This window comes from Lonchura striata, chromosome 34 (genome assembly GCF_046129695.1).
Source record: "Lonchura striata isolate bLonStr1 chromosome 34, bLonStr1.mat, whole genome shotgun sequence".
Lineage (NCBI taxonomy): Eukaryota > Metazoa > Chordata > Aves > Passeriformes > Estrildidae > Lonchura > Lonchura striata.
Window position 1 is genome coordinate 5,173,032 of NC_134636.1, and position 72,089 is coordinate 5,245,120.

General features: G+C 46.2%; 1 long non-coding RNA gene and 1 pseudogene across 1 annotated transcript; one reads left to right on the forward strand and one right to left on the reverse strand.

Annotated features, from left to right (window-relative positions):
- Positions 1-18,167: 18,167 nt before the first annotated feature.
- On the reverse strand, positions 18,168-24,155 carry LOC144247870 (uncharacterized). Its single transcript, XR_013341349.1, has 2 exons — positions 24,018-24,155; positions 18,168-22,540 (listed from the first exon to the last, which is right to left on the reverse strand). It is a non-coding gene; the product is annotated as an uncharacterized LOC144247870 (long non-coding RNA).
- Positions 24,156-41,055, forward strand: LOC110483339 (uncharacterized; annotated as a pseudogene).
- Positions 41,056-72,089: the final 31,034 nt, after the last annotated feature.

Below are 72,089 nucleotides of genomic sequence, written 5' to 3' on the forward strand. Positions count from 1 at the left end.
GAGTCTTTTCTTCGATGTGTGGATATTTGGCGACATCTTTGTCTCCAGGCACAACTTATCTGGTTTTGAGGAGGTCTTGTGTTTGACTCAGTGGAATTCTTGTCACTGTGGGAGTAGTGTTTGCAGTGCCTAGGTATGGTTTTATGTTTTTTCCTGGGTACCAACTTGGACCAGATGGTAGTAGAACACACACATACCCTCTACCCCAAGTAGTCAACTGGAAAGGCCCAGAAGTGTGATGTGTTTCTGGGTCCTTCACTAGCACTGGTGGTTTTTCAGTGAGCTTTGCTTGGGTGGTATTTGTGAAGTGGCACAGTATTGGGGGGATCAGGCTCTGATGTTGTACAATTTATGAAGCTGATGACGTAAAGAGCCTTGCAAAGTCTTTTAACTGGAGATAAGATTTTTGTTTCCCTTCTCTGCTGATTGAGGACTCTTTGGGGGGGTTGATGTGTCCTCTCTATGACTGTCCTGTGGGATTTGCTGGTATGACTTTCTTGTGTTCTATTCCCCATTCACTGAACTTAACTTAATTTTCTTAACTTTTGAGAGATACAGGCAGGTCCATTGCCTGTTTTTATTTGTTTTGGTACTCCCAGAGTAGCAAATGAAAGGAGGAAGTGCTTTATGGTGTGCTATGTAGTTTCTCCTGGATGAGCTGATGCCAGTATTGCTCCCGAAAGCATATTGACTGATATGTGTACGTATTTTGACCTTCGAAAAGGTGGGAAGTGAATTACATCTGTCTGCCACAGCTGGCAGCTGTTCAGTCCTCGGGGATTGACTCCTGTCCCTATAGATGGTATCTGGTAATTTTGACAGTTTGGGCACATGGTGACAATAGCTTTTGTTTGATCTTTTGAGAGCTTAAACATTCTGATGAGGACAGGTACATTTTTATGATAAAATGCATGTGACAATTTTCCTGAGCAAAGATGTCAGGGACGTTAGCAGTTTCTACTGCCATGGCCGATGTGTCCACTTTCCTGTTCCCTTCTGTGATAAAGCCTGGGAGATCAGGGTGTGACCTCACATGCATTGTATGGTAAGGTTGCATTCTGTGAGAGATTAAACGTGTTAATGCCAAAATCAATTAGTGTAATTTTGGATTGGAAATCTCTTTGAGAAGAGCATGTTCTGCTCTCGTAGCTATACCTGCAACATATGCCGAATCTGTGACCAGATTAAAGGATTTGTCTTTGAATTTCTCAAAGGCTCTGACAACAGCTGCTAATTCTGCAATCTGTGGAGATCCCTCCACTATTTGGATGTCATAGTCCCCATTTTGGGTCTTAGGGTCCTTCCAAGTCATTACAGACTTGTGGGATGACCCTGAGACATATGTAGAAATTGGTAGAGCTTTGAGAAGTGTTTGACTGATGCTATCATGCCGGCATGGTAGTGTGGAGGAAGGCTTTAGAAAGTCCTTGGGAATGGTAAACTGAGGAAAAGAATACATTCATGTATGCCCCATTGTTTTAGAAAGGCCTTGGGAATGGTAAACTGAGGGAAAAGAAACATTTATGTATGCTCCACTGTTTCGGGAAAGTCCCGCTTCAGCATTCCTCTGTAGACCCCCTTCTCCCCATCCCTGAGCAGTTCCCATTGGACCTGGCCTGATGTGCCTTAGCTGGACAGTATCCCCATTGTTTAGACCTTATCTCTTAATTTTGCTGTATAAAACTGTATCTGGGCAATAGCCCAGGGCCTTTGGTCACTGCAATGCTTCAGGCAATACAATCTCTGGACAAGCATACCATTGGTCTCTCTTGGTCTCTTTATCTCAAATCCTAGCGGCGACCGAGGCAGCGCCACAGCTCGGACCGTGCTAACCCAGACGCTGCCTGGTAAGCCCAGGGCAGCGGGACTGCAGCAAACCCCGGTCCCTGGAGGAGACAGCTAGCCGGAGGGGTCCCGGGGGGCTGGGGAGGGACGGGGGACAGCAGCAAGTGACCCCTGAAAGCCGCATTTTACTTTGGACTAATTTTGGCTGCATTGAAGGCTGCATTAAAAAGATTATGTTTTGGGTTGTGGATGGAAATTTGGCCTGTATAGCTGTCTAGGGTGAACTGGAAGTTTTCATTTGTCTGGAGCAAATGCTCCAGGTCCCCAGTGGTCAGTGGCAAGTATATGCATGTGAACTCACACCCAGCAAGGGAGCAGAGGCAAGTTCTGGCTTTCTTTATTAAATGTCCCATGATTTCCTGGAAGGTGGTAATTGTCTTTGAAGGTTGGTTGTTTGTAAAGATCCATTCCAGTATCAATAAAGGCTCTCAGAGTTGAAGATCCCATTGGAAAATCAGTCCATAGAACCAGGGTGCTTTTCCAAGAATGACAAACTGGAAAGGCAGCTTGGACTCAAAGCAATGGCCTTGGCGTGAAGACAGGGCTTCTTGGACCTTGGTGATGGTGTCTTGGTCTTCTGTTTTGAGTGTGCATGGAGAGTCTAGGTCCTCGTTGCCACGGAGAAGGTTGAACAGGGGAGCGAGGTCCTCTGTTGTAATTCCTAGCAGGGGACGTATCCAATTGATGGATCCGCACAGACTATGTAAGTCTCTCAGGGTTTTGGGGTCATCTCAGATGGCGAGTTGCTGGGGTACGATGGTTCTTTCCTGGATCTGGAATCCAATATAAGTCCATGGGTTGGGGTACTGTATTTTGTCCTCATGGATCTCGAATCCTGCTTTTTCTATGGTTTCAATTGTCTTTTTAACTGCTTTATCTAAATACATTTTTTCTGATGCACAGACCAGGATATCATCCGTGTAGTGGTAGATTATTGCATCTGGAGATAGGTTCCAAACAGGAGACAGGATGTGAGCAACGTACCACTGGCATATAATAGGTGAGACTTTTAGTCCTTGGGGAAGATACAACCAATGGTATCTTTCGAGTGGAGCCTCTCTGTTAAGAGAGAGAACGGAGAAAGCAAACCATGGAGCATCCTGGGAGTGGAGTGGAATGCTGAAGAAACAGTCTTTAATATCTATGATGGCAAGTGTCCAGTCTCGAGGCAGCATCGATGGTGAAGGCAGGCCAGGATGGAGGTGGCCCATGTCCTCGATGACCTCATTGATTTTGCAAAGGTCATGGAGGAGCCTCCACCTATCCATTCCAGGTTTTTGCAGTACAAAGACTGGAGAGTTCCAAGGGCTGGTGGTCTCCATGATGTGAACTTTGGTGAGCTGTTCTTCCACAAGGGCTTGTAGTGCATGCAGTTTTACTTTAGAGAGGGGCCACTGGTCAATCCAGATTGGATCTTGGCATTTCCAGGTGAGCCGAGGGGTGTCTGGTACTGCACGCTCCTCAGTGGCCCCAGTCAGAAATCCTGACAGGGAATACGTAAGGAAGCTCCTCATTGGGATAGAACGTCCCTTCCCCAAAGGGTGATGGGGGCTCTTACCACAAATGGGTGGATGGTTGCCAACTTGCCTTCAGGCCTTTCAACAAAAATGTTGTGCTTGCTTTGCATGGACACATCAATCCCTGAAATCATTCCTGCTACCAGTTGTAGTTCCCAGTGAGTGATGATGGTCACATTCGCACCAGTGTCCAGCATCCTTGGTAGATGGATCTTTTCTCCTCTGTAGGATAGACCACACTCAATGGTAGGCTTATTTGGTCCCACAGCTTGTGTCCACATTGCTTTAGGGTTTGAGAGGAAGCTGTTTCCTGCAATTCTTTGGGAGTAGAAAGGCTTGTGTAGTCAGAATTACTTGTGAAAGGAAGAATGGTGAGTACCTGCTGCACAGCTGGACAGAGATTTCTTGTCCTGGGTGCAGTGTTTGTACCTCTGGAACAACAAAGATTTCCACTAGGCTATGGAGAGTGTCCCCTGTAATTAAAATGTAAAAAGTACCACCTTTTGAGCCATGCTTGCCTGTGGGAACAAGATAAACATCCTTATTATTAAAGTCAATAGACAGAGCAGTTCCCAACTGGCACCGTGTTCTCATCTCTATCACTCCATGGGTTGGATCCTCTCCATGTGGCCTGGGATCAGCTGGGATGCTACGTGGCTGGATCTGGATGGCTTTTGATTTGTTGTCTTTGTGTGGGGCCTGTCCGTGTTCCACTGGAAATTTCCCAAACGTTGCTGGTAGTGCTGCTGATTCTGGGGTTTCGGGTAGATGACCTGTCTGGACAGTCCTTTATAAAATGTCCAAATTCCCCACAGTGATAGCAGAGAGCCTGGTCTTTGGAAGTTACTACTGCATATACACCAGACACTCCTTCTGCAATGCCCTTAGCAACTGCTTCGGCCACTGTGTTTTCAGTGGACAAATGACTTGTACAGCTTTCCACCATTTGCTCTATGGTGGGTTCTGTATCCAAGCGTAGGGCCCTCATAATTGTTTTACATTGTTCATTTGCATTCGATAAGGCAAGCTTGCACAACAGTTCTTTCCTTGCCTCTGTGCTCTCTGTTTTTCCATAGCATCTTTAATTCTGTCTACAAACTTGACAAAGCTTTCATCTACTCCCTGTTTAATACTAGAGAAGTGTTGGGTAGGGGTATAGTAATCTGGGGTAAGAAGCAAGGAGGTTTTTGCTGCAATAGCCAAGTCTTCTAGTGCTACCTTAGGTAAGGAGCCAGCTTGGTCAGAGTGTTTCTGTAAATCCCCTTCTCCAGCCAGTTGCTGGACTGTAAAATCTGGCCTATTCGTGTCTTGAGCATAGGTGTCTGATAAAGTTTTTAATTGTCCTTTCCAATGCCTTTCCCATAGCATATATTCTGCCAGGGAAAGAAGGCAGTTGGCAATGTTTTTCAGGTTGTGAGGTGTTAGGAAAATAAGGCCTTTTTGTTCATAATATAGAGTCTCTCATATTCACAGAATAGAGTTTTAATTAGAGTTTTTACTTGTCTGAAGATGTTCTCATTTTGCCAGGCATTCCAGTGACTATCTCTCAAGGACGACTTCGTTACAAACTTTTTAGGGAGTTAAAACTGTTTTGAGAAAGCTGCTGCTAGGCACCCAAACACCTAAGCGAATAGATATGTTTCAAGGACAGTTCCGTTACAGACTTAGCAAAACATGTAAACGTGCCTAGAGATAACATTTCTTGTTTTTGAGGGAATTTCCAGGTCGCAGAAACAACCTTAAAGAAGACCACTGGTGCCACCAAGAGGCAGAGAACGACCACCTAACAACAGGGTGCACCTGCGCAGAAGAGACACCAGAGCGTCACCAGAACGTCACACATCTGGAAGAGACAACCCAATAAGTGGGGGGGAAACGGGGAACTAGGCGTGGTAGTAGAAACGACTGCTGCCCAGCGCGCGCTGGTTTGCTTTCGCTTTCTGCTATTAATAAATCCTTTTAATTGGATTTGACAGCCTATTGTGCTCGTTTATAACAATTTGGTGCCGTGACTCGGATCGGGATCTGGGGAACCTCTCTCTGAGAGGGGCGCCACGATTCCGCTCCTTTGAGCGGACTCAGACCAGGGTTTTTACCCTCATCCCGACCGACGAACCTAAAAGCCTAGAGAGCGAAAACAAAGAAAGGGAAGCGGGCCCAGGGTACCCCGTAATTTTTGTGCACAAAAGTCCGGACGAAGACGCAGGACGCGTGAGTATAAAGGGGATCCGTTCGGGCGGGGTTCGGGATCCCGGAGTACGGCGAGTGTGTGTGTGTATGAGAGGAGGACTGGCAGCTGGATTCTCCAAGCGAGTGTGGACCCTCAGTAGTGCGTTTTCCAGAGCCCGCGAGGGCCTGGGCCACGAACCAGGGGAAGCGATTGTGCTGTCGTGAGTGATTGAAGGTACTCCGGAGGACATGGGGCAGGGGAGAAGCAAGGATAAATCCCCCTCCCCGGTGGGGGTAAAACTTCCCCCAATTCCTAAGGAGAGTCCCTTAGGGTTTATGCTGACAAACTGGGAGCACTTTCCAGGGGCACCTGGGAAGGATAAAGCAAAGATGATACACTATTGCATAGAAGTATGGGGAGGACAAGAGATTTCTAAAGGTGTGTTTTGGCCCATCTTTGGGTCCTCAGAGGACTGGGTAAAGCAACTGTTGAATGGTTGGGTACACGCTAAACAACCTTCTAACCCTGAGGAGAGTGCCTATGCCCGAGTCTGGATAGAAAAGCCGGAGGTGCTCGTGTTTAGACTCTCGGAGGTTTCAGGGGGAAAGAAAAAGAAGGGGCGAGCGGAAGAAGTAATTATTGCACCCCCGCCCTACATTCCCCCTGCGCCAAATGCACCCCCTCCTCCTCCACAATCGGATGAGGAAGAATCAGACTCAGACTCTGATCAACCCTCAGGCTCGCGTGGTCCTCTTACCCGAAGTAAGACGCAAGGCAAACTATTTCCTTTAAGGGAAATGCCGATGGGGGGACCACAGCCGGGGATTGGATTTATTTCGGTGCCCTTAAGTTCGGGGGATGTTAGAGACTTTAAGAAGGAGATGGGAAATTTGCTAGAAGACCCCCTGGGCGTGGCAGAGCGGGTGGATCAATTTTTAGGTCCTAATATATACACTTGGGAGGAATTACAATCTATACTTAACATTTTATTCACGGCCGAGGAAAAGAACATGATAAGAATTGCTGGAATGCGGGCCTGGGATGCCCTACCCGCGCATGCCCAGCAGCCAGCCGACACCAAATGGCCTCTCCAGAATCCTAATTGGAATAACCAGGATGCGGCCCATAGAGCTAACATGCAGGACTTTCGGACCATATTAATTGATGGCATAAGAGAGTCCGTTCCTAGGGGCCAGAATATAAATAAAGCATTTAACGACAGACAAAAGAAGGATGAAACCCCCACTGAATGGTTAGAGAGGTTAAGGAAAAGTTTTCAGCTGTACTCGGGGTTAGACCCGAATAACCCAATGGGACAGGCAATTCTTAAAGTCCAGTTTGTCTCTAAATCCTGGGATGATATTAGGAGGAAGATACAGAAAATGGATGATTGGCAGGATAGGGATTTAGCAGAATTATTGCGAGAGGCGCAGAAGGTTTATGTCCGCAGAGAGGATGAAAGTCAGAAGAGACAGGTGAAAATGATGGTTGCTGCAGTGAGGGAAAGCAGGCAGGTGGAGGAAGAACAAAAGAGAGTCACTCGGAAGCGGGGGGGTGACAAGGGAAAGGTAGGAGAAAGGGTATGCTATTATTGCGGTAAGAAGGGACATTTCAAGAGGGAGTGCAGGAGGAGGCTAAGGGACGAGGAGGAGTTCAAAATCGAATAGGGGAGTCAGGGGCTCTATTTTATGGGGACCAGGAAACATCAAAAAGAGCCCTTGATAAAATTGAAGGTGGGTCCCCAGGGCCAGGAAATAGATTTCTTGGTCGATACAGGGGCAGAAAGATCTACTATTCAATTTCTGCCTCAGGGCTGTAATTTGTCAAAACAGACAGCCACGGTAATAGGGGCTAAGGGGGAACCTTTTGAAGTACAAATTATTAAAGGGGTGGTGGTAGAATCGGGAACTAAAGTGGGGATGGGTGACTTCCTATTAGTTCCTGAAGCAGATTACAATTTGTTAGGGAGAGACTTGATTGTTGAATTGGGAGTTCAAATTGAGGTGGTAGAGAAGGAATTAAAGATCAGACTTTGTTCCCTCCGTTTAGAAGATGAAGAGAAAATAAACCCCGAAGTGTGGTATAATCCAGGGACTGTGGGCAAATTAAATATAACCCCATTTACAGTAAAAATCAGAAATCCCGAAATCCCGGTAAGAATAAAACAGTATCCAATTTCACTAGAAGGGAGGAGAGGGTTAAAACCTGAGGTTGAAAGGCTGTTAAACCAAGGACTGCTAGAACCTTGTATGTCGCCTTTTAACACCCCTATACTCCCGGTAAAAAAGGCAGACGGATCCTATCAGCTGGTGCACGACCTTAGGGAAATTAATAAGCGAACCGTGGCCCGATTCCCAGTAGTGGCAAATCCCTATACTCTTTTAAGCAAACTGGGACCTGAGAATGAGTGGTATAGTGTAATAGACCTGAAGGATGCCTTTTGGGCCTGCCCTCTGGACGAATCCAGTCGAGATTATTTTGCCTTTGAATGGGAGGACCCTGACACGGGGAGGCGACAGCAACTCAGGTGGGCGGTACTTCCACAAGGCTTTACGGAATCACCCAATTTATTCGGGCAAGCCCTGGAACAAATTTTGCAAGACTATAAAACAGACCCAGAGGTAAAGCTAGTTCAGTATGTGGATGATTTGTTAATAGCAGGTAAAGAAGAAGACAAAGTCCGGAAGGAAAGTATCAAACTATTGAATTTCCTGGGACTGAAAGGATTAAAAGTCTCTAAAGCAAAACTACAATTTGTGGAAGAGGAAGTTAGGTACCTGGGACATTATTTGAAAAAGGGAGAAAAGAGAATTGATCCAGATAGAGTACAAGCAATCCTATCTCTGCCTCTACCGCAAAATAAGCGACAAATTCGTCAGGTATTAGGACTTACAGGATATTGTAGGCAGTGGATTGAGAACTATAGCGGGAAGGCAAGATTTCTGTATCAAAAACTTACCCAAGATGGGCACCTCAAGTGGACAGAGGAGGAAAAATCTAAATTCCAAGAATTAAAAGAAACTCTGGTCCATGCTCCAGTCCTAAGCCTCCCAGATTTAAAGAGGCCCTTCTTTTTATTTGTTAATATCACAGATGGAGTAACTTATGGAGTACTTACCCAGGACTGGGCGGGGAAAAAGAAACCTATTGCATATCTGTCTAAAATTTTAGACCCTGTAAGCAGGGGATGGCCGGGCTGTTTACAAATAATTGCAGGCTGTGCGGAGTTAGTAGAAGAAGCAAGGAAGATCACCTTTAATGCCACTCTGAAAGTGTTAACTCCACATAACATACGGAGTGTGATGCAGCAAAAAGCAGACAAATGGATCTCTGATGCCAGGCTCCTAAAATATGAGGGGATTCTATTAGAAACCCCTAATTTCACTTTAGAAACCACCTCATTGCAAAATCCAGCCTCCTTCCTCTTCGGAGAGCCCGAAACTGAATCACTGATACATGACTGTGTAATTACTATAGAAGAACAAACCAAAATTAGACCTGGAGGAAGAGGAATTAGAGACTGGGGAAAAATTATTTGTTGATGGATCATCCAGAGTAGTTGAGGGTCAAAGGAGATCAGGATATGCTATAGTGGGGGGGCCTGATTTAAAGGTAATCGAATCTGGACCCCTAGACAAAACATGGTCAGCCCAAGCCTGCGAGATATACGCTATCCTAAGAGCCTTGGAACTATTAGAAGGAAAAGAGGGGACCATCTATACAGATTCTAAATATGGATACGGGGTGGTGCACACTTTTGGGAAGTTATGGGAAGAGAGGAGCCTCGTAAATTCACAGGGAAGGGACTTAATCCATCAGAAACTAATAATAGCCCTCCTGAGGGCTTTGAGAGGCCCTACCAGGATAGCAGTGGTCCATTTAAAAGGGCATCAACGGGGAATGGATTACCGGAGTAGGGGTAACAATGCGGCAGACTATGAGGCAAAGAAAGCTGCAATTATTAAAACATTAACTTTAAGTGAGGGAATTAGGAAGGACCTTGTGGATACCCCAAAGGACCCTGAGTCGACTACCCAGGATAAGCTTATATTTACAATAGAAGAACAGGAGAAGCTTACAAAATTAGGAATAAAAGAGGAATCAGGGAAATGGCTGTTAAAGGATGGGAGGGAAGTTCTACCTAGAGCCATAGCCCAGCGGATGCTCAGTAAATTACACCAGAGAACACACTGGGGCGCTCAAGGACTGGTGGATCACTTTGCCACACATTATATGACGGTGGGCCTACATGACTTAGCGAAAGGGATTACTAGAAGTTGTCCAACCTGTCTACGGGTAAACAGGAGAAACCTAAGAAAACTACCCCTGGGTGGGAGGCCAGTGGCAAAGAGGCCCTTTTCAAATCTGCAAGTAGACTTTACTGAGCTCCCCAAGATAGGGAGACTAAAATATCTTTTGGTTATAGTGGATCATTTAACACATTATGTAGAAGTAATCCCCACTGCCAGAGAAACAGCTCGGACAGTAACAAAAGCCTTGCTGGAAGAAATAATACCTAGATATGGGGTCCCAGAAACGATAGACTCTGATAAAGGCCCCCATTTCACTTCAAAAATAACACAGATGCTAGCAGAAGCTCTGGGCATAAAATGGGAACAACATACTCCCTGGCATCCACAGAGTTCGGGAAGGGTAGAAAGAATGAATGGGGAAATTAAGAAACAACTCACCAAATTAGTACTAGAAACTAAATTATCCTGGATAAAATGTTTGCCGTTGGCATTATTAAATGTTCGAACTCAGCCACGAGCTGATATAGGACTGTCCCCATTTGAAATGCTGTATGGGATGCCCTATTCCCTAGAAAAAGTTCAAACCAATCCTAACATTACTGATCAAAGTATTAATAAATACTTAACCATTTTAATGAAATATAAAAAACAGTTATGGGAAAAAGGGATGTGGGCCCAAAGACCACCCCTAGATCTTGTGTTACACCAGGTACAACCCGGCGACTGGGTCCTCATCCGGAGCTGGAAGGAAGATTCAATCACCCCAAAGTGGGACGGACCATACCTGGTTTTAATCACCACTGACTCCGCAGTCCGCACAGCAGAGAAGGGATGGACTCATGCTAGCAGAATAAAGGGGCCAGTGGATCCAACTCGATTTCATACAGCTTCCAAAGAAACGAGCTGGAAAATTGACGGGAAGCCGGGGGATTTAAAGCTAACAGTAAAAAGGACTTAAAAATAATTTTCATGAACTCTATCAGCTCTAGAGACATTTGGGTTGGAGATAACTGGGGACTGCAAGTACAACTAGTTGGAGAAACAAAGCCCCCAGGATACTGTAAACGTCTAGAGGATTCAGCCCAGCAGCCCTTCTATCGGTTCATCCGACTTGAAAAAGAACAGAGACCTTGGGAAGGGGAGGGCCACGCTGAACATCAAAGTATTAGAGTAAGGTGTAGCTGGTTAGATTGTCATTGTTACCCTTTTGCCTGTTTTTCCTGCAAAATCTGTAAAGGATTGTGGTGGGCTCACTGCAGAAAGGGGAGAGCTCCAAGAAGTGTATGTCAACGCTGCTGGCTGGAGCAGCGCAAATTGACATCTGAAGTACTAAATTACAAGGTTGCCACTCGGGAATTGACTAAAGGATCCCCTGAGTGGTGGGAGGTTTTCATAAAGGGAATAAACCCTGAATTCCACTGTTACCATTCCAATGAACCCCTGGGTCCATTCCTCACGGATATAGTCCAGGTCAAGTGTCGCAAATTAGTTAAAAGACTCAGGTGCGACACCCCACAGTTGAATACGAAAAATTGGATCTCCCGGAGATCAAAGTGGGAAAGAGGGAACGATCCCACCCCTGAAGAATATCTCTGCTGTCGGGAAGATGGCTTGCCCTGTAACTTGTAGCAACCAAGTTGACAGGCGAGACAGAGAGGTAGATAGTGGGGATGAGGGGCCCTCCCAAACCTTGAAAGAGAACGTAAATCATCATGAGTATGAGAATGGTGACAATGGAATGGGGGAAAATGGGAATGTAAAACTGAGCATGATAAGTAACATCCTCCCCTGCAGTGCGTATCACTCAATCCTATGGGTTTTTATGTTTGTATGGTTTCCCCTTCAGAGTGCTACAGTTAATATACATGAACCCTTTAAATGGACCTTAAGCAGATGGGAGGATCACGATACCCGTCATATTTTACAAACAATAACGGGACCTGGAGCACCAAGCTTCAAAGTTGGGATCTGTGATCTAACTCGGAATTTAAAATGCGGGCGACTGTTAAACTTAACAAGCTTCTATATGTGCCCCGCTTCAAACCCAGGGAAGCAATACTGTAATTACCCCAAACATTATTACTGTGCCTATTGGGGCTGTGAAACAATAGCATCAGCGTGGGCTCCGGGTGGGGGATTAGACAAATATTTAAAAGTAGGACATGGACCAGCAGGATGTAAACGACCACGAGAGTGGCCTTGGACTGGGAAAAACTTACTTGGGAACTGCACCTTTCTTTACCTAAATGTCACTCAACCAAGCGATTCTGGATGGTTAATAGGCAAAACATGGGGGGTTAGGCATTGGATAGAAGGACATGATCCGGGAAATCTGATTCAAATAAAAAAGGAAGTAGCGCCACATGACCCTAGCCCTATAGGCCCAAATCCAGTAATAAGCAATGACTTAAAAGAGAGTAATAAAACCAGAGATAATGTTATAAACAAAAGTAATCAAGAACCTCAGTTATTAGTGCAGAGGTATACAACTTTATGGAAAATCATGCAAGCTACCTTTGGAGTTTTGAATCATACCCATCCTAACCTTACTAAAGGATGTTGGCTTTGCTATATGATAAATCCACCCTTTTATGAAGCTATTGGGATTACATCTGAGGCAAGGGAAATAAATGGTACAAATCCAAAAGAGTGTCTCTGGAAAAAAGAAGGAGATAATGTTCCAGGCATTACCTTGTCCCAGGTTAGTGGGCAAGGAAGATGTGTAGGAGAAGTTCCAGCAGATATGCGACACCTCTGTAACACAACAATGAGCATTAGCAGAACAGACAAGCCTTTTGATTGGCTTATGCCAGCAGTCAATACTAAATGGGTATGTCAACAACTTGGAGTTACACCCTGCCTATCGGTAAGAGCCTTTAATAATTCAGACTTCTGCATTCAAGTTCTAATAATCCCCAGAATCGTATACCACCCAAAGGAATACGTGTTAGAACATCAGAAGACCCCTGAACACTATCTGGTTAAACGGGAACCACTTACAGCACTAACGGTAGCAATCTTGCTCAGCATAGGAGGAGCAGGAGTAGGAACAGGGGTCGCCTCCCTAGTAAGTCAAACCCAAGGTATGAAAGCTCTGCGCACATCTGTAGATGAAGATCTGAGTAGAATAGATAAGGCCATAAGTGAACTAGTTAAATCAGTAAAATCCCTTTCTGAGGTAGTCCTCCAAAACCGAAGGGGATTAGATTTGTTATTCTTACAGCAAGGGGGACTATGTGTTGCTTTGCAAGAAGAATGTTGCGCTTATGTAGATCACACAGGTATTGTAAAAGACACGATGGCTGAGTTACGCAAACAAATAGAACAACGAAAAAGAGAAAGAGAATCCCAGCAGAGTTGGTATGAATCCTGGTTCACATATTCTCCCTGGCTGACCACTCTATTATCCACCCTTGCAGGACCAGTAATTTTACTAATTCTAATACTTACTTTTGGGCCATGCATTCTTAGCAAACTTATTACACTAGTGAAAAATAGGTTAGAAGCTGCACATTTAATGATAGTAAGGCCAAAGTATGAGCCACTTAGCGAAGTAGAGACTGAAGAGTATTTAGAATTGAGCAAAAGGGAATTAGAGCGCTTTAATGAACAAAAAGGAGGTTAAAATAAAAAGGGGGGATATTGTTAGGAAAATAAGGCCTTTTTGTTCATAATATAGAGTCTCTCATATTCACAGAATAGAGTTTTAATTAGAGTTTTTACTTGTCTGAAGATGTTCTCATTTTGCCAGGCATTCCAGTGACTATCTCTCAAGGACGACTTCGTTACAAACTTTTTAGGGAGTTAAAACTGTTTTGAGAAAGCTGCTGCTAGGCACCCAAACACCTAAGCGAATAGATATGTTTCAAGGACAGTTCCGTTACAGACTTAGCAAAACATGTAAACGTGCCTAGAGATAACATTTCTTGTTTTTGAGGGAATTTCCAGGTCGCAGAAACAACCTTAAAGAAGACCACTGGCGCCACCAAGAGGCAGAGAACGACCACCTAACAACAGGGTGCGCCTGCGCAGAAGAGACACCAGAGCGTCACCAGAACGTCACACATCCGGAAGAGACAACCCAATAAGTGGGGGGGAAACGGGGAACTAGGCGTGGTAGTTGAAACGACTGCTGCCCAGCGCGAGCTGGTTTGCTTTCGCTTTCTGCTATTAATAAATCCTTTTAATTGGATTTGACAGCCTATTGTGCTCGTTTATAACATGAGGTACCAGGATGTGCACAAAAAAAAAAAATGGCCTCTAAGAAATTTCTGAAAATATGTGAAGTTCTACCATGTTCTTTGGCTATATTTCGTAGTTCTATCAGTTCTTTATTTGAATTAGGTTCCGACGTTGTTTTAGTGGTGGCCCCACCTCTTTTCCCCTTTATATAAATGGCTGGGAAGGCAGAAATTCTCTGAGCTAGTTCCCAATCCCCTGCCCGAATCACTTCCATTTTGATTAGAGCCCCTCTCTCAAGGCTCGTTTTCCTTGGGGCTCTTTTCGGGATTTTGCGTTCAGTTCGCGATTTGCATATTACTGGAGACGGCGCGGCCGCCATTTTAGGGAGCAGCGGCGGTAAAAACCTGGCGGTCACAAAGTGAAGGGCAAGCGAGGCAAGGGGGAAACATAATAAGGGTGCACATAAGGGGATTTTAACGGGGTTTGAACATTTATCAGCATTATAATTAACATTCTCAATATAAAACTGAATTTATTCATAACAGAAAGGACCAAGGATACAAAGAACCCAGATAAAGAGGCTCCTCTGTCCCTAAGCCTACCGAGACTGACAAGACAATATTCAGATAAGCACCAAAAGCGCACACGCAGAGAGGAAGAGTTCAAAAGTTCAAACATGAGGAAGACCATGATCTTCAGCCTCAAGAGACAACCAGACACCCCCGCAGGACCACCATGGCAAACCACACATGCCTAGAAGGGCAAGGACCTATTTAGCATGAGAGGTGAGGACAGGCAGGGCCAAGGGTAGAATATGCATAGAAAAGTTGTGTAATGTACTGCATATGGAACACCTTTGTGAATGAAGGGTTGGGTCAGACTGAGGCTCAGTGTACAAGTTTTCAGAGAGCTATCTCTCTTGTGCCGAGCACTGGCAATACATACCCACTTCATAACTACCCCAAGTTGTGGAGTCTATTTATTTATTCCGCATATCTCTTCAAAGCCAGCCAAACCTGGTTCATGTTCCCTTGGTTCCATGGGGCCCAACAGTGTCCCAACAGTCCCTTGCTTCCAGAAGGCCCTGAGGTGTCACAATGCCCCCTTGATGACACAAGGCAGTGAAAGGTCCCAATGCTCTCCATGGTTCCATCAGGCCCCACAGAGTCATAATGGTCTCTGGGGCCATGAAGCCCCATGGTGTCACCATGGCCCCTTGGGGCAGATGAAAGGTGGCCACCAGAGGCCTAAGCCAGCCAGACCTCTCTGTCCTGGTAGCTTTTGTCTGAAAGGAATCCTTGGATATAGGGAATATTGAAGGTGGAACCCAAATTTCAGCCATTTCTGCATAGATAAGAAGGATGGTTCTTTTCCATAGGAAGGAAAGCACAGAGCCCACGTGTTTTAAAGGCAGAAGAGGAGAGAGGTGGCTCCTGGGAGACCAAGATAGCCAGACATCTTTGTCCTGGCAGCTTTTGTCATGAAGGAATCCTTGGATATATGGAATTTGGGAGCAGGAATCTCAATTTTGACCACGGACCCCTTGAGAAGGAGGATAGTTCTTTTCATTGGAAGGAAAGCATTGAGCCCCAGTGTTTCAACAGCAGGGGAGAGGCAGCCCCCAGGAGGCCAAGGGCAGCCAAACCTGTCTGTCCTGGCTGATTTCACTGGGGAGCAATCCTTGGATGTACGGAGTTTTGAAGGTGCAATCCTAGTTTTTGCCATGGGTACCTGGTCAGGATGGATGGTTTTTTCCTATAGGAAAGATAAGTGCAAAGTTCAAGTGTTCTGGAGGAAGATGAGAGATGGCCACCCTTAAGCCAGGCCAGCCAGACCTGTCTCTCCTGGCACCTTTCATCTAGGGGCTATCCTTTGACACAGGGCATTTTGGAGGTGGAATCTCAATTTTGGGAAGGGACGTTCTATCCCAATGAGGAGCTTCCTTACGTATTCGCTGTCAGGATTTCTGACTGGGGCCACTGAGGAGCGTGCAGTACCAGACACCCCTCGGCTCACCTGGAAATGCCAAGATCCAATCTGGATTGACCAGTGGCCCCTCTCTAAAGTAAAACTGCATGCACTACAAGCCCTTGTGGAAGAACAGCTCACCAAAGTTCACATCATGGAGACCACCAGCCCTTGGAACTCTCCAGTCTTTGTACTGCAAAAACCTGGAATGGATAGGTGGAGGCTCCTCCATGACCTTTGCAAAATCAATGAGGTCATCGAGGACATGGGCCACCTCCATCCTGGCCTGCCTTCACCATCGATGCTGCCTCGAGACTGGACACTTGCCATCATAGATATTAAAGACTGTTTCTTCAGCATTCCACTCCACTCCCAGGATGCTCCATGGTTTGCTTTCTCCGTTCTCTCTCTTAACAGAGAGGCTCCACTCGAAAGATACCATTGGTTGTATCTTCCCCAAGGACTAAAAGTCTCACCTATTATATGCCAGTGGTACGTTGCTCACATCCTGTCTCCTGTTTGGAACCTATCTCCAGATGCAATAATCTACCACTACACGGATGATATCCTGGTCTGTGCATCAGAAAAAATGTATTTAGATAAAGCAGTTAAAAAGACAATTGAAACCATAGAAAAAGCAGGATTCGAGATCCATGAGGACAAAATACAGTACCCCAACCCATGGACTTATATTGGATTCCAGATCCAGGAAAGAACCATCGTACCCCAGCAACTCGCCATCTGAGATGACCCCAAAACCCTGAGAGACTTACATAGTCTGTGCGGATCCATCAATTGGATACGTCCCCTGCTAGGAATTACAACAGAGGACCTCGCTCCCCTGTTCAACCTTCTCCGTGGCAACGAGGACCTAGACTCTCCATGCACACTCAAAACAGAAGACCAAGACACCATCACCAAGGTCCAAGAAGCCCTGTCTTCACGCCAAGGCCATTGCTTTGAGTCCAAGCTGCCTTTCCAGTTTGTCATTCTTGGAAAAGCACCCTGGTTCTATGGACTGATTTTCCAATGGGATCTTCAACTCTGAGAGCCTTTATTGATACTGGAATGGATCTTTACAAACAACCAACCTTCAAAGACAATTACCACCTTCCAGGAAATCATGGGACATTTAATAAAGAAAGCCAGAACTTGCCTCTGCTCCCTTGCTGGGTGTGAGTTCACATGCATATACTTGCCACTGACCACTGGGGACCTGGAGCATTTGCTCCAGACAAATGAAAACTTCCAGTTCACCCTAGACAGCTATACAGGCCAAATTTCCATCCACAACCCAAAACATAATCTTTTTAATGCAGCCTTCAATGCAGCCAAAATTAGTCCAAAGTAAAATGCGGCTTTCAGGGGTCACTTGCTGCTGTCCCCCGTCCCTCCCCAGCCCCCCGGGACCCCTCCGGCTAGCTGTCTCCTCCAGGGACCGGGGTTTGCTGCAGTCCCGCTGCCCTGGGCTTACCAGGCAGCGTCTGGGTTAGCACGGTCCGAGCTGTGGCGCTGCCTCGGTCGCCGCTAGGATTTGAGATAAAGAGACCAAGAGAGACCAATGGTATGCTTGTCCAGAGATTGTATTGCCTGAAGCATTGCAGTGACCAAAGGCCCTGGGCTATTGCCCAGATACAGTTTTATACAGCAAAATTAAGAGATAAGGTCTAAACAATGGGGATACTGTCCAGCTAAGGCACATCAGGCCAGGTCCAATGGGAACTGCTCAGGGATGGGGAGAAGGGGGTCTACAGAGGAATGCTGAAGCGGGACTTTCCCGAAACAGTGGAGCATACATAAATGTTTCTTTTCCCTCAGTTTACCATTCCCAAGGCCTTTCTAAAACAATGGGGCATACATGAATGTATTCTTTTCCTCAGTTTACCATTCCCAAGGACTTTCTAAAGCCTTCCTCCACACTACCATGCCGGCATGATAGCATCAGTCAAACACTTCTCAAAGCTCTACCAATTTCTACATATGTCTCAGGGTCATCCCACAAGTCTGTAATGACTTGGAAGGACCCTAAGACCCAAAATGGGGACTATGACATCCAAATAGTGGAGGGATCTCCACAGATTGCAGAATTAGCAGCTGTTGTCAGAGCCTTTGAGAAATTCAAAGACAAATCCTTTAATCTGGTCACAGATTCGGCATATGTTGCAGGTATAGCTACGAGAGCAGAACATGCTCTTCTCAAAGAGATTTCCAATCCAAAATTACACTAATTGATTTTGGCATTAACACGTTTAATCTCTCACAGAATGCAACCTTACCATACAATGCATGTGAGGTCACACCCTGATCTCCCAGGCTTTATCACAGAAGGGAACAGGAAAGTGGACACATCGGCCATGGCAGTAGAAACTGCTAACGTCCCTGACATCTTTGCTCAGGAAAATTGTCACATGCATTTTATCATAAAAATGTACCTGTCCTCATCAGAATGTTTAAGCTCTCAAAAGATCAAACAAAAGCTATTGTCACCATGTGCCCAAACTGTCAAAATTACCAGATACCATCTATAGGGACAGGAGTCAATCCCCGAGGACTGAACAGCTGCCAGCTGTGGCAGACAGATGTAATTCACTTCCCACCTTTTCGAAGGTCAAAATACGTACACATATCAGTCAATATGCTTTCGGGAGCAATACTGGCATCAGCTCATCCAGGAGAAACTACATAGCACACCATAAAGCACTTCCTCCTTTCATTTGCTACTCTGGGAGTACCAAAACAAATAAAAACAGGCAATGGACCTGCCTGTATCTCTCAAAAGTTAAGAAAATTAAGTTAAGTTCAGTGAATGGGGAATAGAACACAAGAAAGTCATACCAGCAAATCCCACAGGACAGTCATAGAGAGGACACATCAACCCCCCCAAAGAGTCCTCAATCAGCAGAGAAGGGAAACAAAAATCTTATCTCCAGTTAAAAGACTTTGCAAGGCTCTTTACGTCATCAGCTTCATAAATTGTACAACATCAGAGCCTGATCCCCCCAATACTGTGCCACTTCACAAATACCACCCAAGCAAAGCTCACTGAAAAACCACCAGTGCTAGTGAAGGACCCAGAAACACATCACACTTCTGGGCCTTTCCAGTTGACTACTTGGGGTAGAGGGTATGTGTGTGTTCTACTACCATCTGGTCCAAGTTGGTACCCAGGAAAAAACATAAAACCATACCTAGGCACTGCAAACACTACTCCCACAGTGACAAGAATTCCACTGAGTCAAACACAAGACCTCCTCAAAACCAGATAAGTTGTGCCTGGAGACAAAGATGTCGCCAAATATCCACACATCGAAGAAAAGACTCTCCCATCACGTGACACCAGACAAAATATTCTGCTGTAGCAGTCAAGCCATAAGCCAGACACAGCCTGAACACAAATTGTTCTCTGAATTATGTTATTACTCTTTGTTTACCCTAAAGAACCCTATTGCTTTCCTTTCTTAACTCTTACCAAAAACCCCTAACCTTATACCCACTCCCCCATCCTTAGCATAGAAAAAAAAAAAAAAAAAGTGGGGGCAGGGGAAGGAAGGGAAGGAGGATAACAAATTTTGCTTATATTCCTTATCAGAACCCCCATCCTTGTCCAAAGATGAAATTGTCTCTGTTGGTGCTGTCCTCACTGCTGCCTGGATGCCCCTCACTGTACTGTATGCCTTCTGCTGGATTAGCCACGGCCTAGCCACAATGGTTGGGTAACCTTAGCAAAGACATTAAAACAGGATAACATGTTCTTATTCATGGGAAGCATTGATAACCCACTTTCCACATGTTTGGTAGGGATTCCATTCATAGCAGGTGACAGAGCTCCTCCGCACCACAGGTGAGAGACCAAACATGGCAGATACTTGGGACGAGTGGACAAAAATATTGCCCAATGCTCCAGAGGAATCCAAAGAATTGGACATGTTGGGATCCTCCAAGGCAACATACTGTGTCAAATTTTACTTTAGGTGTCCAAAGAACAATTGGCCAGAAATTGACAAGACAAAAAACACATACAGAAAAGACAGATCACCCATTAATAAAGCCTATAACTATCCGGATTGGTGCAATTACACCATTCGGGTGATCTCTGTATCCTCTCTCCACCCCAAAGTATTACCCAAGGGAACGTTTCTCATGTGTGGTGACAGAGTATGGGCTGGGAGCCTCTCCTGTCTCCAGGGAGGTCCCTGTAGATTTGGAAAACTTTCTACCCTCACTCCAAACATTACCTTGTTACATAATTGGAAAAAAGAAAGCGAATTGAAATGCCACAAAAGATCCTACATGGAATTTGATCAAAATTGTGATCCAAAATTATATAATTAGAACAAACCAAAAAAGATTGCAGTCTCTCTGTTCCTACCCTGGGTAGCTGCAGCTAAAGCTCTTGCCAAAATAAATCACTTAGGGTGCTGGCTCAATAAGCAAGCCAACGCTACCTCTGTTGCCCCAAGTGATCTTTTAAAGGAAGAAGAAATCACAAGACATGCATAGTTTCAAAATTGAGCAGCAATCGATTTCCTACTGCTAGCCCATGGACATGGCTGCCAAGATTTTGAAGGAATGTATTGCTTCAATCTCTCTTCATGCTCGTAATCCATCCAAACAAACATCCAGAAACAGAAGGAACTTGTGAAGGACTTAAAAGTAGAAAGCAACCCAGACTGGGTCAATGACCTTTTTGGTCAATGGGGATTAACAGGATGGGTTGCATCTTTGGTTAAGGGAATTTTGTGGATTTTCATTGCACGGTGACTGGACCACAAAAGCCCCTCTTCTGCATTCGGGCCTTCGTTATCTCTCTGTAAGGCTATAGGTTGTATTCTCCTCAACCCTGGCAATTGGACAATTTCCAACACCCCGTTACCCTATATAAACCCCCATCTCTGCCCAGTTTGGCAGAAGAGCTGTCACTGCATCCCTTCAGAGGAGCTGGCAATAAAGGACACCACTGTGGAACCACATACAGCCTTCTCTCTATCCCTGTGTGTCTGCCAGAGGCACTTGTGAGCACAGAGCGAAATCACTAAGAGCTGAACTCACAGAGCTGAAATCACTACAGAGGTGCTCACTAAGTTGCCTGAGGCTGGGACCTGAGCCGAGGGACCCAGACAGGCTGAGCCTGACAGCGCAGCGCTATCCCGACACCCATGGCAGTGGCTGCCCAGGGGCCAGATGGACCCCTGGGACCCCAGGCCACATTAACCAGGAGTGACTGGGATCACAGAGGAACCATAAAGGAAGTTACTGGAATAATACTGGGACTATGTGGGAGTGACTGGAATCATACTGGGTGACTTGGAGTGACTGGGACCTTACTGGGGGCAAATGGTACCATAATGAGAGTGACTGGGTTCATACTGGGAAGGACTGGAACCATACTGGGAGTGCCTGGAACTATTGTAGGGGTGAATGGGAACACCTGGGAACATGCTGGGATCATACAGGAATCACACTGGGAGTGACCGGGATGATACTACGATCACTAAGTGCAACTGGAAGTGACTGGGACCATACTGGGGGTGACTGGGAGCCACAGGGCCCATGCTGGGAGGAGCCTGGGGGGAACTGGGAGAACTGGCCCAGCCGGGGCTCAGGGTTGTTCTCCTCCAGGACTGCCCTGGGTCCTCCTGCCAGCCCTGGCCTCACAGAGCCAAGGGACAGGGGACAGCTGAGGGACAGGGGACAGCCGAGGGACAGGGGACAGGGCACAGCTGAGGGACAGGGGACAGCCAAGGGACAGGGCACAGCTGAGGGATAGGGACCAGCCAGGGAACATGGCCTGGCCAAGGGACACTGAGGCCCAGAACTTTGGGCTGTTGCCCTTGGGGTCCCAGCACAGGCCCAGGGGCAGAATCCCCTCCAGAAACTGTTGTTTGCTTTCAGCTCTGCTCTGGAACATTCCCCAGGAGCACCTGCAGTGGCTGCAGCCCGGCTGGGTGCCCGGGGCCACCAAAGCCGCTCTGGCAGTGCCCTCCTGTCTTGGGCAGGGCATGGAACACTCAAGGAAAGGCTCATGCTGGGCTCAGGGCAGGGACAGGGCACTCCCCTGGTGCTGCAATGGGCACAGCAGAGCCAGCCTGGGCAAAGGACTGGGACAATGTCCCATGGAATCCCAGCATGGATTACTTCTCATTGCACTGCTCTCATTGGATTGGTCATCAATTGAAATCATTCCCCCATGGAATTCCCATGGCAGTGAGTTGCGGGGGAGATCCATCCATGGAATTCTCACCTGACTGGGACGAGAGTGACATCTGGTCATGGAAATTCCATGGGAATCCCTGCATTCCCAAGTCCCCCATTCCCATAGGAATTGCCCTTCCCCTCTTACACCCACCCTTGTGCTCCAGAGCCTCCTGACTAATATCTGATGTATTTTGGGGGCCTTTCCACACAGCTGTGTCCCAGGCAATGCTTCATCTGCTCCACCATGATCCCTTTGGATTCCCAGCACCTCTGGGTGATCCAGGTGGCACCGTCGGACACTGCAAAGCTCCCAGATCGCAGTTGGAAGGAGATGAAATCTCAGCCCTTGTAGCCGTACCCATGGGATCCACGGACGCTCTGTTGGACAGGAGGTCACAGCTGGAAACTACCTGCAGCGTGTGGAGACTTGGGAATGAGGAGAGAACGAACCCATGGAGTTGTGTCCCAGCCCCAGGGAGCACCTTGGAGATGGAGCTCCCTGGATTCCCATCCCAGCCCCACAGATCCCCTCCATCAACAGAGATCCCATCCCAGCCGTTCAGAGTCCTCCATTCCCACAGATCCCAGCCCAGCCCCTGGCTCCCCCCACTCTGGTTGTACTGGCCCCGTCTCCAGGTCACTGTCGGCCACGGGCCGGTTCCTGTCCTTAAGCTGGGTCGGGCTGTCCCAATATCTCAGCTCTAGCTGTCCAAATATCCCAGCTCTGGCTATCCCAATATCCAAGGTCTGGCTGTCCCAATATCCCAGTTCTGGCTATCCCAATGTCCCAGCTCTGGCTATCCCAATGTCCCAGCTCAGCTCCCGCCCCCATCCCCAGTGTCTGTGGCTCCATCCGGCCCTGCTTGCTGCCGCAGTGCTCGCAGGGGCTCCCATGCACATCCCCCACAATCAAGGACTGGGGGACCCGCAGGCTGGGCTCTGACAGCGCCACTTCCAGGAAATGCCGGGAGTGGAGAACTGGGGGGACATGGAGATTTGGGGGAGCTGAGGGGGTGGAAAGTGAGAGTTTAGGGATCCAGGGGGATCCACACACCAAGGAAAGGGGGGACATGAAGAGCAGGCAGAGCTGGGAAGGAGGTTCAGGGGCTCAGAGTCAAGGAAAGGGAGAGCTGGGATGGGGTGTCCAGGGAATCCTGTGCCCAGGAAAGGGTGTGCCAGGGCTCTTGAGTGTGAGGAAAGGAGGGGCTGGGGGCTGGGAAAGGCAGGAATGGGGGCCCAGGGGGCCCAGATGAGGGGAAAAGGGTGGGGCTGGGGGCTGGGAGAGGTGGGGGGCAGGGAACAGGTTGTGTTGGTGCCGGATAAGGGGGTGCAGGGGGGTCTCAGTGCCAGGCAAAGGGGTAAAAGCGGGTCTTGGTTCTCAGGAATGGGGGTGCAGGAGAGTCTCAGGGTCACGGAAACGGGGGGCAGGGACGTGGAGAGGTAGAAGGGAGTTCCAGGGATCCTTGAGCCAAGGAAAGGGGAGGCCAGGGTTTCCCAAAAAGGGGGAATCAGGAAGGGGACACCCGGGATGTTCAGGAAGGGGGAGTTCAGGACGTCTCTGGTTTTGCAAAAGGGAGGGCTGGGGGCTGGGAAAGGCAGGAATGGGGGTCCAAGGCGTCCCAGGATCAGGCACACGGGAAGTCTGGAGGCTGGGAGCCGGGAAAAGGGGAGCAGGGGGCCCTGATGCCCGGAAATGGGGGATTCAGGGCGGTCCCTGTGCAGGAGAAGGGGAGCAGGGGGGTCCCGGTGCCGGAAATGGCGGATCAGGGTCCCGGTGCCGGGGGTCCCACTCCCCCCTCGCCCGCCAGGAGCGCCCGCAGCCCCAGCGCTGGAGCCACCGCGCTGCTCCTCCTCACTCCCAGTATGATCCCAGTAGAACTCAGTCACCCAGGAGCTGCTCCCAGTATGATCCCAGTACAGCGCAGTCACTGCCACTCCTGGCATCCCCCCATCCCTCTCAGCGTTCCGACCGGCCCCGGCTCCATCCCCCGGCTTCGGCGGCTGCGCGGCTTCGGGAGCGGAGGAGGAGGGGGAGGGAGGGAGGAAGAGGCGGAGCGGCAGTCGGAAAAAGCCGGAGGTGAGAACGGGGAATCGCGCCGCCTGAGCCCGCAGCACCCTGGGAGCATCGGCCCCATCCCGCAGGTGCCCGGGGTGGGGGAGCTCGCCCCAAATATCCCGGGTTTGGAGTTTCTGGGGGGCTGTTCGGAGCTGGCAGGGCTCCCAAGCCGAGCCGCAGCTGCCCTCGGGGGACATCGGGGGTCCCCGGGAGGTGTTTCTGGGGGGTCCCGGTGGGCGGTGGTGGCGGCAGAGCGCCGGCGGGAGCACACTGGTTTTGGGGAGCCCCGGGAGAGCCGCGGCTTCCCTGGGCGGGAGCCCAGAGATAGGAAAGGCCTAGGAGCCCCAGCGGGGACCCCGAGAGGGGGGACCCCTGGCAGTGCCAGCATCCTGGCAATGGGGGGTGCTGGGGCTGGAGGGGCGGCATGGCCGGGAAAAGGGGTTCGGGGCTCCCGGGGCCACCAGGGACTGCTCCCAGCAGAGGCCCAGTTGCTCACCCTGCGTGCTTCCTGTTTCAACGGTACTCCCAGGATGAGCCCAGGTGCAGCAGTACGCGGAATAAATAAATAGACTCCACAATTTGGGGTAGTTATGAAGTGGGTATGTATTGTCAGCGCCCGACACAAGTAAGATAGCTCTCCAAGACTTGTGCCCTGAGCTTCAGTATGACCCACACCTTTATTCACAAAGGTGTTCCATATGCAGTACCTTACACGACTTTTCTATGCATATTCAACCCCTGGCCCCGCCTGTCCTTGCCTCTCATGCTAAATAGGTCCACACCCTTCTAGGCATGTGTGGTTTGCTGTGGTGGTCCTGCCGGGGTCTCTGGTCGTCTCTTGAGGCTGAAGATCGTGGTCTTCCTCATGGTTGAACTTTTTAATTTCTCTCCTCTGCGAGTGTGCTTTTGGTGCTTATCTGAGTACCGTCTGTCAGTCTCGGTATGCTTAGGGACAGAGGAGCCTCTTTATCTGGGTTCTTTGTATCTTCAGTTCTTTCTGCTATTGTGCCTTATGTAGGAAGCTTCAGAAATTTGCATTTTCTTATGCTCTTTTGTACCATGGCAGAGGTTTCTTAAGTAAAAGGTTAAAATTCAAAAGTGAACTCCAAAAATCTGCATTTCAGTCCCCCCTTTTCTTAAAAATATAGTAAATTCTTTTACTATAGGGGTTTTGATCTAAATTCTGACTTACCATTATGATGGTTCTTTTTTAGTAGGATTCCGTGAGTCCTTGAGAGTGAAGTCAAAATAGCCACGTGCTTTAACATTCCACATGAGTGTTAAAACAGACATCATTATACGTATGGTAATTAAAATCAATAAAACTATAATTCGGTGACATAAAGTGTTCATGATCCCAGTTGCTGTTGGCAAACATCCAAATAGTGCATCCCACCAGTTATGACTTGTGTCTTGTTTTACTCTTTGCAGGATTCTGTTTATTTTGTGTATGCAGTTACAGAGCTGTCTGCCCATTCTTTTGAATCTCTTCTACAATTTTGATTAGATATTGATGTTTCATCTTGGGTTAAATTCATTCCAATGGGTGTTGGGTGGTAATTCATTGTATGTCGTGTAGTTTGATTTGATTAAGTGGTGGGATACGACTGGTGCTGAATACACAAAGTCACACCTGGTAACCTTAATAAAGTTGCAAATACAAGAATTTGAATGGCTCTTAACAGCTATGGGGACTTTGTTCCTATCAATTTCTATGATATCACATTCAGTCCTTAACCATACACAGTTATTATCTATATACACTAGTGCAGTTTGTTGGTTGGTGTCTGGGTGGATCTCAAAGTGGCAAATGCCTTGGTCAGTGTCAAGGCATATGTCTTGAGCACTAACCAGATTATTCTCACAGATGAATCCTTGTTCCTGAACATTGCAAGGCTCTAAGTTAACAGTTTGCCATCTCCCTTGGATTTTCCAAGCCCATACCCTGTGTTCTGAGTGGTATAATACCAATTTTTCATGACTCAACCCTAAGGCAACAATGGGGTGAATAGCATGGCATTCAATGGAGTGAACTGTGGCGTTACATATAGTGAGCACAAAGGCAGTAGCCGTGTTAGTGGTGGGATTATATGTAGAATTTACCATGGTCCACCAAGATTGGAAGTTTCTCTCCAAGTCTGTAGCACTGTCCCAGACAACCTTTTTTACTTCAGTTGGAAACACCCCCTCGCTTCCTTATGATTAGAGCAGCTGTTGACTGTATCCATAATTGTGTTTGTATACAGCTAAGGGCTAAAGGTATGCTATCCTGTGCCCCCTTTAGTGCATCTGTTACTAAGCTATGGTCTTGATGTTCAGTTTCTCTCCATCTTGGCAACACCTTTGAGATTTGCCACTGACTGTTTCCCAATGCCAATAGAGATGATTGTAAAGGCTGTTTCAATTTTATCAGATCGCTAGTTGCTACAGCTAATTTGTTCATTAATATTTCAGTGTCAATCCCATTCAAAACCCCTAACCAGGTCCCTAACATCCCAGTTAGATCCCATCACATTCTGTCCCTGAAGTGTACTTGTTTTTGCAGCTATTTTGTCCATCACTCGAAGGATGACCTTAGGAAGGGGGAGCAAGCTGGTTGAACCGTCGAGATATTAGTTTGCATTAACAGTTCAACATGCTTAAGGGACCATTCTGCATTAAATAACAGTTTTTGTTTACCCGTATTCCTTATAACATACGGGCCAATTTCATAAACCTGAGGTTCAGGCTTAAATGGCATATTTTGGGTTTGTGTTTGAGTGCTGGGTTGGGTTGTAACGGGCTTGACTATAGTGCTTATCATAAATTTGAAAGACAGTCCAATAGTGTTGCGGGCCCAGAGGCAAACCACATTGACTGCTTATCTTAATGTGAAGTTGTGCCAACAGTCTAATTCATTTGGATGATTGCAAATCTTCAGCACTTATTCACACTGATTTGGGTTGCTTTACTATGAGTAGTCCCATTAATCATTTGACATCCTATTTTAATTACCTCCCCTATGGTCCCTTGAAGTGACCACAACCTCTCTTTATGCCACTCCTGCTTTTTATATATTTGGTCACTGTGCATGACCAGAGTTGTTAGATATGAACCTTTTAAAGATTTCCCCATGGTTTTGATGTATTGAGTAAAGGCTTAGGACCAGGGCCATTCAGCGTTGCTCTGGCTAGGAGTACTTTCTAATTTTTGGATTACAACTATGGTTGTAAACAACACTTTAGCAAAAATCCCCACCCACCATGATACATTCATTTTGTCTAGGTAAATTTCAGTTTCAGCTCACTATCACCTGGTGTTATTCTCCAAGTGGCGTCTGGAGTTTTCTTAACATGCCTGTGGTGGATCCAAGTGCTTTGTTCTATAATTTTGTTTGCAGTGAAGTGGTAAGGAGCATTTGGTATGGTCCCTCACATTGTGGTTCCAAGGCTCTCTCTGTAAGAGACTTAACACATACATAGTCTCCAGGTTGTATGTCATGTACTGGTGTATCGAGCCCCGCACCCCGAGTTCCAGCCATATATTCCTCAATTGCTCTATGTTGTTTATTTAGAGTGATCGTATAGGAGGTTAGTGACACATCTTGGGTAGACATTCCCTTATGCAACCCATATGGTCTCCCATACAGCAATTCAAAGGGACTCAGCTTTTCTTTAGTCCTGGGTTTGGTTCGAATCTGCAGTAATGCTAATGGGAGGGATTGAGGCCATGATAAATTAGCCTCTTGTCCTAATCATACAACTTGTTTGATTAAATGATTCATTTTCTCTATCTGCCACTTGATTGTGGGTTATATGGGGTGTGAAGTTCCCAGTCTATGCCCAAGTATTAGCTAACCTGTTGCACCAATTTTGCGATAAAATATGATCCCCTATCTGAGGAGATTGTGGCTGGGACTCCAAAGCGTGGTATGATTTCCTGTACCAATACTGATTTATAAAAAAAATATGGATATTGATCTAGTACTGATATCCAACTGTGACGGATGAAAACTCTCTAACAGTTTAAAGTTAGAAAGTGTATGTTTATTCAACGCCGGGCAGCGTGTGGGATAGCTCCCAAATACACACCGCACCTTCCAGGTGATTATAGAGTCTTTTTATCCATACAAGTATTGAATACATAAAATACAAATACATATTCATAATTTTGGTACATCTCATTCCCCGCTTCATATGCTAATTACTCCAAAAGCTATTAAGCATGCATAGTTTGTTCCTTGAAATGGGTCGGTGGTCCCTTTCATGGGGAGGGCTCCCATAATGAGGTAGTAAATGAAGTCTTCCTCGTTCTGACCTTTCTGCCTTTTCAATGCAAATATGACAAATGAACTCTTGGTAGAGCTCCCATTCCTTGTCTTCTATTGATTTCAGAACAGAGGAGGCCCACAATTGTCTTATGTTCCTAAAAGCTATTTGTCAGTTTCTATATTCTTCATTATAAACCCAGCTAACTGAACATTGTGCTGACAAGCAATCAATTATTAGTTAACTACTAACTCCTTACTTCATCTAGGCCTACTCATTTGTTATTATTATTTTAATTAACTCTAGTAAGGCTTATTTCTAACTAAAATCTTAGCTCCTCTAAAATCTCTAAATTCCTTAAAATTTACATTTCAATACCTTAGTTACTTCCTGAGCTTTAGAAGTCCTGGTGAGGAATGCTTCTGGCTATCCTGAAAAGGTATCTGTTAGCACTAGTATAAACTTATACCACCCTTTTCTTGGCAATTCCGTGAAATCGATCTGCCATTGCTGCCCCAGCCCATGACCCTTCCCAGTCTGGCCAAGTTTTGGTTTGGGAATATTTTTGGGGTTGGTCTGGAGGCAAAGGTCACATTGTTGAGTCACTTGTGTGATAGTTGCCTGTAAATGCCTTTCTATGATCCTTTCATTTAGATATTTATATAGGGCATCGATACCTAAATAAATTAGGGACCATAATAAATAGGAGGGTATAACTAATTTTCCATCTATGGTGGCCCATCCCTCTTGGTCATAGTCTCTTTTTTGCTCATAGATAATTTTTTTGTCTAATTTGTTGTATTTTGGCTTACCTTCAAGGGAAATTTGCCTGTCTGGAACCAGGGCCGCCTCAGTTATTACCTCAATTTTTGCTGCTTCTTTTGCTTCCCTATCTGCCAGCTCATTCCCTTCTTCCAATTCTGAGTTTATCTTCGGATGTGCCTTAATGTGCATGATTGCTACTTTCTCTGGCAACTTGACTGCTTCCCAAAGTCACAGTATTTCTGATGCATGTTTAATATTTTGCCCTTGAGAGTTCAGCAGTCCTCTCTCTTTCCAAATGGCTCTGTGAGCATGCACTACTCTAAATGCATACTTTGAGTCTGTATATATGTTTCTTTCTTTCCCTCTTGCCAATTCTAAGGCCCAAGTTAGAGCGACTATCTCGGCCTTTTGTGCAGAGGTATTCGTTGGCAGGGGTCCAGATTCTATTACCTCCTTGCAGGTAGTTACTGCGTACCCGGCATGCCGTTTTCCACTGATGACGTAACTGCTTCCCTCAGTGAACCAGACTTCTGCATTATCGAGAGGGGTGTCTTTCAAGTCAGGGCAGCTGGAATAGGTGGCCTCGATGGTCTACAGGCAGTCATGTTCTACTGGTTCTCCCTGGTTTCCACTGAGGAAGGAGGCTGGATTGACAATGTTAGTCACCACTATCTCTACATCATCTTGCTCCACCATGATAGCTTAGTATCTCAGGAACCGTTGTGGGGAAAGCCAATGTCCGCCTTTCACCTCTAGCACTGCAGACACAGTGTGGGACACTAGCACAGTCATTTTCTGGCCCAGGGTAAATTTACATGCCTCTTGGATGTTCAGTACAACTGCTGCAACAGCTCTGAGGCATCCAGGCCACCCTTTAGTGGCTGCATCTAATTGCTTAGAGAAATAAGCCACTGCTCTGTGGTACGGGCCGAGGTCCTGTGCTAATATTCCCAAGGCAATTCCTTGCTTCTCATGGGAGAACAAAAGGAAAGGCTTACTCACGTCTGGTAATCCTAGAGCTGGAGCTGACATGAGGGCTTTTTTCAGTTGGTTGAAAGCCTGTGTAGATTCCTTTGTCCATTGAATGTCCCTGCTTTCAGTTGCAATCAGTTCATATAAGGGCTTCACAAACAGTCCATAGTTATAGATCCATAACCCGCACCCCCTGTCATCCCCAGGAAAGTTCATAGTTCCTTTACAGTCTGAGGTTTTTGGGTCTGGCATATTGCCTCCTTCCGGCTTTGGCCTAGGGTACGTTGTCCAGCACTGACTTCATAACCCAGATAAGTTACCTTTTGTTTTACTACTTGGGCCTTTTTCTTTGATAGCCACTACCCTTGGAGTCCCAAAAAGTTCAAGAGGCTTACCATCCAGGCCACGCATGCTTCCCTTGTCTGCGTGGCTATCAGTATGTCATCTACGTACTGTAGCAGCTTCCCTGCCTCTGGAGGGGCTTCCCAGGTCTCTAATTCCTTTGCAAGTTGTTCTCCAAACAAAGTAGATGAGTTTTTGAATCCTTATGGGAGTCTGGTCCATGTAAATTGAGTTCTTTGCCCGCTTTTAGGACTTTCCCATTCAAATGCAAAAATTTTCTGGCTGGTTTCATGGATAGGAAGGCAAAAGTCTTTAAAATGGTAAACCAAGTTAGTTTGGGTGTTAAGCAAGTTAATAATGCGTAGGGATTGGCCACCACAGGATACAGATCTTCAGTTACCTTGTTCACAGCTTGCAGATCTTGTACCAGTATGACCATCAGGTTTGCAAACTGTTAGGATAGGAGTGTTAAAATCAGATTGACATTCTTTTAATAATCCTAGGTGCAAAATGTTCTCAGTTATTGGGCTAATCCCTTCCTTATCCTTTTTCCTCAAGGGATACTGTTTAACCCTGACAGGTTGCTTTCCCTCTTTTAGTCTGATCTGTATAGGGGGAATGTTTCTTGCTCTCCCTGCTACATCAGAGGCCCATACCCCAGGGAATACCTGATTGATTATCTCTTCATCAGTCTCAGTTTCTCTCATGACTTCACTAGTAGTTAGTATCAAACTCAATACTTCTACAGACTATTGATCATTTACCTCCAGAGTCATCTCCCCATTGTTAAATATAATAGTTGCCTGTAATTGTCCCAGCAAATCTCTGCCCAAAAGTGGCTCAGAGGAATTGGGTATATATAGAAATTTGTGGATCCCCTACCGTTTTCTTAGTTTATATTTTAATGGCCTAAAGAAAAATGCCTTTTCAGTTTGGCCAGTCCAACCTGTAACTATAGCATAATCATCCCCTATGGGCATCAAGGCTGTATTTAGAACTGAGTACATTGCCCCAGTATCAACTAGGAATTTTGCTTCTTTCTCCTTTGTCCCCAGCTTCAGATTTACAACCAGAGGGATTGCTGGGGTAGTCTCTTCCAGTCCCCCCTAATCCTCCTGCACATGGGCAACCACCCCTCTCCTTTGATTCCGTTGACCATTCTGTTTCCGTTCTGGACAGTCCTTCTTCCAATGGCCCTGTCTCTTACAGTTAACACACTGATTTCTGCTTAATCAAGGAGGGCCTTGCTTGGATGGCCCCTGCCTGCTCTCATGTTTTTCTCTCCGCTCCTCCTGCACCATTGCTATTAAGTTTTTAATCCCTCATTTATACCCCTCTTCCCTGTTGCTAAAGACTGTCCAGGCTTCCCCCAGTAAAGCTTCTAAATTCCATGCATTTTCTTCTCGGATTTTTTGGAGTTTGCACCTAATGTCCCCCATGGACTGTCCCAAAGATAGATTAATTAGTTGTATCCCCACTTCAGATGCAGGGTCTAGTGGTGTATAGCATCACATTGCATTTCTCAGGCAGTCCAGGAACTCTGTGGGGGATTCTGAGGGTCCCTGTTTAATAGCATATAAAGCTGACCAGTTTATAGTTTTAGGGATTGCTCTTTCCACTCCCAGTATAATCCAGTCCTGATATTTCTTTAGCCTCTGTCTTTCCTCTGGGTTTGGGTTCCAGCCTGGGTCCTGAAGTGGAAAGTGTTCCCTTAGATCCACTTCTTGTTGTCTAAAGTGGTCTGCTACCAGATCTCTTGCTGTTTTTAAAACCAACTGTTTTTCTGTTTCAGTGAATGTGTCTAATAACAGCTGGATATCACCCCAGTCTGGATTGTGCTACTTCATAATGTATCATAGATGTTTAGCAGTATTTACTGGGTTATTTTGGTAATCTCCTGCAACCCTTTCCCATGCTTCCAAATCAAGGGTGGAGAAGGGCACCTTCACTAATATCTTTTCCCCTCCTGGTATTAGCGTCTCCCATAGAGGGGACTGTAATATTTGTCCTCTGGTTTGGGATGCAGTTGGGCTGCTTGGAGGGGTTGGAGCAGGAGTCTTCTGTAAAGGAGGAGGAGTAGAAGTAGTAGAAGGGATAGGAGGAATAGGTGGAATAGATGGAATGGGGGGTGCAGGTGGAATAGGTGGTGTAGGTGGGATAGGTGGAGTAGGAGGCAGTGTAGGTGGTACTGATGTCCCACCTACACCAAGCCTCCACCCCTACTCCCCTGCCCTCCCAAGTGAAGGCTAAAGGTGGCCTAGATCTCGTTCCTCTAGTGCTGTGCGAGACACTTTGTTCTGGTGCACCTCTGTCTTATGCTACAAGGCTGAGCAGGACCGTTAAAGTTCTCCCATTTTGCTTCTGTTTTCTTTTTCAAGAGCCAGAACGAGGGGGTCAGAGAGGGGCCCTGATGCCTCAGTCCCTTTGCCAGTCAGGGTTATTTTGGAGGGAGAAGAACATATCACAGCAGGAAACCTCTTCCCATTTCCTCTCTCTTTGTAGAAATAACATTAGCTGTAACAAGGTATTATATTCTAATGTACCTGTAGGAGGCCATCTGGCCCCCTCCTCTAGGCGATAGAGTGGCCACCAACGGGAGCAATATTTGATTAAACTTTTTTTATTTTCTATGCCCCCTTTGCCTACTATTTCTTTTCAGTGTGCTAAGACACATCCTTGCGGGCTGGCCTTGGGTACTTCCTTACTCTGTTTTGCTCCCATTTGTCTTTTAGAGCAAACTTAACTTATTCAGTTCTGAATGTTCAAATATAAGTCACAGATAAAAGGACCCCTTTTTATTTTTTAGTCATTAAAACAAAATATTAATAAAAATATAGTTATTCAAATAACCAAATAAAATATTAATAGCCAAATTAATAATTGATAATATTTTGATATTAGAATATTATTCTATTATATAATTAACCATCAATTGTTGTTAATTTATTGTTTTCCCAGTGCCACATAAATTTACTAACTCCTAAGGGTTCAATCCAAACCACTGGGGAGGAAAGAAATGGGGAAAAAAATTTCCTTCGGTCTTCCTTTTAATACTAAGGCTGTGCCACTCTTTTATCCTTTCCCAGTCGTCTTCAAATACGTCCCAGGTTTCAGGGTTAGGTGATTTTTCTCCCAGATTAAATTCACTATTTCACACCTTGCTTGTTCAACCCCTGGGTTATAGTATCTTTGTATTTCAGGGGTACACGCACGACATGTGGACTTCCGCCTATATGAAATACAATACTACCTCCTCTGACACTTCAAGCATTGGAGGAGAACCCAAGCTATGTGCCAGTCTGGCTTCCAGCAAAAGGCTGTCAATCCGCACACAAAACAGGGGATTACCCCTCTAGACCCCACCTCAAGGGGTTTCTCTGGTGGCTGTTCCCAGTCAAAGGCTAGATAGTAACTTGTTGAACTTTGGTACATTCCTCCTAAGAACACTCTGTCTCTCCCTCCGCCTTCCCATTCTATGACTACCCAGTCCCCTGATGGATGAAGCTTGGTTCAAGCTGAAACCACCTGTGTAGAGCCTGTCTCGAAGGCTGGGCTCTCTTGGCCCAGGCTTGAAGTTCTGCAGCCACTGTGGGCAGATTGCCTCTCACTTGTAACAAAACCTATCAGCAAACCCCGCAATGCAAAGGATCTCTCAGTGACAGCTTGGTAACACTAAAAGGCAGTGTTATTGCCCAATAAACATTTAACTCTTAGCCCAGTCTAGCTTGCTGGTTATCTTTAGCTAGATCTTGCCCCTTACTAACCAGCGATACTTGTAAGTGGTGCTTGGAAGTCTTGACTTGTACCATGCCCTTACTAGGTGCACTATCAGCTAACAGTGTCCAAAGCAACTCCACAAACCACGCCTTGTGTCTATGCGCCTGCTGCACTATCAGCAGGCTGCGCTGAGCACCTTTGCAAGTCTCAACTTAAGCCCTGCGCCACATTCTCTCCGCTTGGCAGAGCAGATATGCCAGCTCTCGCCATGCCACTTGGGCTTTCCAGCACTGCTGCGCCGCTCTTAGCAACTTTGTGCTGCTCCTAGCAACTCCACACCGCTCACACTTTCCAGCAATGTCGCAACACCGCACCATGCTCCACTGTTTTATTCACACAGACACATGCACACGTACACAAGCATGCACATCCGGATGTAACAGACACACCACACCGAAATTGGGACACACCACACTGAAATTGCGATTTCCTCCTTCCCCAAGTCACGCTATCAGCTCAGGGGGTTTCTCCCACTGCCAGTCTCAGCTCCGGCAGGTGGCCTGCTTGCAAGCCCCTGGGCAAAACTATGTGCAAAAATGTCTTAATGCAACTTATCATTGCCAACCTTAAAAAGAGAAATTAATACATACTGCTTTCGTCTGCTGCTGATGGGCCATGGTCTTCTCCCTGCAGTGTAGAGCTGAGATGCAGAGTCCCTCCAGAAAAAACAACCCATGCGGCGCCTGAGGGTGTCTGCCCCTAACTAGACCCACGAGTGAGCAGAGCCGTCCCACCAGAGTCGCCAACTGAAGCAATACACGGAATAAATAAATAGACTCCACAATTTTGGGTAGTTATGATGTGGGTATGTATTGCCAGCACTTGGCACAAATGAGATAGCTCTCCAAGACTTGTGCCCTGAGCCTTAGTCTGACAGACACCTTTATTCACAAAGGTGTTCCATATGCAGTACCTTACACGACTTTTCTATGCATATTCAACCCCTGGCCCTGCCTGTCCTTGCCTTTCATGCTAAATAGGTCCACACCCTTCTAGGCATGTGTGGTTTGCTGTGGTGGTCCTGCCAGGGTCTCTGGTCGTCTCTTGAGGCTGAAGATCGCGGTCTTCCTCATGGTTGAACTTTTTAATTTCTCTCCTTTGTGTGTGCACTTTTGGTGCTTATCTGAGTACCGTCTGTCAGTCTCGGTATGCTTAGGGACAGAGGAGCCTCTTTATCTGGGTTCTTTGTATCTTCAGTCCTTTCTGCTATTGTTCTTTATGTAGGAAGCTTCAGAAATGTGCATTTTCTTATGCCCTTTTGTACCTTGGCAGAGGTTTCTTAAGTAAAAGGTTAAAATTCAACACATAATTCTACAAGCTAGAATATAAATGCTTAATTCATTTCGTTAACTTAAGTGAACTCCAAAAATCTCTGTTTCACAGGCATTCCCAGTATGAGCCTGCTCCCTTCAGCTCACTCCTTGTAGGATCCCTGTTGCTCCCAGTATGAGCCCGGGCACTCCCAGTCATTCTCCATTATGATGCAATTTGCCCCCATCACATTCCCAGTGGCTCCCAGTGTGGCCCCAGTCACCACCTGCATGTTCTTGGGCTCTCTCAGTATATCCCAATTGCCCTGAACATTCTCGTAGTCATTGCCAGGCACTCCCAGTTACCTCAGCATGGTTCAGCTGCCTCCACTTTTATCCCAGTCACTGCCAAGACATCCCAATTGTCACCAGCATGCATCCTGTCATTCCCAGTTGCTCCCAGTTCCTCCCAGTGTGTGTGCAGTTGTCTCCCAGCATGAGCTTGGTAGCTCCCAGTAACACCCAGTTCTTTCACACACACTATAATCCCAGTATGATCCCAGTCACTTAGATTCTAATCCCAGTCACTCCCAGTCACTCCCAGTATGATGCTAGTGACCCCCAGTGTGATCCCAGTTGCTCCCTGTCAATGCATGACCTGCCAGCATGACCCCAGTAGCCTCCAGTATGATCCCTGTGACTCCCCCTGTGACTCCCAGTCTTTCCTAGTATATCCTAGTCACGCCCAGCATCTTCCCAATTACTCCTAGTCAATCCCAGTATGATTCAAGTCATCCTCTGTGTGATTCCAGTCTCACCCAGCATGGACCCAGCTGCTCCCACTGGGATCCCAGTATGATCCCAGTTGTCTCTAGAATAGTCCCAGTCCCTCTCAGCATGGTCCCACTCACTCCCAGCTGTTCCCAGCATGGTTCCAGTCCCCCCAGTATGGTCGCAGACACTCCCAGTATATCCCAGTTGGCTCAGTAAGGTTCTGGTGGCCTCAGAATGATCCCAGTCTTTCCCAGCTACTCTCAGTTGCCTCCTGCATGATACCAGTTTCTGTCTGTTGCCCAAAGTGCCGTCCCAGTTGCTCCCAGTATGGTCCCAGTTGTGGCCTCAGTCTCCTCAGCATGGTTATAGAACCTTCCAGTTAATCCCAGTTGCTCCCAATATATCCACATTTTCCTCCCACCATGGGCTCAGTAGCTCCCAATAACCCCCAGTCAGAATCCATTCACACCTGCTGGAATCCCAGTGGCTCCCCCCCACTATGGCCCCAGTCACTCCCAGATTCTCCTAGTATCGTTTCAGTCACCACCACTATGGCCCCAGTCACTCCCAGTATTATTCCAGTCATGTCCAGAGTGACTCCCTGTCACTCCCAGTGTGGGTCCAGTTGCTCCCAATCGCCTCCAGCGTGGTTCCAGTCACAGCCAGCAACTTTCCAGTCACTCCCAGTATGATCCCGGCCAGTTCCAGTAGGATCCCAGTATGACTGCATTATCATCCAGTGTAGTTCCAGTTACTCCCATCTAGCCCACTGTGGTTTCAGTCTCTCCCAGGGTATTCAGTTGGCTCCCAGCTTGTTCCCAGTCGTTCTCACTTGTCCTCAGTTGCTTCCAGCCTGATCCCAGTTGCTTACAGCCACTCCAAATCATCCTCAGTACAGTCCCAGTTGCTCCAAAAAAGAACCAGTATGATGCCAGTCACTCCCAGCATGGTCCCAGTCATGCCCATTTCCTCCAGTGTAGACCCAGTCACTCCCACTCGCTCCCAGTTGCCCCCAACATGGGGTCCCAGTTCTCCCACCCAGTATATCCCAGTTTCCTCCAGCATGCATCCAATTATTCCCAGTTCCTCCAGTTTGCTTGCAGCATGATCCCAGTTTCTCTCTGTTGCTCCCAGTAGCCCTAACTATGATCCCAGTTGCTCCCTTTCAACACCAATATAAGCCCAGTAACCTCCAGTATGATCTTTGTCACGTGCCAGCACTCCCACTATGGTCCCAGTATAATCCCAGTAACTTCCAATCACTCCCAGTATGGTCCCAGTTGCCTCCAGCTAGATCAACCCAGTCAGTCTCAGTATGATGCCATTTCCTCCCAGCGTGCTCCCAGTCACCCCCAGTATGGGGGATGATATGCATGGTGTGTTCCCAGTCACTCTCAGACACTCCCAGTATTAGTCCAGTTCCTCCCAGTATGATCCAGAGATGACCCCAGTGTGCTCCCAGTCACTGCCAGTATGAACCAGTTGTGCCCCACATGGTTCCAGTTGCTCTCTTTCACCCTCACTTTTGTTCCAGTCACTGCCAGTCTCTCCCAGTGTACCCCAGATCCTTCCAGCATACTCCCAGTCACTCCCAGTTACTTCCAGCATGATCCCATTTGCTCACAACCACTCCCAGTCAGCCTCAGTATAGTGGCACTCACAGTGCCAGTATGATCCCAGTCACCTCCAGCATGAACCCAGTTCATCCCAGTATAAGCCCAATTGCTTCTGATCACCCCCAGCATGCACCCAATGACTGCCAGTTTCTCCCAGTTGCTCCTAGCATGATCCCAGTTGCTCACAGCTGCTCCTGGTCACTCTCTTCATGATCCCAATCACTCCCAGTATATCCCATTTGCCTCCAATATGGTCTCAATTGCTTCCTGCAGGCTCCTACTCACTCCCAGTGTGATCCCAGTATGATCCCAGTCTCCCTCAGTGTGATCACAGTGTCCCTGGCATGGGCCCAGCTTCTCCCAGTATGATCCCAGTATGATGTCAGTACCAGTACCGTCACACTCACTCCCAGTGTGATCTCAGTATGATCCCAGTACAAACCAGTCTCTCCCAGTGATGCCACTCTTGGGATCCCCCAGCCCTCTCTGTGTTTCCCCCTCCCAATCTCCCAAGAGGAGCCCCAAGGGCCGGCAGTGCATAGGCAGGGTCCCCAGCCAGCCCCAGATGGGATGTGCAGCCCCCAGTTTTCCCAGTTTGCCTCTCCTTTGGCCCGTGCCGGGACAGCGGGTGGGAGCAGCTGAGAGCCCCACGCTGCCCATCCTGACCTGTCCCAGCTCCATCCCTGCTCCTGCCGCGGGCTGCCGAGCTACAGGAATGGGGCACTGAGGGTGTCGCTGCTCCTGGGGGAGGAGGAGGAGGGAGGGAAGGGCAGGGATGGAGGAGGAGAGCCAGAAGGGATGGAAGTAGGGGAAGGAGGTGGGCTCAGGGAGGAGGAGGAGGAGGAGGGCTGGAAGAGGAGGGACAAAGGAGAATCAGGGAAAGGAGAAAGAACCAGGAGGTCGAGCACTCCCTGAATTCACAGCCGCCCACCCATGGGATCATCATCCCACAGGTGAGCAGGGAGGGGGAGCCTGGCCCAGATATCCTGGGGGGTCCCTGGGTTGGGGTTTTTGGGGGGATGTTTGGAGAACGAAGAACCCCAAAGATGAGTGGAAAAGGCCCCTTGGGGGGACACTGGGTGGGGGTCCTGGTGGCGGCTGCTGGCAGAGGCAACCTGGAGGAGCAGAGCCCTGTGTCCCCCAGGAGCCCAAAGTGGGGAGCCCAGGGAGCGGGGAGCACTGCCATTGGCAGGACGCTTAAGAGCCTGGAGAGGGGCAGGGGGGACTCCTTGGAGCCCCTGCAGCCCAGAGCAGAGAATAAGGGGAGAAGGGACCCTGGGACTCGAAAAACCCCTGGCATCTCTTAAGTGGGGAGAGTGAAAAGGGGGGAACTTTTTGGATTCCTGGGACTCTCAGCAGCCTGGGGAGGGCGGGGACTGAGTAGACAGGGGACCCCCAATCCAAGCGTGATCCCCAGCAGCTGGGACAGGGGGAGCCCTGAACATGAAGGGGAAGAGACCAGAGGCAGGGAACTCCTGGGAGGCGTTTTCAGGGCTGAATCTTGGTGTTTGGGAGATTTTCATGGACCCGAGATGGCTGATGACTTCTAGAGATGGACTTGGGTAGAGTGACCTTCATTCTCAACATGCTCATCCCTTGTTTTTACCCAAACCAGGATTTCCCATTCCCAACCCTTGGCTGCATGGAGAAAGTGTCTGCAAGGAAGAGGAAGATGCCCCAGGACACCCAGGCAGGTGAGGAGGAAGTCAGTGCCCCTTTCCCTCTCTCTCCTGCTCCATTTCCCAGCCCAGCATGGCCCCCAGCAGGAAAAGCCCCCTGACGACACCATCCTGCTTGGGTCGCACTGGCGGGATCTCCTTCCTCTTCCCTCTAGCATGGAGGCAAATCCCATCCTCTCCTTGTCCTTCCTCCCCCAGACAAGGAGCTGATGATGGAAACTAGGGACGACAAATTCCCTCAGCAGAGCCTTGTGGAAGAGGCCATTTTGAGCAGCTCCATGGTGCAGGAATCCAATGGGGAGGAAAAGCCCCAGAGATCCCACAGGAGGAGGGGCTGCAAACCCAGCCCAGGGTGCTCTGAGGAGGAAAGACCCACCCTGTGCCAGGAAGGTGGACAGAGCTTCAGCCAGAGCTCACAGCAGGTGGTCCCTGAGCAGCTTCACGATGGGGAGAAACCCTACAAGTGCTTGGAGTGTGGGAAGAGCTTCAGGCAAAGCTCCAAACTGATCCGCCACCAGATGATCCACACTGGGGAATGGGCTTACGAGTGTGGGGAGTGTGGGAAGGGCTTTAGCTGCAGCTCAGAACTCATCAGGCACCAACGCATCCACACCGGAGAGAGACCCTATGAGTGTCCCGAGTGTCAGAAGAGGTTTTACACAAGCTCCAGTCTCCTCTTGCATGAGCGGATTCACACGGATGAGAGGCCCTTCCGCTGCCCCGACTGCAGGAAGGGCTTCAAGTACAACTCTGCCCTCATCTCCCACCGGCGCATCCACACTGGGAAGAGAGGCCCTACAAGTGTGGGGAATGTGGGATGAGCTTCAGCTGCAGATCCTACTTGATCAGCCATCAGAGGATCCATACTGGGAACAGCCCTATGAGTGTGGGGAAAATGGGAAGAGCTTCAGCTGAAGGTGCCAACTGATCATCCACCAAATGAACCACACTGGGGAGAGACCCTATAAGTGTTCCAAGTGTGGGAAGAGCTTCAGCCAGAGCTCTACCTTGACCCAACACCAATGGAGGCACAGCTAAAGGAAGCCTTGTGAGTGCCCTGACTGCAGGAAGAGCTTCGTACCCTGCTCCAACTCCATCCCCCATGGGAGGATCCACATTGGTCAGAGCCCTGGTGACCCACATTGCCAGTGATCTCTGCTGAGAAGACACCTGCAAGGTGGTCTCCACATCATCCTGGATCCCCACAGGCAACTGGTGAACTTGGCAGGAATATCCATCAGGACTTTGATCAACATTGGAAATTAATTGAGAAGAGCTGTTTCTTTGAATTTACAGCCCGAAAAATCTCACCTGCTCTGTCCTTTTTTCTTCTGATGGCATCAAGCAACAATGGCTGTACTTGAAGGTCTTTTTCTACCTGAATAATTTCCATGTTTATCCCATCAAAACACCTGGAATTGGGGTTAAAATAAAGAAATTAAGCAAAGAGATCTAAAGCTGAATCATTTTACTAGGATTTGAGTGTGAATTTGGGGTTCACAGGAAGATTCAGGAAGGATTTAGGTGTTCTGGGACCATCCAAGCCAGGAGACATAGCCATGTTCCAGTAGTTGTTCCAGCAGAACATGTCCATCTGATCCCATCTGTTCTCCAGGAATTGCAGTTGTCTGTCCCAGTCCCTGGCCTAGGTCTGCCCATCCAGGGTGTCCCCCACAAAATGCCCAAATCGCTACTGAAGTGCCCAAACTGATCCTGACTGTGGATTTTCCTGTCCACTAACCTCTCCTGGTCAGCTCCATGGAGGGCTGGGAGGGGTTTTAGGGACTTCTGGTGAGACTGAGAGAGACTTTTGTGGCTCCTGGGGCCATTAGTGGTGCTGGGAGAGGGTTTGGGGGCCTGCTGGAGGTAACTGGGATATACTGGGAATGAGTGAGGTCATCCTGGGGGAAGGTGGAACCATAGTGGGGAATCTGGGGTGACAGAATGAGCATGCTGGGGGCAACTGGGATATACTGGTAGTGTCTAGAATCATACTGGAGGAGACAACACTGGGAACAGCTGGGAGCAACTGGAGGTAACTGGGAGTGACTGTGTCTATACTGGGGGCCACTGAAGTCATACTGGCAGTGTGTGGGACTGTGCTAGGGGTGACTAGGTGCAACTGGGATTGTACTGGGTGGAATTGGGATGACACTGAGGGGTATTAGGATTATACTGGGAGTGACCAGGAGCATGTTGAGGGCAATTTGGACCAAGTTGGGGACAACTGGGATATACTGGGAGCAACTGGACTGCACTGAGGGTGACTTGGTGTGGCTGTGGGCAACTGGAGTCATGCTGGAAGCAACTGGGAGGAAGAGGGAGTGACTGGGAGCATGCTGGGATCAACGGGGATATACTGAGAGGGACTGGGAGTCACTGTGATCATACTGGGAGTGACTGGAACCACGCCAGTGGCCTGGGCTGGGTGATGTGGGGCCTCAGGGAGCACAGAGAGCACTGTGACACTGTGGGGCCTGATGGAACCAAGGGGACATTGTGACACTCTGGGCCCAGCCTGGCCATGGGGTGTTTTGGGAGCCCCAGGGTGCCCAGGGCAGCAGAGCCCCTGGCTCAGGGGCAACAGCTCCCTGGGACACCCTAGCCATGTGGGCAGCAGGGGATGCCCAGGGAGAAAAGGAAGCCAAGGCCCAGCGCCCCAAAGGTGGCACTAGATGAAGGACATGACAGGAGGGAGAGGCTGCTGCTGGGATGGCACTGGGCTGCCCAGCATTGAGTCAATGTTGTGTGACATCACAGGGCCTGTATGACATTACAGAGTGGGCTGTGACATCACAGGGGGCTGTGTGACATCACAGCCATGGCTGTGTGACATCATAGAGTTGGCTGAGTAACAGGTCAAAACTGGCTGTGTGACATCACAGATTGGGCAGTGATATCACAGGGGCTCTGTGAGGTTACGGGGCGGGGTCACTCTGCCCCAGTTTCTCCTCCCAGTTTCCCCCAGAGAAGTCCAACACTGCTCATGCACAGGGGGGTCCCCTGTCCACCCAGGTCCCCCCGCCCCCATCGCCACAGCCTCCCCCAGAGGATGTTCCACGAGATCGACCCCAGAGCCCGACACAGGGACGAGGGCTGGGGCTGTGGGGGGTGGGACAGGACAGGGGGACAGGGACCCCCCGGCAGCATCCCTGTGTCCCCCAGGGCCAGAGCCTGGGCCAGGGCTCCTTCACCCTGTTACCAATGAGGGCTTGGGAGCACTGAAAAACTCCCTGGCAAGGGGTCAACAAAAAAACAGATTTAATATTAAGTGACAGCACCACTAATTTCCGTGGCAAGAGTCACTCTATTCCTGACTGGACACTTCAGGCACACCAAGGAAACAACGCAACAACAAAGCCAAACAAAATCCAGTCAATCAAACCAAAAATGATCAGAGGACTGTCCCTATGTGTGTGTCTGTGTGTGTGTGTGTGTCACAAGGACAGCGAGGGCAAGGATAAAAGGAATACAGTCAAAAAAGCTGAACAGAGATCAAATTTAACAGGATTTAACTTATACCTTAGCTTCTACCTTCAACTTCACAATTTAGCAAAATAACAGCACTTTATAGTATTTAACCTAACATAACCTATGACTTTGCAAATCAACAGAGGAATAACATTTAACAATACTCAGCTTATAACTTACATTAAACATAACAACTTAGCAAAAGAACAACTCTTAGAAGCATTTAACTTAGCTTAGACTTTGTGATTTAACCTCACTTACAGGCCTGACTGGCTCAGCTATCTAGGGCACTCAGAGCCCTCAGAGAGCAGCATTTCTGCCACATTTCCCCAGCACAGGCACTCCTGTGTGCACACAGACACAGAGAGTCAGTGCAAGGCATCTGTGAGAAATTCCCCTGAGGGCAGGGAAATGCTCCCTGAGGATGCTTTGGCATCTCCCCAGCAGGGAAGGGTTGAGCCTGGAGGAGTGGGGGGATCGGCCCAGGCTCCCTCGTTGTTTTGGGATCCCCGAATTCAGCAAACGGGAGAGTTCCCGGCTTGGAGAGGTGAGGGCTTCTGGGTCTCTGACTACTCAGCTTGTCAGAGAGCCGAGTCCTCGAAAGCCGGATAGCGTAATGAAATCTTCCTCTATGAAGGCGGGACGGCTCACAGGCGGCTTTATTTCCAGGAGGGTTTATTGAGGAACAGCAATTCAGGGAGCGAAGGGAAAACAACCACTCCGGGAGGGAGCTCGCTCTGAGAGCGCCGAACAGGGGGCGGAATCGGGATTATAACTGGGACAAGAGAGGGAGGGTCCAGGCATGAAGCGTTCAGTGAAGGAAGGCTTCGGGGGCAGAGTCAGGGTCGAGTGGCAGGGTTATAACCAATGAGGGTAAGGGGAAAGAGCGGCTTCAGGGAAGGAACCAATGGAGGTATAAAGAACAAAGAATTTTCTAGAACCAAGGGATGACAGACATACTGATTGATAACAGGGGAGGCGGGGAACTACACACCTGTCACCTCCCAGGGTAATTCGGGGGGACAGTTTCCCAAGTCCTCTCCCACATCTCCCCCGTTCTTGTTAATTAAATAAATATTTGCCAAAGTCTTGGTAAGCGTCTTTTTGAAGATGGTTAAGGCAACTGAAATGAGAAGGATAATTATGAAAATCCAAAAGAGTCCTTTTAAAATGGAGGCTGCCCACCCGGGAATGCCCCACTGCATCAATAGTTTGTGGACGGGGTCCACAGCCGAAGTTTCCGTTTTGATGTCCTGTACTTCGGTCCGGATCCGCTGGATGTTGGCTTGGATGGAAGTGCTCCGTGATGTTAAATTGAAGCAACACAATCCTTCGAAGTCCTCGCAGCTGTGGCCATGGGCGAGCAGCAGGAAATCAATAGCCGCTCTGTTTTGTAATGTGGCTTGCCTGGTGGTTTGCTGGTCTGCCAGAAGATCGGAGAGGGCGGCAGACGAGGCGTTGGCATGCTTGCTTATCCAACACTCCAGGTGAGAAAGCTCACCGAGGGCCTTAGCTGCTGCATACCATGGTAAAAAGATGGATACAGCGACCCTCTTTGTTTTTCCCCAATCGTAAATTTCGGAGTCACAATTTTCGTCGAATTGAGCATATGATCTTTTGGTGCGTGCCAATTGTCTTTCTTTTTTCCAATCTAGAATTTGAGTTCTGTTTGGAGTGAGGGTAGCAAGTTTGCCAAGGCTGCATGGGCCTCCCTGGAGCCGAGATGGAATTCCCGACCATACTCTGTCCCCACAGATAAGAAACATCCCCCTGGGCAATGTCTTGGGATGAGTGGATGAAACCGAAATCACCTGGCTAGTATAATTGCACCAGGTTTGGCTGTTATATTTTTTACTGATAGGTGTTACATCTTTCCGGTATGTGTCTTTGGCCAAGTCAATTCCGTGCCAATTTTGACTTGGCCTCCTATAATAGAATTTGACACAATATCTAGCTGTGGAGGACCCCAGTAAGTCCAATTCTTGGGGTTCCTCTTTGCTGTTGGGCAAAATTTTGGTCCACTCATCCCAAGTATCGACCGGGTTAGGCCTCCTACCCGTGGTTCGGAGCAGGTCGGAATTGGATACCGGCAAATCATCAGCTACCAAGGGGACCCCCACCAGGCAAGTGGACAGGGGATTGTCCACATTGCCCATGGCCAGACATAGGTTATCCTGCTGCAAGGACTTTGCCAGCGTGATCCAGACATTTTCTTTCGGCTGTGGTACCACCCAGCCATCTGCTACATGCAGCCACAGGAGGATGGAAAGCGTGGCTGCAACCAGCTGGGCGCAGTGGGACATCTTCTGTTGTTCCTTTTGGGTGAATGATGTTCTGGCAGCCATCCTAGTACTAAAATTAAACAAAACAATATTACCAACATACATTTGGTTCCCTCCCCTCCCCCAGCTCCCCCTTTTGGGTTAAAATAAAAATAAATTTCAGGACGGAGGGGTAAAGGGATGACGGGTTAGGTATGAGGGTAGAGGGAACGGCACAGGAGGGGATGGGGTGGCGGAAGTTGTTAAGTCTTGCAGAGGTAGGTATGTCCTTGTGATGAGGACCCGGGAGATGATGTTGGGTGGTCTTCCGGTCCTCTTCTTTTTTCTCCGTCGCCACGCCACTGCATTATCTGGTGGTGATTGTGATGGGGTCGCTGGGTTGCTCCTCGCTGGGGGGTCCGTGGTAGTGCTCTCCAGGTACGGTTTGACGTATTTTCCAGGAATCCATTTGGGACCCTGGGCTGTGGAAACACAAGCGTACCCTCTCCCCCACGTTATCAGAGGGTACGGCCCTGAGATGATTTTTGATTCTGGGTCTCTGATGAGGACTGGCGGACGCTCTTTCAAAACTGCCCTGGTGTTATTGCAAAAGTGTCTGAGTGCAGGGGGATTCGGCTCTCGGTCAGAACAATTTAAGAAATTAAGAACATAAAGTGCCTTGCATAATCTTTCAACTGGTGTCATGGCCAGAGCCGAATCGTGTTGTTGTTCTAGCAGCCTTTTTAACTCTTTGTGGGAGCGTTCCACTATTGCCTGTCCTGTGGGGTTATGGGGAATGCCGGTGGAATGGGCAATTCCCCATTGTTGTAGAAATTGTGCGAATCTTGTCGAGGTGAATCCAGGCCCATTGTCCGTTTTGATGGCTTTTGGGACTCCTAATGTGGCAAATGCCATGAATAGATGTTTGATGATATCTTTTGTTTTTTCACCAGTGTGGAGTGACGCGAACACGGCCCCAGAAAATGTGTCTATGGACACATGCAGGTATTTCAGGCGGCCAAAAGGATTATAGTGAGTGATGTCTGTTTGCCACAGCTCCAATGCTGCCAACCCTCGGGGGTTTATCCCCGTTGGCAGCGGTGGAAGGGCGAAGGACTGACAGTTTGGGCATGTGGCTAGTATGGCTTTGGCTTGTTCTTTTGATATTTTAAATTGTCGGGCAAGGGCAGGTGCATTTTGATGGAAAAACGCATGGCTGAGCCTTGCCTGTGCAAAGATGTCTGGTAAGGTTAATGAAAGTGCAGGTGCAGAGTAATGAGATGTCATTGCAAGGAGGTCGGCCATCCGGTTCCCCTCTGCAATAGCTCCTGGCAGGTCTGTGTGAGCCCGGACATGCATAATATAATAGAGTTGCTCTCGGTGGGAGATCAGCCAGATTAATTCCGTGAGCAAATCGAATAACTGTTTGTTTTGAACTTCTTTGAGCAGGGCGTGTTCTGCCCGTTCTGCTACCCCGGCAACATAAGCCGAATCTGTTACCAGATTGAAAGGTTGCTGAAATTTTTTGAATGCTCTCACGACCGCAGCAAGTTCTGCGATCTGAGGGGAACCCTTAACCAGTTGGATGTCAGACTCCCACTTCTGACTCTCCGGGTCCTTCCAAGTGATCACCGATTTGTGGGATTTTCCCGACCCATCGGTGAACACCGTGAGAGCACCTTTAATAGGTGTTTTATTTTTGAATGACTTTGGGGCCAAATATAACGTGTCTTTGAATATTTTATGTTTAGGGTAATGAATGGAAATCTGTCCAGGGTAACTGTCTAAAGCAATTTGCAAACTTTCGTTTGTCTGAAGCAGGGATTCCAATTGTTCCAAATTAAGAGGTAAGTAAATGCACGCCGGGTCACACCCTGCGAGGGTCCGGAGGCGTTGTCTGGCCTTTATTATTATTCTAGCCATTAACTCTGCAGGAGTTGAAATAGTTTTCGCTGGCTGGTGCGGGAGAAACAGCCACTCAATGATAAGGAGTGGGTCCTTCCGCCCAGCGTCCCATTGAAAAAGCAGACCATGGAAGTTTGGGCACTTACCCAGTATGGCAAGGGTGACGGGAAGGAGCCGATCCACACGGTGGGCCTGACGGGATCGTATGGCCTCAGCGACTCTCTCCAGGGCTCCTTTGGCAGCAGGTGTTAGCTCGCGAGGGGAAGCTAGGTCGCCATCTCCTCGTAGCAGGTTGAAGAGCGGCGCCAGCTCCTCCGTGGTGAGTCCCAGGAGAGGTCGGATCCACGTGATGGTACCGCAGATCTGCTGGAGATCCCGCAGGGTCCGTGGGTCGTCTTTGACGGTGACAGATTGGGGCGCGACAGTCCTTCCCGTAATGTGAAAGCCCAAATACTTCCATGGCGCTGACAGCTGGATCTTTTCTTCGGCAATTTCAAACCCTGCAGCTTTAATGGCCTTAACAGTCTTGGAAAGTGTGATCTGCAGATAAGCTTGTGTTTCAGCGCAGATCAAGACATCATCCATATAATGCAGGATGATCGCTTCAGGGAACAGCTTCCTGATCGGCGAAAGCACCTGGGCTACAAAAGTTTGGCAGAGCACTGGAGAATTTTTCATTCCCTGGGGCAAAGTGGCCCATTGGTATCTCTTATAAGGCTCCGCCCTATTGATGGAAGGGACGGAGAACGCGAATCTGGGGGCATCTCCGGGATACAATGGGATGTTGAAAAAGCAGTCCTTGATGTCAATGACTGCGAGCTGCCAATCCCGGGGAAGCATGGAGGGTGAGGGAAGGCCAGGCTGCAGGGGGCCCATGTCCTCGATTACCTCATTGACCCTGCGCAGGTCTTGGAGCAGGCGCCATTTGTCTTTGCCAGGTTTTTTAATAACAAAGACAGGAGTGTTCCAGGGGCTAGTGGAGGGTATTAAATGCCCCAGGCGAACCTGCTCCTCTACTAATTCATGGAGCGCTTTTAATTTCTCCTCCACAAGGGGCCACTGGTCCACCCACACTGGAACATCGGTCTTCCAATTCAGCGGTGGGGAGGTGCGCTCCGCAGTGGCCCATACTAAAAATCCCATGCAGGGCTAGGGATATCGAGGCGGGCACCCCATTGGGACAAAACGTCCCTGCCTAATAACATGATGTTAGATGAAACAACAAAAGGCCGAATGGTGGCAACCTGTCCCTCAGGGCCTTCCACACTTACCAGGTGTTTGCTGCGCATGGAGTTGACAGCTCCTCCCACTCCGGAGATTGTGCCACAAGGGGGCACCAACTCCCAGTCGCGGGGCCACTTTGACCGGGGAATGATGGTGACGTCTGCCCCGGTGTCCGCCATCAGGTCCAGTTTGATGGACTTTCCCTGAAGCGATAAAACAGTCTCAATCATTGGTCTGGATTTGCAAACATTTTGTGTGAGGAAGACAAAATTGTCTTCCCCGGAGTCATGTCCAGCGAAATAGTCCTGTACTGGTGGATTGGTGAGGTCGGCCACGTCGAGGAGGTACATGGCAGCGAAGGGGAGCCCCTTGGTGATGGTGCAAGGTGGTTGATGGCAGACGACCGAGACGGTGACCTCGGACCCCGGCTGAAAACACACCACTTCAGGAACGACGGTAACACGGTCTGGTGTGAGCCTGCAATCTCCGAGTATTAACACTGTTACCTCACAATTACGGTAAGGGGGTTCCAGGAACCCAGCGGGAACTCTCACCAGGTCCTCATCCTGGAGAGTCACAGTGATGGAGCTTTTGAGGACCCGGTGAGTGTCTGAATCTAAGTTGCGGATTCTACGGAAGAGGCGGAGCCCGTCGTCGTGGCTCCGCCAACCCTCCGGAACTGTCCGCTGGGCCACCGGTCCTCCCGGATGGTGGGGAGGCCTGGGCGCTGTGAGGGGCCACTTGTTGTCCTCGCGCGGCCCCTCCCCGCGCTCCGCGACCCGTTTCCCGCCTGCTGATGGTAGGGCATCGGGTTCCTGGGTATTGGTCTTGGGGAGGGTGTGTACGAGTAGTGTGGTTGCTCCGGGGGCCAGTATGGGCAGTTGGCTTGTATGTGGCCCATCTGGCCACACCTGAAGCACCGGATGGTGTTCATCGTCAACATCGCCTCCCCAATCCCCTTACTTACTGCAAGGGCGACAGTGGTCTCGGTGGAGGCGGCTTTCGTGCAGGCCTCCACCATCTGTGCGATGGTGGGTTCGGGGTCCTGAGGTAAAGTCCTTAATATCTTCTTTGTCTCGGCTGTCGCGTTGGTCATGGCCATCTTTCTCAGGAGCTCTTCCCTCGCTGCAGGATGGTCTATCTGCCGGTCGATGGCCTCCCTCAGCCGGTCCACGAATTTTATGAAAGATTCCTCTGGGCCCTGGGTAATAGCTGAAAAGTTCTGGAGCGGGGTTTTCCCATCGGGGATTTTTAACAGTGCCGCTCGGCCAGCCTCCTTGATGTCATCTAGGACCTCCGTGGGTAACAGTATTTGGTCCTCTGGCTGGCTGAACTCCCCCTCCCCTGCCAGGGCTTCTATGGCTTCCTCTCCCTCTCCAATTGCCTCTGCTAAATTGTGTTTTTTCAGAAGAGGCTTGAGGAGCTTTCTCCATTGAATGTCCCACAATAAAAGCTCGGTGGGAGTGAGCAAGGACTTGGCAATATATTTAACATCATGCTGGACCAATGTATGGCCCGAGAAAGCGAGGTCCAATACATTCTTAAAGAAAGGAGAGTCTCGACCATAGTCTTTGGCAGCCTTCCTCAGTTCTTTAATCTCCACATATGGGAGTTGCTCCCAGTGTGGCCGCTGCCCCCTGGTCCTCACCACAGGTGCTGCGAACGGCCCCAGATCTCTTGCGAATTCCAAATCCCCATCCTTAATTGCCTCTGCCCTGATCCGGGCCCACCCACCTCCCGGCCTAGGTGTGGGCCGGGGGCTGTCGCTGTCCTCATCCTCATCGGAGGATGAGGCAGGACGAGCAAGGGCTCGGACCTTCCCCTTGGCCGGTGGGCTTCGGTGGCATGAAGCCCGGCAGGCCAAGATGGCCTGCTTCCGGCCAGGCCGACTTCCGGTTCCGGTGGCGTGGGAACCAGAAGAGGCCTGAGGGGAGGCGTGGCCAGGCTCACCCACCGGGGCGTGGCATTCCGGCAGGGGGTTCCCTCCCACAGGGGCGTGGCCTTCCTGCAGGCCGGTCCCTCCCACCGGGGGCCCACCCAGGGGTGTGGCCATGGGGGCTGGAGGGGCGGGTCCCGACGACGTAACAATCGACGCGGTGGTAGGGGCGGGACCCGACGCAGGGGCGGCACTCGACGGGGGTGGAGCCTGAGGGGGACTGGCAGGGGCCCGAAGGGAGTGAGGAGGTGGAGAGGAGGCGCCATTTTGTCCCTTGGTGGCGGGCTGCTCGGCCATGTGGCCGGCGCCATTTTGTGAGGTGTGGTGACAGAGATCAGGAATCGAATAACATGGTTTTAAACTGGGTACAGGGGTTTGAGGGCTTTGGGGAGAGGAAAGACTCGCACTGGGATGGCCAGTCCCAGGACGAGGAGAGGACAGAGTGGGGCGGGGAGCAGCAGGGAGACGGTAGCAGCCCTGTGCCTGGTTATGGCAGGGTCTGCTGCCCGACCCACCCTTAGGGGAAACCGAGTTAGGAGTGGGGGGGGCGGGATGAAGGTTAGGAGAACCGGGGACCCAACTCTCACCCTTTTGTTTAAATAAAGTGTAAATAGAATGAAAAAGTGGAAAAAAATGCCCCACAGAAAAATTCCCCTTTACTTGTAATGCGTATAACAGTTTCCCAATATTTCCCCAGAAAATAAGAGAAGAAAAATCATCCCTGGAGGTGTCAGGGAAGTTATCGAAAATAAGATTAACAAAAGCCTTAAGGTCCCTCTTTTTAAAAGAAATGTTACCCAAAACAAGGGAGGATTTAACGTGGAGGTAAAAATCCCGCCGGGCAGGAGACAGGCGATTGCCCATTCTCACTGCAGAAAAAAGGAAATCCCCAAAGAGACAAAGAGAGAAACGAAAAGGAAAAGAGACAGGGTCGGGTGCCAGACAGGGCACCAGGAACTCACGACAAAGAAGACCGCTGTCAAAACGAAAAAGCCTCTGAGGGGAGAGGAAGCGCTGCAGATCTCGTCCCGTTCGGAGTCTGCTCCCAAACTCGAAGTCGAACCAGGACGAGGTGTCTGCAGCCCGCGAGGTAGGCGATCTTCTTCAACGAAGAGCAGCCGCTCGTGGAACTGGCGGCGAACGGCGCTTTTAGTCCTCGGGCAGCCGGATCACAGAGCCGAGGCAGCCGAGGAGACGCTCTGCGGCTGACTCCTGAGAGGGGCCAGTCTGTTCGGGCGCCAGTTGAGGGCTTCTGGGTCTCTGACTACTCAGCTTGTCAGAGAGCCGAGTCCTCGAAAGCCGGATAGCGTAATGAAATCTTCCTCTATGAAGGCGGGACGGCTCACAGGCGGCTTTATTTCCAGGAGGGTTTATTGAGGAACAGCAATTCAGGGAGCGAAGGGAAAACAACCACTCCGGGAGGGAGCTCGCTCTGAGAGCGCCGAACAGGGGGCGGAATCGGGATTATAACTGGGACAAGAGAGGGAGGGTCCAGGCATGAAGCGTTCAGTGAAGGAAGGCTTCGGGGGCAGAGTCAGGGTCGAGTGGCAGGGTTATAACCAATGAGGGTAAGGGGAAAGAGCGGCTTCAGGGAAGGAACCAATGGAGGTATAAAGAACAAAGAATTTTCTAGAACCAAGGGATGACAGACATACTGATTGATAACAGGGGAGGCGGGGAACTACACACCTGTCACCTCCCAGGGTAATTCGGGGGGACAGTTTCCCAAGTCCCCTCCCACAAATGCCATTTAAGAAAAAAATTTTCTTTTTTAAAAAAGCAATTTCTCTCTTTTTTTTGAAGTTTCTAAACTTTATTAACTGCAACTTCCATCTGTGTTTGATGTTCACAGTATCTCTAGGTAGGAGAATAAGAAAATTCTAAATCCTCAGCTTACTTGCAGTATATTTTTCATTAAAATGCAAAATAATCTTTGTTCAAGCATACAGAATGCTTGGTATTTGGCCTGGTAAGTTATAGATTTTAGGTCACATAACTGTACCTCAAGATAGCTCACATAATTCATGTATGGTTGACAACTTCTGAAGACAGTAGGAAGAATAAAGGCTTTTTTTCTTGGTGTGTGAGTGGAAAAAGTTGGAGAAATATTATTTAGATTCCATTTGGAGAGGTCAGAATAGAAACAACAAACAGGTATTTTTGGACAACTCCAGATATTTAATTTACTCTGAAACAAAGCATTTTAATCCACCCTTTTGTCATCATTGCTTTTAAAAGAAGCTTTTTGTGCTTCCTTATTTATAAGGTATGCTAATGAAAAAGGACCAGAAGTAAAAATGTCAAAGCAGATGTCATGGTTTGACACTGGCACAATGCCAGTGCCCCCATGAAAATGCAATCTCTCAATTGAATGCTGTGAAACGAAATCGAGAACAGAACAAAGCAGGCACAAGCTTAATAACAAGGAAAAAAACTTTATTAAGCTACTACTATAAAAGTAAAAAAGAAAGAAAAAAACCCCCACACAAAGATTAAAATGAAAACTCTGCAAAGCATTCCTTCTTCCACTACCTAACTCCAACAAACCACAGCGAGACACAATCTGGACCCCAATCAGGTTTCCACCCTCCAGACAATCGATACTCAGTCCATCGAGGAAGAGAGGAGCCTCTCTTGTGCCACAGACCCCCCAAGAAACACAGATGCCACATCATGTGTTTCCATGTCACACATGGCACCACCTGGAGAAAAAGTTTTCCATGGTGACTCTTTTCCTTTCCCATGCACAGTGCTGTCACTACCAATGCATGGATAGACAGACTGCTTTTAGGATTTTTCCTTTCAAGGATGCCCTGCCAAGAGGGGAAAAAACAGCAGTTCAGTTTTTCATTTTTGGGACTACAGTCCCCCCCATTTTCCCCTGGGCCGAGGGTCTAAGAACAGAGATCTTCTCTTCTTCTTCTCTGAAGACAGGGGGTACCACCACAAACCTCCCTAACTTTTCTCTGTTCGCTCTACTTCTGTCTTTTCTCAGCTGAAGCAGGTCTCTTTGGCCCACCAGCATCCTCTTAAAATACAGTCTCTCTTGGAGGAGAAGATTGGTTTAGTCTGTGACTACCAAGAAAAAGTCTAGCCAAAAGCTACTCCATCATCTCCTCCCACCTAGAATTTCTCTTTCTGACATCCTAGGGTTTAAGCTGTCTCTCTTCCTCTCTTTCAAGTCAAGGAGGAGAAAAATTTCACAAAGCTTTCATTTCTCAAGGAAGGGTTAAAAGTCCCAACTCCCAAGGATGGCTCACTGCCCAGGCTCTGGTTTCCACAGGCAGCTGGGCAGCTTGAGGCCCCCCCCACTCTTCTCCTTCCCTGCAGCGTACTGCTGACAAAACTGCCTCTGTCTTTTTCTCTTGAGAGAGAGAGAGACTCTGACGGGGTGCGGGGGGAATGGAGACATCTCAGTTTTCTCCACCCTTCCATCTGCAGGGGGCCAGCCTGGTCCCAGTCCCTGCACCCTTGGGACTACCTCCCAAGGCCACATGGCTTTTCCCCTCCCCCATCCAGCTCGTCGCAGGGCAGGGGAGAGTCTGCACTGCATGCTGACTGAAACTAAAGAGATCGAGTTCTCCTGAGAATTTTGCTTTTAACCCCTCTGTGTTCTCAGAGGCGTGTCCACCTTCAATTGGTCAATATCCAAACTGACCTCTTCCTTCTAAGAAAATTTCTTTTTCCGTGTCAAACCACGACAGCAGACTACTCTGGCACATTTGTCTCCGTAGACAAATGTTTCATACAAGGAGAATGAGGAAAATTGCCTTTTAGCCTTCAAAATTCTTTCAGTTGATCTTGGAACAAATTTTTGTCTATTTCATTGCCTCCAGAGCTCCATTTCTTTTACCACATTTACTGCTCACTTAAAAAAAAAGGAAAAAGAAGAGGAAAATAAGTGCCTAACTCTATTCAACATAAATGCTTATACAGGTACTATGTGCTCTGGTAGTGCAGATTCCCTGCAGCAGTTGATAATTGCTCCCTCTTGGTCTAGACCCCAGTTACCTTTGAGCAAAGCTGCAGCACTCCTGCATACAGGAGCCTGCTCCATGACCCAAAGGATCCAAGCAGCTTCTCTGAAACTTCTCAAGTCTTAGTGCAGGGGCAGGCAGCTCCTGCCTTCCACACAGGCTCCACAGAGGAGCTTAACCAGAGCTCTGCATCACAGCTGAGAGCCTCAGCAGCTCTGATCCAACAACTGCCCATCCACCAAAGTCAATGACCTTGAATTGCATGCAGGGAATGGAAGCACAGGAGGACAATAATGGACTCCACAAGAAGGCAGCCTTGGACTTAAGGCAATAGTGAATGTTTTGCATAAGAAATACAGCAGCACTTATGGGAAAGTCTGTTCCACAGGAAAATTCTGTGGTGCCTGGCCAAGCTCTCTGGGACCACTGCCTGTCTGAAGGAGGACAGACCACAGTCCATACAACTGGCTACTCGAGCTGAAACAAGTGAATCTGCAGTTGTCATTGAATGCTGTACCATGAATGTTTCTTCAGTTCTTAACTTTCAGGTGCAGCATGTCAAATTGCATAACGTTCTTCAGCTACCCTTCTGTGGGAAATAGGAGGTGTTTCCTAGACTTGGCATATCCATTCTCTCTCATTTGAAGAGTTTGCTCCATGTGTGTGGAAAGCAGAAAGGGGATAGGAAAGACAGGGTTTTCCAGAATATCTACTACTTTCCTGAGCCCTTATTAAGCATATGCACAAGATGTATCTCCTTCATTTCTTGCCCTAATATATGAGTTTTGTGCTTCATTTACAGACCATTAAAAAGACCCCGTAGAGAATCAAAAAAGCAAACATGCAATTGGACTGAAAGAACTGGGAAACAATAATCCTTTTTCTCAACTCTGATGATCTTAATTTTACTCACCTAAAAAAATTAGAAAACATGTTTTCAAGTGGAATTATTTGAAATCAGATTAAATGCAGGATGTGTCATTTGTCTGAGATGTAGAAACTTCTGGATTTATTTAGGAAAACCTTGCTTTAAACGGAGCTCCTCAGAAGAAAGCAATTAAATGTCATTTGGAAAAAAATGCATATTGTGGCATAAGTGATGAAATATGATTCCAAAATGTATAGCTTTCTCTCCTGGTTTTATTTATTCTGGTTGGACCTTCTCCACAGACCTGAACAGCAACAGCTAATCATACTGAAATGTGGGAGAGTTTTTAGTGGTTTTGGGTGTGGGAAAATACCTAACAAAAGGACAACTTCTTGTTGCTCAGATCAGACTTACAAAGTTCTGATCTGACTGAAATTCCCAAAGGTGAAAAACAAGTGCATTCAAAGCCCATAAAAATCAATAACAGTCTTTCTTTTTACTTCACTGACCTTTATAAATTACTTTGAGGTTGAAATCCTGCCCTCACTAACTTCAGTCATTCTTGGATGAGGTCCACATAAAAGTGTTTACTACCTCCAGAGCATTTCATCCAAAGTGAGGAGCTTCCCTGCGCTTGCTACATACCGACTCCACTGGCAATGTGGAATCAGAATTCAGACAGCATTAGATCAAATGTATTTACTTCAAGCAGTTCTGCTGAATTCCTGCATCTCTCTTATCAAGATCTTGCAGATACTGAGGGTTTTTTCTCTGTGCTTGATTCTGCCTAAGGAATTTCTACTACCTTCTCCAAGGGCTCTGTGCAGCTACAATGATCTACATCCACAATCTCTGCTCCTCACAGTCAGGGTTTCCAACTGCAGATTGGAAAGATTTCATGACATTTTAAAAGGTTTAAGCTGCCTTGTGACCTGCTTTTTCTCCTTTAGGACTGGGAGTGAAAACCTGGATACTTCTCCTAATAGACAATTATTATTTAAAAAACCCAAGAGACTTAAGGCTACATTTTCTCCCTTAGGTTTAAGTAAAGTTCTGTCCAGAAACAACTGCAGAGGCAACATAAAAAACCCCTCTATGTACACTTTGGTTAGGTTGTTTCTAGCCACTTTTGCGGCTGCTACAGAGAATGTCATTAGTCTGGTTTCAATACTGAAGCTTCAGAAAAGTATTAAGGGACTGAATATGAAAGCAGAAATGCGTCAGCCTCAGCCCTGCACTCTCTTGATCCCCACGGGCTGGGACAGCGGTTCATGTGCTTCAAGTGGTTGTGGTTAAAAACACTTTTATGTCTATCTAAAGTTACCACCAATAACACAGAGCCCTTTGCCAGCACAGTCGCAGGGTATGAGTTCTTGGTAGCCATAATAACAGGACTGTTTCTCTTCCTGTGTGTATGATAATTTTAACCTTAATTGTAGCTGTTCCTTTATTAATATAAATAACTCAGGGATATAACAAGTTTTAAATTCCAGCTGTTCAAACAGTCTTTTTATTTTCTTTGTGCACATGGTTTGGTGGGAAATTTATTGTATCCATTTTATTTTATTTTTCCTTTTTTTTTTTTTTTTTTTTTTCCCTATGGAATGTACAATATATTTTCCAGGTATACTTGAGAACTATGCATGGAACCACTGCTGGTTCAACACAGGGCCATAACGAAGAATGAACTTTGCCTTTCTTTAATAGCACATGACTTACAATACTCACTGATTTCTGATTCTGATAATAATTCACAAGGTGATTGAGACTGCCACTGTGCAGCTTAATATTCCACCTTTGCTCTTCCCTTTACCTGCTAGCTCCTTTTCCCTGAACTTTGCTTAAATACTTATTAGTATCCACTGTGCCTTCTCCCAAAGGGATACTACTCTTTGTCCTTGAGATCCAGACTCCTTTTAACAGCCTCCTTTGAGATGGGAAGCTTTGCTTCCTGTCACCCTGATTCTTAAGACTTCCTAAAGCCTTCTGAGTTGACATTCCTTTGGAGAACTTTCCCACACAATTTCTGTAAACAACATATTGTTTACATTCTTTTATGGGGGTGGAGAACACTTGATGTACTGGTGGTTTGTCCAGTGTCTTTGGAGAGGTGGCCCATTCACTCTCCAATCCAATGTCACCCTTGGGAAGGTATAAAAGACAGAGTCAGATAATAAACGTCCCTTTTTTACCTTGCAAGCAGCAGGTGGTCCGCGTTGTGCTTTCACGTGTCCCACAGCGACAGCTTCCTACATCAGACATCTTACAGGAGATACACAGGTGTAGATTCAAGGCCAATTCTTCCCCACGCTCCTCCAGTGAAGCCAGAGAAGGGCTTTCCCACCTCCAGCCCCTAAAGGAGGAGGCAAGAGGGCAGGGAGGTTCTGGCCTCAAACTCTCCTCCCACACTCTGTCAGTCCTGAGGAGATGCAGAGAAAGGGAGGCACCTTGCAGCAGCAGAGAGTCAGCACTGCTGGCTGGTATACAGGCATGATTCAGAACACACCTTACAAAAATATTCTCAGGAGCTGCTTATGATCTTAAACTGTTCATATACATTATTAAGTCAGACTGGAAGGGCAGTAGAAACACTGAATCTAAGTAGGGTCTGTACAAAGGTCTTTTGCAGTTTTGTGTTCTTGCTGTCACACCATCTCACACATGAAGCTAAGATGGTGATTTTCCTGCATTCAGTAATTCAAACCACGTAATGAAGCATAGTTTCACTTGTAGAAAGATAAGAGATAAAGGTATTAAAGGAAATAATATTTTATATCTGCTAGAGAAATTGGAGACACAAATGTGAATGCCCTGATTTTCATAAGCATTTAAAGTTGGCAGTGCATTTGTCTGGTCTTAAAGCAGATATAGACCCCTCTTAAACCCTGCTTTGCTAAGGGAATAGTGTAAAATGTCCCTGTAAATCAAACTAAGGACATGGTCTTCTGCCCATTTATCTTCTGACCACAGACACTGTAAAACTCTAATGTGGTCAAGAAAGGCTGCAGCTTTTCTGCATGGTGACATGTTTAAATAAATCTGGAAGAAAGCATGCAAGGTGTGCTTCTGCTTACATGCGTATGCCAGTTGCCTAATTCTGATGTGTAAATGCTTCCTATAGCCTAAAAATGGCAAAGCTTTTATACTTCACCTCACATCACCCTGGAATTCTGAATCCGATTTGTGATAGGAGCCAATGAATTCTGCTTCAGAACTTGTTTTCTTCCAAAAATGAAAAGAAAATCTCTGTGAAAGAGTGGTTGTTCACAGGACTACTGCCTCCTGATTTTCTCTGCATGGTGTTCTCCTTCACACAAACTAATTGTCAGCACTTCGGAACGTGATATACAGCTTCCAGCATATTATAAGATGCTCACTGGGGAAAACATACCATTATTATGAAAGACAGTGTGCTGTCTCACAGGAGACACTTGGCAGGAGGAGTAAGGAAATAAAGTCGGCTTGAAACTATAGCTGAATTTGCAGACTGTTACAAAGCCTGCAAAACAGGAGAAATCCCAGCATGTTTCAGTTATATTGGCTCTCCTATATCATGAATCCCATGACTTAGGAAGGTCTGTTCCACAGTTCACGAGATGTAAAAGTGGGAGAGACTAGATTAAAGTTGAGGAAGAAAAAGCAGCAAAGACAATAGAAGCAGATTTCCTAGATTTTGATGAGGAATATCTAATAAGAATTCTAAAAGCTGGCCTGTCTTCAGAAACGTTTGCTTGAAGTTCCAAATCCCAGTAATGCTTCATGAAAAATATTTTAAGCCTTCTATTTAAAGGCAAGTGTGTGTATGTGCGTGTGCATGTGTGAGTGTGTTGTGGGGTCTGCATTGTAGCTCTTCACCTTTGAAAATAAGTTCTTTTTTCTGCTTATGAAGATCTATGTATGGTATGGTATGTATGGTAGTGATGCTGAAGTTATGAGCAATGTAATTGCCTTTAACCTAAAAGAGAACTAAAATGTCCAGATAGCAAGATAGGCAGAGGGCTTGTGTGGAAAAAAATTTAGAATGTTGCTCTGAATAGTGACTAAAAAAGGATTCCTTTTCCACTTACACAGTAAATAAACTAGAATGAAAATAACTACTGTCCACAGGTATGACAAAAATAGCTCATTCGTGTGACAACCATGAACAGATGTATGAGGAAATCTTCCCAGGGTTTACAAAGCACTGCTTGGGGGCACCAGAAAGCATTGTAGCCTGGAATGATTGCTGATGTTCTACTGAATACCACACACATTACCAACCACCAGAGAAGTCAGAGATACAGGGACTTTGTCTGAATCCCTTCCTCTCACCGCTTTGTACATATCAGCACACATCCAGTCCCATGCAGAATTTCCAAACTGAAATCATTCATTGTGCTTCCTCTGAAATGTGCAAGCCATCTGCCACAACTCTGTTTCGGTTTGAGCCATTTCTTTGTGAATAGGTGCTTATCAAGTTTCTCTTGTTATTTGTACTTTGAGGTAGGCAATGGGGGAGTCCAAGACCACCAACATGCTCTTTCTCTGACCAGATGCATACAGAATCATTTTCTATAAAGAATGGAAGAAGTTCCTGAAAAATGTATTCCTATTTATACTTCTATTGGATTTTTTATTAGTTCTGGCTTGCGTGTTTATTTTTAGTATGTTGAAAAATGAGAATAGAGAAGTATTATATTATGACAAAGCTGCTGATAGCATCAAAGAAAATAATCTGGTTTGCAAAAATGATAAAGAAAGTGTCTATGATTCACTGTAAATGTATGCCAGTGTATTCAGCAGGTGTTAGGACATATGTAAAGTACTAATAAGCAGTATCTGTTTTCCCCTGTGGATAGATGAAATGGTCATTGTTAATATATGGGAGGCAAAAGGACAGTTTTGTTTTGCTTTCTTTTGCTTTTGGTTTGGTTTGGTTTTGAAGATAACTCGGCTGAAGAAGTGGCCTTTTTATTCCTTTGACCTACATGATCTTAAAACTTGGTTTGCTCCCCCGTAAAGAATTCCATAGCCCAAATGGATCCCCAAAACACTCTCCCCAAACACTGTCTAAAACAAAATCACTAATAAGTGATGAAACAGTCTGTGTGTTGGTAATGAGATCATCCTTAAAATTTGATTACCTGAGAACTGTTAGGGTTATTTCTAATGGGTTTTATCCATATCTAATGCATAATGGAGGCCAGTATTCATGTTAGTTCAGGCTTACATAATAATTAATAAGGATTTTGAAGGGTGATAAATCCAGGCAAGCTAACTCTTGTGACATGCAATCTTTCAGACTACTGAAATACTCATGTGATGGCTGCTGGCAGATGCACTGCTGGAAAAGAGGAAATTCCCTGGCCAAGGAAATGAGATGCAACTGTCCCCTGCCCCCAGGAGGGGCAGTCAACAAATTATTGGCAGAATAGGATAGAAAAGGATACATTCATAGACCATGGGTTCATTCAGAACAAAAAATATGATCCAAAGCAGACAGGAGTTTAAATTAGTTGTTTAAATTAATTGAGGCAAAGGGCATTGTTATTCCTGCTGTTTGTGATCAGCTGTCCAATCCCATTTTGGGATTTTTCAACAAATTTGCTAACTCGTTGGCATCTAAATTTTCTTCAGGGACCTACATTTTCAGCACTTAAAAAATGGTCCTTTCTGCAGCCTGAAGGAAGCTGCAGGAAGTAGAACATAGGCTGAATGTTTTAGCAGCAGAGGGATGTGAGAAGTGTGGGATCTCTTGCCAGATCTTCTTGGCTTTTCTGCACTAAATTTGACTGATTTTTCTATGTTTTAGCCTCTAACACTCTTCTTTGGGGGCTGTGTGTAGCAAATATGTGAGTTGCTGAAGATTCAAACAGTCACAGCAAAAATCTCATGGCTTATGAATCAGGCACATCATGTTTTCAAGACTCAAGTTATTAACCAGCACTTTTCTTAGCTGCAGCCATGCATCTCTTGGGCCTAATGTCCAGAGACAGCAAACATTCTCACATTCTCAGAAAATAAATGTTTCTATTATTTTCAGTGTGGGTAGAAATGGTGAATAGTCTTCATTAAACTTAATTATCCTAGTCTTCTTTATGGCATGTCGTTATAGTGAAAGATCTATTCATCCAAAATAATAATAGTGATTTTTATTCCTTTTCAACACTTTTTCCCCCATAGTCTTTCAGAGACTGATAAACTAGATGTAATGAGTGACCACAACTGAGATGCAGCCAATTTTGAGGTGAAATACAGCAGCTATAAAATGACAAACAATAACATTTCAAAATAGGTTAGGAGAGAACAGAAGGAGTAACAATATATGCAAGATAAAATTCAGAGGGAATGCAAAAATACAAAACAAGAATTTGGTCAGTACATACTGCATTTAAAACTAACACTAAAAATAAGTATTTCAGAGGAGGGTTAGTAGCTGAATGCTCTTATGAATCTACATGCAGCTTGTTGCCAAGCATGCTGATTGTGTGATAAAAGCAATTGAAATGTTTGACCATTTTTGTTTCACACTACAAATATTAGTAGGAAATATAACTATTGTTACTAGTGAGAGCTATTCTAGTCAAAATAATTAGCTACCCAGGAAGAGAAATAGATGTGGGGAGGATCCACTGTGTTTAAGCCAAGGATCTCTCTGTGTTCTGGCACTTCTACTCCATCTCACCTTATCCACAGAGGGATGTGTCACTTATTGACACCAGGGCATAAAGTATTTTGATGGCTTTGTGTATTATCCCTCAGGATTCTACAAGGAAAATGAGATATCCAATCACCCATAGTTTAATTTGTGGGTATCATTGGAAGAGGTCCTGGAGCTAAGGTGTCTCTCAGTAAATTCTGCCTTGTCTATATTTTCTTATATCCACTTGGGATTTTCCTGCAATTCCTCTTGAGCAGCATCAAGAAGTCTCTATCCAGCCTATGAAAACTCCCATTTGCTCAACTGCCCCATAGAAGCGCATTGGTTTCAATTTCTTACAGCAAGGTAATATTGGGCTTTGGACAACGTAGACCCAGTTGTGTTACTAACCTTTTCTTGGCAATTTTTCTTTATTCACTTTTTGCATTTTTGAGGTAACACACAGCAGCCCCTGGTACAGTGGCCCATGGAGACAGTCCCTGTACAAACATCCAGCTTACAGGCCCTTTTGGCCAGTTGGTCAATTCCAATGGACACAATAAATGTCCCACGCTGGTCAAGGAAGATGGTAATGGCAGCTAAATGATGACATGAACAGCAAAGTCTAGACGTTGCGTTGAGATAAGACACCCCAGGGCTGCACACCCATCTCAGCCTAGGTCTGGTTCAGCATTAGAAACAGATCAATATACCAAGCACTTTTCACTGAGATGCTCAGGGCACTAAGCCAAAATGAAGTCACAGCCTCAGGAAGATCTGCTTCCCAGTAATGTCCAGTTCCCACCTGCCTCTTTTTTGAGGGGGATCCTGGTAGGCACCCTGTTATAGGGGGAATATCACCAATTCTTACAGCAAGTTTCTCTCCTTCTCCTGTCTCCTGGGCTGGCATTGTCTCTGAAAGCTGGAGGAAGGGCTCAAGACCTGGCCAGGGGACAGAGAGGAAGAAGGGAGCAGCTCTACTGTTTATGCAGAATTTAATTTTGCTACATCCAACCTGCAGACAGAAAAAAGATTTTTACCTTTCTTTGTCTCCTCCATCATTAGTACAACAGAATTGGATTTTTTCATATGTTGCTAGGAAGTCTGGAACTATCAGTAGCACTGAGCTTTATGACTTTTTAAGTCTCTGATGTTGTTTACTTCTCAGGAAAAAAAAGCTGACTTAGTTTGTAGCCTGCAATTCAGATGAATATTCCCTGATATTAAAATTATTTTGCTGTTAGTCCAGCTAAAATGTGAGGAAGCAGTTCAACCTTTTTGATAGGCATTATAACCTCCTAATCCAAATGCTTCAGGCTGAATTGTTCAGCAGATGAACATGCACTTCCTAGAAAATGCATGTTGCGCAATTTGAGTAGTAGGTGTGGGTGTGATGGGAAATATGCTGCATTGGCATCCAGCTAGCACAAAGTCCAGTTTCATTCTCTGCTGCATTGACATTCTTCAGCTTCTTTTCCACATTTTTTATGTTTGTTCAGACAATGTGAATCTTGAAATGATGGAATGGTGCCTGCAACCTCCTGAGTAAACTGGTGCCATTGGCAGTTCAGCCAAATGCTTTGCTGTAGCATAAGACTCCACCAGAAATCCAAAGAACTCAAATGTCCATGCACTCCAGCCCAAGCAGACAATGTGTAAATGTTTAGTCTGAGGTATTTTATTATCTTGTTTCTCATTTATTTGAGAATGAACATTTAACCTGTTCTGGATTTTTAACCATTTTTGTTGCAATGGCTGAAAAATATAATGAAATCAATTTTCTGAACCTGTGTCCTCCTAGTCTCAGTGAAAGAACAAAACATTTGAAATTCTCTGTGTTGAAGTAGTGAAAAATTATTGCTGTGGGCTTTCTGGTGAAACCCATAACTTGTGTAAAAAAGCTTTTAAAATTATTCAGGCAGAATATTTTCAGAAAGGGATTTTTTTTAAACTAATGAGAACTTTATTCAGTATGGACAAGAGAAAACATTCTTCCATGAAATGCTGGAGAGATTTCAATGTATTGGGCAGCTGGGAAACATGATGATGATGATTTAGCTTACATATTCACTCTTGAGTAGCTGAAAGGTTTGAGTAGTGGAATTAATTCCACTTGGAAAGAAGCTCCCAGACTTCAGCATAAGATATGTCTTTCTGGCCAAATGTTTCCTGACTTTCCTGGCAGGAAGTTTTTCTTACAATGTGATGGCTTGAAAGGACGATCTCATTGTTAATTCTTGCAGAGATGTGTGGGTGCTTTTTTTTAGTTTTACTAGGTGACATAATGATGTCTATCTTAAAATAAATGCTTTTTGAAAACTTCATTTTCACAGACATTTCAGATGAAGTCCAGCTGAATCACTGGCCCAGCAACCACCCCAAATAATTGAGGCCATTAATTTCAGAAGAATGACATCAATGTTCAGTTTGTCCAGAAAGCAGAAGACTAGATTAGTCACCCAAGCTAAGATGCTGAGTTTCTACTTAGCAGATTCAATTCACTTAAGGTAATTTAACTCAATGCCAGAGTAATTGGAGCACCCAGATCCATACCAAGGGTGCAGTTAACAAACCTTCATTCATCCTAGTGCTAGTAAAAAGAGAGGATTTTCAGCAGCCTATGTAGTTCTGATGTTTACCAAATTGTTTATTCACTAGTGAATTTGGGACTGGAGACCTGTAATTTGAATCACTAATAGCCTTCCTCCTGGTCTTCATCTGTGCAAGTCCATTTTGCTGTGAGGTAAGACTTTACAAATATTTTAGCAGCTGCAGTTAAGCCTGTATTTAACAGGTTGGGCAGAACTGCAACAATAAGTTGTAGCAATGAAGCCTTAAAACCAGCATGAAAGAATTTTAAAGCTTCAACCAAAGCAGGATTAAGAACATGAGATTTTTACTTTTATGATTACAAATAAGAAGGCTCTTCCTTGTTGCTCAAAACCTTTAACCCTCTAAACCTCTTTTCTGTACATAGCTATCTCCATTATTTGTATTAGCAGATACACAGGGGTGGCTTTAGGACAAGGGCTGCTTTTAGACAAGGTAGGAAACTTCACAGGCCAAATACGTCTCTTTTGGGTTGAAAGTTATTTTCCTCTGTTGCCATGTCACATGATGGAGGATTGTCCACATTTCAAATGGGTGCTAAATCCTTTCTTGTTACCTTCCCCAAGTAAATCCATGGGGCTCACTTTTACTCTCAAAATCACTTAAATATTCTTATTTAGGTATTGCTTTGAAGGTCTATTCAAAGTAGTGTGTTGTTCATGTGTCCTTAAAAGAGAAAGAAAACTTTTTAACAAATCTAAGATTTGTTGGTTTTTTTAAATGAGAATTTTCTTTTTTTCCCCTCACACAAAACTGATAAAATATTGCAAAATTGGCTTTATGATTTTTCATGCAAAATTTTAGCTGGCTGCTTAACAAAAAGATAATCAAGATAGTTCTCTGCTTTGTTCTACCCAACATATGGACAAACTCCCTAAAACTAAGGCTTTGTTTTTCTACCTTTAGAATCATTTCATAGCTTAAAAAATGTAATTTCCCCCCCTCACCCCCTCACTTGTAATGTTTTTTCTTGTGGTCTGAGAGTTAGGGTATATGACTGTAGATCTGGAAACTTTTTCTACTTATCCCCAAGATCTTAGTACAAATGATACTAACAGGCAACCAACCAAGGAAATGATGATGCTTGGACTGTGTCTTGGAAATGGATGTTTTGAGTGATGCATGGTTATAATTTTGCGGATTGCATTCAGATGTCAGAACTGGCAGTTGCTTCCCCAAACAGCAGGTGTTCAAGCTGACAGACACAGTGGTAACAATAACCAGCATAAAATGTTATGGTGAATTCTATATAGCACAATATCTGTGTTTGATTGCATGCAGAGCCATTAGGCAGTGACAGATTATTAAATCCCCAGACTGATACGAACAAAATCTGAATTCAGTCACTGAATGTGGGGAAAGTCAGTGAGAGATGAGCATGAGCACTCCTTTATTCCTTATTAAAATGACAAAGATGTTTTCAGTACCATCTCCATACATTTACCCCGTGTCTCTTCCCTGTGAGCACCCCTGTAAATATCCCTGAGACACTTATCTGGCCAAGCTCCTTGGGCTGTCTCCCTGCAAACGAAAGTGGAGAAAATTATCAGTAACATATGAGTGAAGCCCCTGAAAAATTCTGAGGCACAGACATGAATAGTGGAGGCAAATGTAGAATTTGATATATTCTTAACCAGAGTGAGGTTACATCAATGTGTCCAAAACCTATTGTATTATAGCTCATATAGAAATGTCATAAGGTAGTTTAGAAAGAACAAACACAGTATTTCAGTACAGTTGAAAAAAAAAAATAAAGAAAGAAACAAAAAAAGAAAGAATCTGGTTTTAGGATGCCTCAGTTTTTAGGCTGGAGAAAAGACTCGCAACTTCTTCTAAACTGCTGGATGATCCTTCTGACAGACCTGTGCTCCTAGTCTGACACATGCATATTCTCTTAAAATATATATTGCTGATATTTGAACAACATGGAGCTGTAAAGGTGGGTGACCCAAAGAAAATGTGCTTGCTATCCAAAATGCCTGTTGTTCTCTCACTTCAAACATTGACATTTGTCTGGTGATTCTTGTTTAGGTTGTCCATGGACCAATTTAACCAAGACCAGTGTGCCAAGAAATAGGACTTGTCTCAATAGGGAATTTCATAATTATTACCACTGTTCACTGCCTGCTTTCAGTCTCATTATATTTTTTTGTAAATCAACTTGACTTACAAATTGATTAGATTTACTACCTGTATGTCACCATGCCACACTGTGCTACCCTCTTAGTAATCTTAAATACACCATTTTTTTTCTTAATTTATTTTCAGTTAATGTTTAGACATGCATTACTTGGTCAGTGTTATTCAAGGATCTGTTTACTGGTATTTTACTTGGGGTTTTAATTTACTACTATGAGCTTGGGGTCAGAGAAAGCCACTAAAATAAATTTTTCACAAATTATTACAGAACTACAGGCAGACAGAAAGAAATTTTCATTCTAGAAAAGTGTTTCTAGAATGGCTGAGAGATTTCTGAAGAATTCAAATTCTTGTAAAGACTTCCTAATCTTAAAATATGCCTTAATCTGTCCTTATTGTTTTCTAACTTTCATTTTATATATCTTATAGTTACGGTGTCATTTTAAGGGACAATTTAATGGCACAAGAGAAGAGACATAGCAAGTGAAAATCTGATTTGATTCCAGAAAAAGAAATTCACAGCAAAGGAGATCAAACACTGAAGCAGGAGGCTCAAGGAAATATTACCATTTTAATTTTTGGAAATATTCTAGATTTGGCTGTGTACTACCCTGAGCAACCTGTTCTAGCTTCAAAGAAGGATCTGCGTTTAGCAGGGACTTGTATTAGATGGCCTTCAGAGGTTCTTTTCAACTTAAATAATTCTCAGATTCTCAGAAAATTCTGCTCTTTTGTCAATATTTTGTGAAGGAAGTTCTAGCATACTAAGAATAAAATCTAAAATTTTAAAGGATAGCAATAAAATTTTAATAGCAAATATTCTCTCTGAATAACACAAGGACAGAAGATATTTCATTGAGTTGTCATAGACTGAATTCATTAGAATTAGTATCAGGGAGGTCCCCATTGTCTTTTCCTAGCTAATTGGTGTAACTCCTTTTTCTTTTCAATTAAAATAAAGCATCAGCCTCTACCTCCCACTTCTTTTTTTTTGCTGTCACTTTGCCAATTAAGATATTACAGATGAATGTTCTAATGAATGGTTCATTCCACCTCCCAGCAGTAGAATAATCTTCCCTTCTGCATGCTGATGGTACTTCTCCTTGTCTCATTTTAAATCTCCCAGGGTTTCCACTACTGCATTTGCCCATCTACTTATTAAACAACAAACAGAGCTCTGTTTAATGAAGTTTTCCCTAATACCAACCTTTTTCTTGTCTTTTTTTTTTTCCTGGTGATTCTATTCTATCTTGCGTGCTGCCGCGCTCCCGCCCCGGTTCCCTTTGTCTCAGCCCCGGCTAGCTCTTCTCTGGGGCGAGAGTGGGCGATGGAGGCACCCTCCGCCGCTCCCAGCTGGGGTTTGGAGAGTGCCTTTGTGGGTTCCGGGCAGTGCTAGCAAGCCTCGCGGTGGTAAATGAAGAGCGGATCCTGCTGGGGGCTAAGTCCGAGTTTATTGTAGCCCAACGGGGCCAAATATCCTAGAACGATGCCAGCCAACAGGAACAAGCACAAGGTGCTTGCACTGGCTTATAAACTGTAAGGGAGGGGTATCCAACAACCAATGGGGATAGGGATAGGGGGTGGCTCCGGGATGGGGTAATACAGCGTGGTCCAATGGGGGAAGGATATGGGGGGAGCCCCAGGTTCTCGCCCAATCACCCGGTGCCCTGAGTAGAAGCTTCTGGATGGATGGGAAGGGGCACCGAGTGATAGACAAGGCACCCGGGGGGGGTAAAATGCCTCTTTCAGGGTGATGGATAGATACTGGGAAGGCGGGAAGGGAGGACAAGGCAGGAAAACTGGGGATAAACCAAGTTGCACACGGGGGTACAAAGGAATAAACCAATACATAATACAGGGATAATAAAACATATAAATAACGCAACTCCACATCGTATTATATTAATGTTACCCATCTTACTCTTTGTGTTTAAACATTTCTCATTCTTTTACCAGTTTATATGTTATCACCTTCATTTTCCTCTGGGTATTGCTCTTCCCAGACATTTTTTGCTTCTCTGAAGTCTTGCCATCTTTTTGATCACTGGGCATGTGGAACTAAGAATTGCCTTCAAAGCCCACATGTATGGGAGCCAAGAAGAATTTGGGCTATTTTTCCCTTGCTCTGTGATGAGGTACCTCTGCAAAAACAGGACAGAAGTGCATTTAACTTTCTTGTCCTGAATTTATATTACAGTACAGCTGTAGAAATTTATCATCCACTGTTCCCATCAGGGTTCTTTCAGGATTAGTGCCTCTCTGGGAAACAGCCCCACTGAGTAAGTGAACTCTGGGGTCTAAGAAATGATCCTTTAAGACAGGTTTTTGAAATCACTGGGTTCATATCTCTTATTGGAAAAACAGAGAATAAATGTAGTGAAATGCTCTGTGTGCAATGAAGCCAGCATAATCCTTTCAGCATGTTTAAAATACTAATAGATGCTACCTACATGCTATGCAACTGTATGAAAGCAACGACCATGCAGAGATTTTCACGCAGCTCTTAACTCACATTGTGTGTTGTAAAGGTCATCTGATGGACATGGGACCAAACAAGAAATACTTCAAGCATGTGAATGAAGCAAACAAGTAGAGAAAGGGAGAAGAGAATCAAACTCAGTGTGGGGAGGAGAAAGAGGAGGGAGATGACAAGGAAACGGTAATTCCCCAATGTAAATGTAGGGTATTTACCCTGTATAGCTCTCCTACTCAGAGTCCACATGATAAACTGAGAGTTATCCAAAGTCTCATTTCTTTCCTCCTGCTAATCTCCACTCCATCTGACTCCAGACCAGAGGAAGCCTGCTGAGAGTGCATCTCTGTGTCTGTGCACAAAAGGACCACTTGTACCTGCTTACCTTTTGGGTATGTTCTTCATTCAACACCACCAGGAATATGTTTCTGATTAGCTAGAAAAAGAACATGTTCTATTTGACATTGAACCTCCCTTCAGGGAAAAGCAAACAAACATGTTTAAATCAGGAAGAAAAAGTTCACCAATTCAAAGTAGTCTGATGTGTCTCTAAGCTCAAAACAGAAGCATGGGAGGTTTGCCCATCATTATGAATATATGAGTCTGAATCACCAGAGAGGGAGGTCAGCATGCCAGCAGAGCCGTCCCTTCACTATGTCAAGAAAAATCAAGGGCCCTGTGTTAACTGGGAATTCATCAGTCTCTGGCAGTAATTTCCATCCACATCTCTGTTGTCTGCAGGCAGGCAGGCATGCAGGCAGATTTGCAAACAGATGAGCATTTCCCAGGGGATGTCACCACACAGTCAGACCTGCGAGACACTGAACTCAGTGTCCATCAGTCAGAGCCGCTTCTATACCTCCTCCTGTTTATCACAAAACTCGTCTGTAGAACGTACTATATAAAACAGCCTTTGACAAGCCTCTAAATAATAGCTATGCTACAGTAACAAACCAGTCGTGTCTGTTAAAAGCTTGGGAAAAGTTGTACTCAGTTCAAAACAGCATTTTTATTTCCAGCTTTTTAACAGAGACCAGATTCTAAATGATATCTTTTTGCTAGTCTTTCTGGAAGTCAACCTTTCTGACTGTTTTTCTTTGGCCTTTGCTATTCCAGCAAGGAATGATCTTAATAATTTTATAGAGTTGGTTGGTTTTTTTCATCTCACAGTTATTAGAAAAGCAATGCTCATGACTTGGTCAGTGTTTCAAATATATTACCGTTTTCATCTCCAAAGTTGAAGAAATAATTATTTTATTTTTTTTATTTATACATATATTAGGAACAACACAAATTTTCGGTTTAGCCTGCCTGTAGGCTCTGTCCTGCCTTATTTGCACTGGCTTCTCTGCTTGTTCTTTGTGCTGACTGATAGCAAAATGGCTTCCTCTCAGTGGACAAAAGGTTTATGGGGTTATTTGTTCTGTCTGGCATGTGTTCACAAAATAAAAACCCACAAAAATAAAGGCTAAACCATAGGGATGACCATATGTCATAGGGATGTATCAGAAATCTAAACCTCTGCTGATGCTGAATCTCTCAGTTTGAGAGGAAGGATAATATCATTAGATACCATAAATTAACCTGATTTTCAGGAAATACAACTTCTGAAAAGGGGCTCCCTTTAAAAGAACATCAAAGTAGACAATTCCATTCAAACCTGTTTTTTGGACAGCCTTTTTTTTTTATCTCTTTCTTTTCTCTATACCTGTTTGATTTTGCCATTTTGTTCTAACAACTTTTCTTAGCTGTGTAATTTCTGTAATTTCTAAGAGCTAAACATCAAGTGAAAAATTGCTGCTGTTTTAAAAAGATCCTAAAAAGACACTTCCCTCCTTTCCATCTAATATCTCTGTGAGGCAGGCATAAGCATCCTGTAGTAATTTACATCTATTTTATTTGTGAAATTATAATATGAAAATACTCATTCAATTCTTATTGAGTAGTTATTTTTGTTTCCTTGAGATTTTTTTTTTTTTTTTTTCAAAATGCAAGTTATCTGGAGTCAAAAATATTATTATGTCAGGATTTTCCTGTAGGATGTGTGCTGGTTTATTTTTTATTCATTTTGTCCTTTGTATTTACATGGTTGGGTTTTTTTAAAAGAAATATTTGAAAGTAGTGCTTTCAGTAACCACAACAATGTCTGTTTCTAGTGAGACTGTTTGGTAATATCTAAGACTTGGTAGCCACCTTCATGTTTTTTCAAGGCATGACAAAATTCAAGTGAAGGACTCTTCCAGTTGCCTACAGTGCTTCTCCAAGCAGTACCAAGAGATATGCAGGGACTATTCTGCAGTCCTAAGAACAGCTAATGCTGCATAGGCCATAACTCTTTTAAAGAAAAGGTGTCTGAGGGATCAGAGGGAGAGGAGGAAAGAGGCTGAGGAATGTGGTCAGGCCTAAAGCATAGAGATTGTTCAAAACTGACCATACAGAAGCTATTAAGATGCTAATTCACTGAACTTTAACAATCTCAGCATAATTCTTTACAGCGGCCCCTTTTCTCCTCTGTCTCTGAACTGAAATCCCAATTAGAGCTTTTTCTGGATAAAAACCAGTATGATCAGTATTAGAGATTCAATTTTCTATTATTGACATAAGGACATATGTTGGGAAGGATGGATAAATATAATTATTCATAATAATACAGCCAGGATGAAAACAATCCTCCATACTGGCTGGACAGTACCCTTACCTACAGATAAGTCCAAAAGTCAAATGGACTGTTCCATCTCAATCCCCAAAATGCATGGTTCATCCTACACCTGTAACCCTCCCCTGAAACATCAAGTGTCTGTGACCCCATTGGCCCAAGTCTTGCTCCAGCCCATCTTGAAGCCCCCTGATAAGGGGTCTCCGAGGGGCCAGATGCCCTCTTGGATCTTCCCCTCTCTTGGAACTTCCCCCATCTTGGAACTTCCCCTCTCCTCTCTTGGAACTTCCCCCCTCTTGGAACTTCCCCTCTCTTGGAACTTCCCCCCCTCTTGGATCTTCC